Source organism: Polyodon spathula, chromosome 10 (assembly GCF_017654505.1).
Source record: "Polyodon spathula isolate WHYD16114869_AA chromosome 10, ASM1765450v1, whole genome shotgun sequence".
Lineage (NCBI taxonomy): Eukaryota > Metazoa > Chordata > Actinopteri > Acipenseriformes > Polyodontidae > Polyodon > Polyodon spathula.
In genome coordinates, this window is record NC_054543.1 from 23,594,590 (window position 1) to 23,666,678 (window position 72,089).

Genomic DNA, 72,089 nt, shown 5'->3' on the forward strand with positions numbered 1-72,089 from the left:
GGGTCTGAATGATTAGGTAAATCACATTGTTCCGAATCACACCTCATTGCTAAGCAGATGCAAAGTTTGATCTCAGAAAGTAATTAATTTTATTATGTTGTTTAATTCAGGTTTAAACAAGCTTTTCTCCATACATTGTATTTCTTACCTAAAAAAAATACCAGTATGGTACTGTAGTTATTTTATTCATGATTTTGGAATAAACATGAATGACTTTCAGTAATCCTCTTTCTTTCCGAATTGCCAGTGGAGTGGAAGAAGCCAGGACCCTGATTGCTTTGCAATCAGTGAATTAATGAATGCATTTGGTTAGTTATAAAATGCAGCAGGATGGCCATTCAGGGTGGTAGAATGTAGGAACAGTTTATGAAGGAAGCTGTTTCAGCTCAGAGACGAGTGCTGCCACTGGTCAGGGGAGGCTGTGGCTCACTTTAAAATCCCTGTTTGTTTATTTTGTGTCTGGAAACTATGTAATAGCCATACGTGTTGAATCAGTACAAATAATTCACTGTTATGAGCACCGTGGATTATTTTCTAACCGATTCAACAGTTATCTTTGTTTATGCCTCTGAAAATATTTCTTCCTAATTGATGCTTGTTCGATAATGAGATTCAGTTGACTATTAATTTGGTAATTGGAAGTGGAAGTAGAACACGAAAGTGGCATTAGAAAAATAAAAAAGTAAAAAACGAAGGAATGTGAGCTGAACATTGCCAGCGTTCGGCTTTCGAGAAGTACAGAGGCAAAATGTAAGTGGGCTGTAAGCTTGTTTTGAACAATGGTTAAATGAAAGAAATGCAGAAGTCTACAGCTAACGCCCACGTAATTGATGGAGATTTACAGAGATGATGAAATTGCTGTTGTTCCTCAACCTGTCCAGAAGAAACACAACTTAGAAGGGGATGTTTATGTGGAAATTAATGTGTAATTATGGAAAAGTTTTTTGCATTATGTTAATGTATACTTGTATTACTTTTCTTTAACAATATGAAATTCTAAATTAAAATTACAAGCCCTTTTCAAAGTGTTATGTTTGAAATGTGTAGTACTTTAATTAACTAATTGTTGAAATTATTTTTGTATAATAAAAAGGTATTTGCTTTTCTGTTGTGTTGTTATGGCTGTGGTTTAGTACACGAATCAACAGTGTTCTGTGGTTTCATAGCACAAACTGTGGATTTGTTAATTAACAATATATCTGCCCTGCACGCTCCATCTTTTCAAAGTCACACAGCCACTTTTAGAACTAACCAATGATAAGATCAATGGGTAGCGTCATGGAAATGTTTTAAAGTGCACACAAGCACTGAACTCTGTATTTATCTGTACTATTATTGATTCAACTGACAAGCAAAAGACAGTCAAGCTTTCCAGTACTTCTTGTGTCGACAAACCTTCAGCATTGCAGTTTACTGTGCCCAGGGATTGCAACAGCACTGTGTCCATTAGTCTGGTTACCTTATGTATACTTTAAAAACTAAACCTATATAGTAATTGGTAGAAATCTGTAGTTATTTATAGAAACATGGCCACAATATAAATATCTTGTACACAACCTAAATAACTAACAATGTGTTATTAGATAGCATTTTTATGCGATTTAGAAGCTGACTCTCAGCTCAGGTCCACAGAGGAGGAGTTTTTACCGGTCAACACTTAACCCAAGAGGAAATTAAATTTAATGAAACTCTTGACCTGTAACTGCCACATCTCACATCTCGTAGCACTACTGCAGTGGCCAGCAGTGTCATGGGTTTATTAGGGTACACATCGGGCATGTTGTTTTATTCACCACTGCAAAGAAACTGGTGAGGCAGAAGTACATACACGGTGACTGGCTTAAAACAACAGTTTGAAATCAATATGGTGACTAGAAGTCGGAGAAAACTTCGTGCTGCGGCAGCAGGCAAGGCTGTGACAGACTCGTTGTTGTCAGAAAGACATTATTAGAATGACAAGTGAAAGGTTTTACGATCTGTTAAACAGATTGGGACCATTGTTTCAATGCAAAAATACATCGACTTGCAGTCACACTGCAAATAGCAACTGGCAATTCTGACTCCACTCCACTTACTTCAGGGTTTTCTTGCTCTTCACAAATCTATCACATAGTTTCTCCATCTTTACATTCTCACCAGTCCTTTTCTATTCTACTAAACAGTACTCTTTTTTATGACTTTTACAAACTCCACCCAACTTAAATTCAAATGTCTTTTCTTTATTCGACTACTTAATAAATGGAAAGGAACAGTTCATAAATTAATGGGATTCAGTAGGACTTCTATTATTTACCATTTGTTAAACAATTTGCCGTCAGAGTCAACTAAAATGTTTAATTTGGTCTCCCCACACTCCACACTGACAGTCTCCATGATGGTGTCCATGTTGTTTCTTGCCCGGTGAGTCTGGTGAGTTTAACAATAGTTCGTTGAGGGTCATCTGTTGAATTTAACAACAGTTCAGTGACCACAGAGTTGGTCTGACCATGCTCTGGCTTTGATAGCTCCGGCAGCTCAGCACCAGCTCCAGAGCTGATGGAGACCCCCTTCTCCAGCTCCAGAGCTGATGGAGACCCCCTTCTCCAGCTCCAGAGCTGATGGAGACCCCCTGCTCCAGCTCCAGAGCTGATGGAGACCCCCTGCTCCAGCTCCAAAGCTGATGGAGACCCTCTGCTCCAGCTCCAGAGCTGATGGAGACCCCCTGCTCCAGCTCCAGAGCTGATGGAGACCCCCTGCTCCAGCTCCAGAGCTGATGGAGACCCCCCTGCTGATGGAGACCCCCTGACCCAGAGCTGATGGAGACCCCCTGCTCCAGCTCCAGAGCTGATGAAGACCCCCTGCTCCAGCTCCAGAGCTGATGAAGACCCCCTGCTCCAGCTCCAGAGCTGATGGAGACCCCCTGCTCCAGCTCCAGAGCTGATGGAGACCCCCTGCTCCAGCTCCAGAGCTGATGGAGACTCCCTACTCCAGCTCCAGAGCTGATGGAGACCCCTTCTTCCAGCTTCAGATCTGATGGAGATCCCCTGCTCCAGCTCCAGGCTGGCTCCAGCACCAGAGCCACTCCAGCTGCAGCTGCTTTTAGCTGTTCCGGCTCCAGAGTCAATAAAACCTCTAATCAGTAATGTATGTTCTTGACTATCATAGTAACACCGTTTAAGTTGTTTTTAATTGTTCAGTCAAGTTAAATTCATTTTTTAGCGACAACAATGTAAAATCTGGTTAAGACTTTTTTTTTAATTTTAGTTTACCTTTCTATGAATGTAGACTGTGCATTCTGGGGTGTGTGGGTTGGACGAGGACAGTGTACGTTTTATGACCAAAAAAATGATAGCATTTTTATATAGCTTAAAGTATTCTCATGCCTTCCTGCAAAAGTACTACAGCTGTCAGAGATGTAATTTTCGTAACAGTTCATGATATTTTACTTTTGGTTGAGGAAAAGGATCTTCTAATGTTTGTTTCCTTTCCAGCGCACAAAAGTGTAGAAGGCAAGGAGAGTCAGCAACTCCTGTTATTTTTCCCAGTGTCAACATTTAAAACTTGCAATTTACAGTTGCTAAGATATAAGCTATTGAACGAACCAGGCCTACAAGAAAAAAACAAAATCACACTGTATATGCTTCTTACAATTATCTGCAGCCTGCAAGTGGGGTGCATAAAAAAAAATACTTTGTCTACTTTGTATTTACCTGAAATGCACACATATTTTCTTTTAACTGCTGTATGACATCCTTTGTTTTGTAATTAATTCACAAGGGTAAAGTTCTTCTTTAATTCTGAAATGTTTCTCAACTTTAATAGTTCCATGTAATGAATTTGATAACGTTTTGCAAATGAACATTGTAGTGTTCCTTCTGTTAGTATTGCTATAATATACATTATACATTTCATGTAACGGTCTGGCTGTCACACACTCTATTGTGAACATGATAACTGCTTTGATTTTGTACCACTGTTCAAACAAGTTTTGTTTTATTATTCAATCCCAGCCTCCTATGTATGTTTCGGGTTGCATTTGACTATAATCTACACAATTATGAGGACCCTCTCTATATGCCTTCACTGGTTTTCATAAACGGTAAGGGCTGCAGATACCGGAATACGTTATTCTAGTCCATAATTTTGGACGAGTCCTTATAGCAACATAATTATTATGTACATTGCTCCGGAACCTCAGCTCCGGCTCCATGCTCCGGAGTGCTCCAGTGACGCAGCCCCAGCTCTGCTCCTTTTCTTTTGGAACTCAGCTCAAAAAACTAGCAACCTGTGCTCCAGCTCCAGACTCTCCCCACCTCACCCCCGGGCCAAACTACTGAACCTACAACCTGAACTGTGATTTCCCGTTTGATGACAATCCTTAAAAAAACAACTTTACATTATTGTTTTACTGGTACATAAAGGGAAGTACTAAGCCAAATCACCAATCAGACACAGCAGAGCCGCAGCCTGTGTCGGTTGATTGGCTGCGGGAGGAAGAGGGGTGGGTTTTGGAGTATCGTGGTGGGGGATGCAGTGTTTGAAGATGGTGTCTGATTGCTCTGGATTAAAAAATAAATAATTATATGAAGACAAAAACGACAAAGTAATTGTTAAAACAAAAAACGTTAGCGTCATGAAGACTACGAAAACGAGACGCTGTTCGGAGCTAGACAAGGAGTTTGAAAATCTGTATGTATTAATACTATGACTGGTATAATCCCGACAAAGCGCTGCACATAATTGTATTATTATTATTTTTTTAAATAGATTTATATTGGTATTGGTATTTATTAAGCAAAACTTACTACGGTTTTTATATAGTAGAATAAGAGATATGATGTCAAGACATTTCAAATGTAATTTGAAAGCAAACGAAAACATAGCTATATATTTCCGTTAAATAATATTTTACCTAAAAAAACTAAACAAAAACAAAAATATTAGTTTTATGCAGCAAATCGTAGACGGTCTACAGTTGTCAAATGACCATACATATTATATGTACTTACATGCATATTATAGCAAGTTGCAGTGTCCGCCTGTGTTCATTACACTAAATTATCTCGTTGTAGCGTTAATATCAGAAACTTTTCCAGGTTATTTGTGCAATTTTAGAAACTGGAATCCATGCATTCCAGTTTGTAAAATTGACACAATAATTGTAGCTGTGTAAAGCTGCAACCAGACTTCTGGTTTAGTGCTATTGAAGAAAGCATGCAGGCCCAATGTCGTGTTTTGGTGAAGAAATTGAACAGGACAAATATGTAATTAAACGTGATATTCAAGTATGGCGTGCATGCTAAGGAAGAAAGGTGTTTTGCTGCAAGTACAAACCATTTTAAATCACAGCGTTGGTATTTAAAAAAAATAAACCTGCGATTGAAATTGATTTAAACTAACTTGAATTTACACTAGTGGCTAAGAATAAATGCCGCAGAAATTGTTGGTTTGGACTTGATGGATTTTAATAGTTTAATTACATAACTTTGTTTTGCTTCTATGCCACAAAAATCCCATCCCTGTTCACACACTAAAGTCCTTAATGAAACGTTAAATGGCAGTGCAGTGTGCATAGTCCCTCTCTTCTGCTTGCATGTACCGAAAGCTACTGGAGTTTCCACAAGTTATATTCTACAGATAGAATAAACAAGTTGTACGAAATTAGATCACTATCACTCATGTTGTTTTTAGTTTTTCATCACATCCTTGAAACTTATTTGTAGAAAGTTTGAGCTCAGAGTGGATCACAGCAATGTCAACTAACAACCATTACAAGGTGTTTCTAGTTCATCACAGGGACTTGACTGGAGATTGATGTAGCCTTCCCTTTAACCACCCAGCTGCCCATTTATTTTGGCAATTTCCATGTTAATGTGCTTTTTTTGTGTGTTGCAGATTTCATTCTTAGCCCTCAAATAAGCAGTTTGTATAGTTTTCAAAACAATTTTTTATTACACACGTTTTTATTGTGATTGTTAAACAAATGCAGTATTTCAATAGAACTTAAATGACAAAATAACAGCAATGTGTTTGCAACTGTAGCATTATAATATAGATCACAACATGGCATTTCCCAATGGCACCATTATATAAATATGAATAACATACTTTTTACAATGGCAACGTTGTAATACTTGGGCAGGCATGTCACTTTTTTTAGAAATTATTTTTTGCGTGATAGATTTCAAAGCAAACGCACTTCAGACGTCTTTATCTAGCACTCATACATAAGAAAACTTGCGTCGCAAATTTTCAATCACGTCATATGCAGTATCTTCCCTCGTTTCAGGCATGGGTGTACAGCGCTGTTATGTGAATTATCTGAGAAGTTTAGGTACAATAAATAAATAGGTTGTTTTGACCAGTACCAGACCTGGCAAGGCTTCCTTACAACCAATACAATAAAGAAATTTTGTTTTATTCTCTGTAGATACACAGGTATCCATTTTTCACTCTCACCTGTGTATATACAGATGACCCGGTCTGTCAAGCCCATTTCTTAGGGACTGCTGCTATCTGCCAGTAAAAAACAAAACTGCATACACTTTTACAATACAGTTTTCTTATTTTTTGAAAGAAGCACGCTAAAAAGACATGTTAAACTTTGCTGATGCATGCTTTTCTTACAGGAGTGACAAATTTGGACTTGCATTCGCTCCTCGTGGTAATCGTAGGATAAGCAGCTGGGTGCACCCGTGTGAGCTTCTCTGTAATTAACAAAAGCAAAACAAAAATAAAAACAACAAAATCTGATTCATTCCATCTCGTTAGCAGCAGTGAACTGAACTAGCCCATCACAACGCTATTGTCAACACTGGGCAGCTCACACAGATGCAGAAGGTGAGGCTAATAATCAAATTACCTCTAGTCTCACATTTATTTTGGTACACTCTCTTCTGCCTTTAAGAAAAGAGAAAAAAATAATTGAGACAAACTTCTTGCTTCCTTTTTTTTTTCCTCCTAGGTACAAGAGGTTAATTAGACCACCTAACAGCAATGACACACGCGCCAATGCCCTTAAGTACAGCAGGCTAGATGATAGGACAGATCCATGTCGCTGCCTATCCAGGAGAGCCAATAAAGAAGCTGCCATGCTCTACACCTCGACCCCGCTGCCTGTGCGTAGACTCTGGACTGAAGGATTCAAGAGCACGTCACCCTCCAGCTTGTGGTGTTCTAGCAGCCAGGGCTCTTGCAGTAACCTGTACATAACTATAGAAACAAAGAACCAGGCACAACAAGGGAGTGATGAGAGCATGCAGCTCGGCAAGACTGATGAAGGCGGTGCCTGGAGGAGAAGGAGCCCTGCTGTACTTCCAGTGGAGATGGTCTGCATTGTAGATGATGATGATGATGATCATGTGGAATATGAACAAGGATATAAAGAAGAAGAAAGCAAAGATGAGAATGATAACACTGTGTGTGATGAAGATGACTGCTTCTCTGTGCAGTCAGGGTTGTCTGATGCAGCCAACAGCCTCTGCACACAGTGTCTAGAGTTGTACTGGAGAATGAGGAGTGAAATGAAGCCAGTGACCAAGACAATTGACTATGGTGTGTGTGTGTGTATGTGTGTGTGTGTATATATATATATTAATATAATATATATATTATTATATAATATATATATTATTATTATTTCATAATTTATTTTATTATATAATTGCTAGCGATCAATTGCGTCCGTCCGGGCCATGTGTCACAGGTCCGTTATCCACGTCAGGCGAACTGTGCAATCCACTGTAGAATGTGATTGCGTATCGCCGCTGTGGCGACATGTTTTTTCTACAGAGAGGCGGATTCACGAGAGTCTCTCCGCCTGTGTGTGGATCGTGACACATTACGCGGACAGACGCAATTAGCTCTAAGAAATATATATATAAATATATATATAATATTATATATATATATATATATATATATATATATATATATATATATATATAATATATATATATTATATAATATATGTATATCACAATCTCTCTCTTCATATTCAAATCTTCATATTCAAGTTGCTACCCGCCAACATTTTCTGTTGTTCACAATCATTCTCAGTGGTTCACATTGCAATTTCTGTAAAGATGTTCAAAATTCTACATGGTCTTACACTTGGGTACATGCTGTTCTCTGGGGAACACCGGTTGCTCCTTTGGTTTCAGGAGTAAGCGCCCCCACCCAATAAATACATGTAAATGCAACGCACGGGGGCTGAGGTGTTTTTAGATGTGGAAGTTCAGGTCTAGTTGCCTACCATAGCCATATAGGCTAGATGAGGATAGATAATGTTTTTTACTTGGGGCAGCAGTTGGCTCTTGACTAATATATAGTTAAAATGGTTTCCTTTGAGGCTTGTTAAGAATACTGTCTGAATGAAATTAAACAAAAATGTGATTTTAAGTCATCATTGCTATTTTTAGGTAACTACAATTTATAAAATCTGCTGGTATTTTTGCATATGCATGTTACCTAATGTTTACAAATCTTTCTATCAATGACCTATGTACTGTGCTTTTGTTTTTGATCTCCATTTTTAAATAGATCCTTCCTCCTTGTCCTGTGATGAGTGGGTTCTGTTGAAAAGGCACTTGCCACGAAGATTTCCACAGACCAGAGGGAGTCCACCAACACATTCGTGTATGGAGGAGTACTAGGGGTGTGCTGATACTTGTAATTTCAGAGTAGTTGCCTTTTAAGAAGTATCTGTCAACAGATACGAACTACATCAAAATACACCTATGTATGAATTTGTTGATTTCAAAGTAAAAAAGCAGCCCTTCCCTCACCTTTACAATTGAGTGCTAATCAATGGCGTATTCCCTCTCATTGGGGCACTGATGTTTATTTCTGCAGACAAGTCCTGTGATGGTTCTATTAAAGGTGACTCAAATTTTTTTTAAGGCAAAATTTCCATCTTATCCTTCTTAACCATTTACCAGCAGTGATGTAAATCAAGCAGTAACTTGAGATTATAGACTAATGTTACTTTCATCTGCAGATGAGAAAGTCACAAATATTTGTTCCGCTTTCAATAAATAAATATAAACAACATACAGGTATATCACCGTTTCTAAAAAATCTTAAGTAACAGATTTTTTTTATTAAAAAAAGGTTTCACACTTCTTCCAGTTAGTCTTTAACATGGATATTTAAGATGTTTAAATGCTTTTAAAATGAGTTTAGTTTGATTCAGTAGGATTGCTCTGTGAGGTTGTAACCCAACATCTCGCCATGTACAACTACAGAAAACTGTGGAACATTTTGAGGAAAGTAAGGAACAGGATGGAGAAGCAGGGTCAGTTGGAGTTCGATGGAAACCACAAGGAAAGGTGCTGCTGGCCACATGTATTCCTTCAGAGGTAAGAGGAGTGGCTTTTGCATTCAAAAAATATTGTGCTAGTTTCTACTATGTGTGGGACAATAATCTGATTATTGCGACATTTATAATTTTTTTTGTGCTTCCCTGGCACAAAAAGCCATGCCCTTCAACACACTGAAATCGTTCACTAATACCGTGAGATTAATGACACTCGGAGGGAGGGACAGCAACTATCGGTGGACCTTTACCACAGAGGCTTTCTTCTGCTTGCATGTCCTACTGCAGTGGTTCTCAAACTTTTTGGACCATGCCCTGCTTCCTGTGGTCTGTGGTACTTCACGTCCCCCACCTTGACACACGTACATGTACTGGTTAAAGAAGAAAAAAAGAAAATCCAGCATGCCTCTGGCTTCTCTGTATGTCACTGCTGTTGTTTCTTTTCTTTTTCACGAAACAGCCACGACCCATTGTAATAAGAGCAAACTTAACACTGCAAATAAGTATTCTGATCGTGTCCAGTGCTTAATGATGTGCACACCATCATGTCCAATGCTTAATGATGTGCAACAACGTTCATCACCAGATGGCACTTCGTTCAATAATAAGTCGGGGCAACATTTTTTTCCCTGAATCTTCTTGAAATCACTATCTCGCTTCCGTATCAGGCATCATTCATGCTATCTGCTTTCCAATTATTTTTTCTTCTAATATCAAAATTGGTATTGCCTGAAAGTTTAATTTACAGTACTAAACATTTTACCATTCACTAAATAATATGGCTACATAGTCCATGCGACACAAGCGGCACTGCCTTTCCTACGAATTGTGTTCATGTTTTGAGTTGACTACAATGTACAGTCATCTCAGTCATTTTAAACCACTAGTTTTTTCTTTTGATCTACAATACATACCACAGTACCACTGCTTCTTCCACACTGCCCAGTATCTACTATGACATGTTTTATAGGAATCGCATGCAGAGCTCTGTGGGGCAGAATAAATTTACCTTTTTGCTTTGTTTGTTGCAGAAACCTGTTAAGATGTACAAAAAAGGAAAAGTTTGCCAAAGGTAAGCATGCAAAGAAGAAACGAGGAAGTTGTCCATCCTCCAAGGTGAAATTCAAGAGGGCTAAACAGGAAGAGCACAGCGATCTGATTTATGAGATTATTGAAGTGGAGGAGAATCGCAGGAAACCTTTGAGACACACACTGTTCATTCAAGACAGTGATGAAGATAACAAAATGTGCAGGACACATAGTTGTGATCTCTCCAAATCCAAACGGCCTGCTTGCTTCACCGGACTTCCCTCTGGTTCTCAATCTGCAAGGGGAGTGACTGAAAGGGACAGAGGGAGGAGGGGCATGAGCATGAAACAGAAAAGCGCTACAAGGAAGGAGGGTTCAGAAAGTCGGGGCAAAAGCAAGCCCCCTGCTTCCAGCGGCCAGGCCCCCTCATCGGGTAACTTCTCCTGGCTGCGGACAGGGGACTTCAGGTCCATGCTGGCCAAGCTGGAAGCACCACAGACCACAGTGGTCAAGGAGATCTGGTGATGTTGTGTGCACCATTGCTAAAACCATAATTATAATTTAAAAAGTACAGTACACTGTAGGTTGGCTCACTATAAGCCAGTGGTGCACAACTCTGGCCTTCAAGATCCATTGTAGTCTAGGTCTTTATTCCAAGCAGGTCCTGAATTAGTTCATCAAAGCTGCTGAGGGCCACTTTATCACATACAGTTTGTAGGCACAGTGGCACTCTTCAGACAGCTGATGGTTCTATACAGTGTGTTGTTATTGTTCAGTTCAGTTATGTAATAATAAATATTGTTTGAGCCTGTCAGAAATATGCAGAGTACCCAATTACCCCAGGACTAAATTTCAAGTCACACATGCCTGGTTTCATAAAGAACCGAGGCTGGAAAATGTATTTTTATTATTATTATTATTATTATTATTATTATTATTATTATTATTATTAAATAATCATAATCATCATCATGATAAATGCAGAAAGACAAACGGGACAGGTGTTTTTATAGACGCAGTAGTTCTGGGACAAATATTTGAATATTCGCTGCTTGAAATGTATTAGTTTGCATTACCATGTTAGTATTCATAAATGACGGCTGAAATAAACAACACGAATTCTACTGTACATAACCGTGTTTAACGCTGTTTTCTTGAATAGTTTTTTGACGGGGTAAGGTTTTTATTTGTATTTATTTATTTATTTTACTGAAAGCATGTTTGTCCCAGCACTAACACTATTGTATTATTATTAGTGGTCCTCTTCAATTGACTATTTATTTAGCGCAGTGTCTGGGAGTGTCTTTTATTTACATTAGTTTAGGTATCCCATCTCAACTGTAGGAATCCTTTTTTTAGTTTACTTTTATTTTTTACAGGACATGTAGTAAATTGTGTTTTAATTGTTTTAGAGATTAAAGTTATTGGTTTTACTATTTCATTTTTTTGCACAACTGAACCAATCTGTAAAATGTTTACATAACTATGTATATTGAACCTTTGTCTCAATGACTTTTGGGGCCACTTCCGTTATTTGAAAGACATTGACCCAACTGAACAGATTACATTGAGGATGACTCACTTTGGCATGCAGTACTAATTGATCTTACTGTGTAAACACTTGTGTTGGTTCAAACTTCTATAATAGTATGCATGCAGGTTAATAGTCACATTTTACTACTACTAATAATATGAATTTAAGATTGTAAAATGACCCCAGAGATTGGATGTGCCTCCATGATACATCAACAGTGGCTTACCGTTTGCATTCAATTTTTTATTTTTTTTGGTCGTCTGAGAATTTAACAAAAAGTAGAGGGGTTTTGAGACATTTCTTTCAATACAGCTTACTCTATACATCGCTTTGTTGTCAAAAGAAGAAATGTGCCTCTGGTTAACATGAGCTGGAGGGGGGAGGGACGGGCGATAGTCAGTTTTTTTGAAATTTAAATTATACGTGTTGGCGTATATTTTGTATGTTTCAAACATATTCTACCATAGCACTTTTCTTACACTGTCTTGTACACTAGGGATTCAGTACATATTTTACTGAAGCACTACAACCGCTATAGGTACCCTCCCAGTGCTTTGGCATAATAACATACCCTGCTTCATATATGACAGTGATGCCATATACAGTTGTTACGTGTAACGATTTGATAGTGGACTTTAATACATTTGTTTCAGTAATATGCGTTATAAGGAAAACCATAGTATGTGAAAGGCATCTGATTGAACCTTCGAAGGTTTAAAACAATCTTGGAATTCCTGGCTAGCGAACAAACCTTCTAATACAGCCCTAAAATATGGTATGCTTTTAGTCTGCTTTGTGAGTGATGGAGGGAAGGGAGAGTCTCATAACAGCAGGAAATGTATTTGGCTGTGTTCATCTTAGCAGGCATCCTCAAAAAGACAGGCAAAAGATGACCACGGTCAATGAACAGCTAACCTCACACGCAAGAAGTTCCTGCCCATCCAGGGCAGGCTAGAGCTATAGAAACTGAACTACTCCCCTAGTCTGGGGCAAGCTATAGGCATATAAACTAAACTACTCCCAATCTTGGGAAGGCTAGAGGCATGGCAACTGAACTGCTCCCCCTTAGTGTAGGAAAGGTGCTCCCTCCAGTCCAGGGCAGGTGTTCTAAAACAGGAATGTTATTTGCTTAAATAGTTCACTTCATAACTATCCCTGCTATGCATTACAACTTAGTTTATTCTGGACATTAATGGGGCCTGTGTAATTGTGGATGGTCATCACTCACCAAATTATCAGTTCCACTTATTATGGAGTTCAGAACACTGCAAGGGTTTGTACAGTATTATTCTTCTTCATATTCTGCCAGAGCATGTTCAAACTACTGAACTCAAACCAAACCAATACAGTACATGATTATAATAACTACCCCATGACTGTGCAATTGATTGCTTATTTGGCTGTAGAATGTGACTGCAAAACTGCAGATTGCTCCAGTAGTGCAAGAAAAACAATAACTCAATCTAGTAGTACAGGAAAGAGAACTCTACTGAACACTGCAGGGCACTCTAGTAGTACAGAAATGAGAACTCCACTGAACACTACAGAGCACTGTAATAGTACAGGAAAGAAAACTCACTCATAACTGTGCTCTAGCAGTACTGTATAGGAAAGGCACTCAACACTACAGAGCTCTAATAGCATAACTCCACTAAACACAGCTGACCAGTCTAAATATAGTTCCATTAACAAATGTAATTATTTAGTTAAGTTTTTTATTTTTTTGGAAGTAAAAGTGGAGTCATGTGCTTATGTGCTGAAAATGTTGAAATTCAGACAGATCAGTGTTTTTTTTTTTTTTTTTTTTTTTTTTTTGGGGGGAAGCATTGTTGTTGACAGACCTAATTCAGTTATCAGTGCATTTTAAAAGTAATTTTAGGGGGGGGGGGGGGGGGGGGGGGTTGGCATTTAGAATTATTTTTTAGCAAATTTTAAGGGAGCACAATTACAATTGAAATCAGTGTTTTGAAAATTCAGTAACTCCTAATCAAAGAATTACATGACTGGGTATAACGATATACATTGTCCAATTAGCAAGCCTGGTGTCAAATCAAATCCAGGTAGCTAGAAGAGGTGCTCTTTCTGTATAGCATTGTAGGAATATTTGGATCATGAAAACAAACTGGACACTCAAACAAGACCTATATTAATTGTACCACCAAATCATATTGCACTCCCGAGACAAATATCCGCATTTCTTCATTTTTATCTCAAAGGAATGACTGCATATTGTGTCCTGTTTCTGTGAAAGCATCAGAGGCAGTAAATCAACACCTCCCACCCTCACTACATACACACAGTCAATAGCTTACCTTTAAAGCCACTAAACTACTACCTACAATTAAGAGGTTACAAGACAATAATGTCATATTCTACACCACCAAAATAAATAATTCAAACTTCAAATTTCATCAACACTTTTTATTCAAACAATCAAGTCCTTTAGCTCAAGTATTCATAATGGTTGTTCTATAAAATAAAATAGCCAGAATTTAATGCATTTGGAGGTTTCTTGATTCCAAATAATTTGATTACCCAATCAAATTAATTTTACAAATAATCTTGTCTGCAATATTTTACTGAATGTGGATACAAGGTCATTCAACTCGGGTTAAGCAGACCAAGTAGGACAGATCACATGAGAGATGTGTGCTAATGTAAAAGGGATGTGTCATTACATAAAAGCTTGTTGCACAGGCTTTCCACCAGAATGTGTTGATTGATAAGTCAATGCCATATGGGGGTCCATTGGAGCGGGAATGACCCAATGAGAGGAGGGGGGGAGGGGGGAAGACACAGGCACTGCAGTTAAATGGGAGCATCCACAGCACCAGTGAGCAATATCGCTTTTAGAATTTTGCATCACTAAAATAGCTCTCTTTTTTTTTTTTCCCCTCCTTCACGACTGGAATGAAATTGACCAAATCAGAAATAAGGTTAACATCCTTGGAACACGTCAAACACACATCTCACAACTAGTTAATCATTTTATGTAGTCCCAGTAGTCGTGGCTTGCAGGCGGCACACTTAACAGCATCGATACATTTTCTTTATGATTGTGCAAGTTACATAAATATAGGTTTATTAAGCAAAAATAAACTGGACCATACATACAGTCCATATATCCAGCATTTAAATGAAAAATGTGCACGTGCGCTGGCTTGGTTTGTTTGCTTTTATGATGAATAACATTTTGTCCACAATTATTCTGTGACAAGAATGTCTTTACATAAGCATAATGTGAACATATGCATGAAGAGATTCACCAAACAAGTATTAGAGGTCCTATCAGTCTATACATTGTAAAACAAAGCTAGCAACACATTTGTATTCTATGTGACACATCCAAACATTACTAAGCTCATAGTTTTGAAGACTGACCCATATCTGTTCACCGGACTGTTTAAAAGGAAAAACCAAATAAGTCTACAATCTTGCCATGGCACAAGAACTTGTTCTGCATATAAATTATTTCTAAGCAAATTAAAGTCAGAGATGGCTTTAACACTCACCCATAATCTGACCAGTCAGTCTTCAATAGCGTTTACAATAATGTAGAAAAATAGATTTGCAGAACCGCACCGGTAGTAATACAAGGCAGTGGTGACTTGCGCATTATAACGCAGATAATATTGCACTTTAAAACACTTGAAGTTAATAAAAAGTATCAATGAAGGCATTTGTAAAGAAACACAACTGAGATTGCAGCAAGTTGTGGGTGTACATAATTTTATATATAAGAACACTAATTGTTGAAAAAAATCAGTTTAATTACTACTAACAATAAAACTTCTGGATATAAATGGATGTTCAATAACTCTGATCTATAGATTTTACAAGTCCAACCTATCTTACAAGAGAGTTGATGAAGGTCAGGGTGGTAACCATTGATCAAAACAAGACCCGTTTTGTAATGGGACAGTCCATCTCTAGTATGGGCAATAGGAATGCATGGGTGGGGACATATTTCCAGTCTTTGGATAGTTTCCAAGTTGCATCTGGCATGGACTGACATTGCAGCTTTACACAAGACTCAAGTCCTTTAAAATCATCTTTATTAAATGGGAGCAAAAAAAAAAAAAAAAAAAAAAAAAAAACCCACAAACAAAAAAAAACCCAGCACTACTTTACACCAGACATTTTGCTTAAGCACAGCAGTGGCACATTAACGAAGTCCATTCAATTTATTTTCTTTCAGTATTGGATCTAAACCAAAAGCCCAAACTAAAAATTGGCCAAAACCAAACACTGACAACAAATTTGTCTGCAACATTTCAGGACTTAATAAAACTTCATGAAAAATAAGGCAGTATGTTGTCCAATTTAAATGCCTTTTCACAACACCAGGAAAAGGCAAGAATTACATATGCCATTATAAACTGCATACTCCGTTTTACAGTTCATATGAAACCTGGAATCATAACAGTAACTTAAGCGAGGTGGCAAATATAAAATAAATTTATGACTTCAGGAGGAACTTTGAGTAATCTGCATGATCCTAAATTGGTCAATAAACCATTAATGAATTTTACAGTAACAGGGGGGCATTCACAAGATGCTATATGAAGTGTAAACTTTTTGATATATAGAAAAAGGAGTTAATGAACTTGTTAAAGCCCTTAATTACATCTAAACATTAGTCAGAAATACAGGAGGTAGAATAGAAAGAAATATATAGAAAGACTCCTGTAACAAAACATTCTACAGCTCCTGTTGCTACTTTAACACAAAACCTTTGTTTCAGGGTTTAATCTCCTTCTTCAGTATCCGACTCGTCCGATTCTGTGAAAACATAACACACCATTAAAATTACATTCCCTGCAAGGCTTAGTTTATAAAAACTAAGCAAGGAAGTTAAACAAACTGGACTGTCAATAGGTCACGACATTGAGAATCCATGTGTCATCGTGTGCGATGTAAATGGTTATTAAAGAATCGACTGGCTGATGAATCGTGCCTGCTTAAACCCTTTCAGCAGCACAAACACTGGAACGCTTGCTGCTCTCTGGTCCCCAGGGAGTATGAACGTACCAGTATGTTCTGCAACTTTAAACAAGAATTACTGAGCCTGCAAAACCCCTGATCACATAATATTAACACCAAGTTTCTGTAACACCCTTTATTGGTCCCTTGCGCCCTCTGTCAGATATTGACCAAATTACATAATTATCCTAGTCACAAAAATGTGTTTGTAAACTGGCGAAAATAGCTCAGTGAGAAATAAGTATTAGTAACACTACTGAACTCAGATTCCAATTTAAATTCAAATACAATATTCTCCCACTGAATCGGATGTCAGTGAAGACATAAAAGAGAATATTACACCAATAATATATATCAACATCAAGTGACAGCACCAAACTGCGTTGCTCCATGCTTCATGAGTATCATACGATTAAGCATTAGACACTCACGCCCGTTTACCCGGATATGATTTGTGTCCATCTCGCTCTAGTTTAGCATTTGCTAGGACGTGTTGTGGTTGTTCCAACCAGTTTATGGTTTTCCTACCTGTTTAGGTCAAAACCTTTCCCACGACAAAACATTTGTTTTATTTACAGTAAAAATGTGTCTGGATTTTGTCAGATACTTAGTACTGCATCTCCAGCCCCGCCCCACCCCTTGTTCGCTGTATACCTCCTCATAGTTGTGTATTCTGATAAATCATCTCCTGATCACTCATTTTAAAAATCAAACTCCTCAAAAAGCTTGGCAAATATCTGATTCTTTGAGCGCTGGATGCAGATGTCCGTGTTATGTCTCTGGTGAAAGGACTAGGTGTACTGCTCAGAACCGCCCCTCTTCAGCTTTCAGCTATTGGTCTCACCCGGGCACTGAAAGGTTCTTGGCTTTTTCTGGAGAAAAAAAAACGACTAGAGACCTGTGCTTGGCGTCTTTTTGATGTCGGACAGGGTCCGACATCGTACCGGAAGGGGGTTAAAAGTTTATAATTTTGCCATTTTTAAACTACGTTCATACTTTGTTATGCCATCGTGAAAATTAAGATTTAAAAATCTGTTGAAAATCGTGAAATTTAAAGATTTTTATATGACCATGAAATTTACAAATATACAGTGAATTTGGTAGGGCCCTACACATGTTGACCACGGATGCCAATAAGTGGTTTAGCCAGGGCATATTTAAGCAATAAGCAAGTTATTAGTACAAGTTAACCCCTTAGACCACTGGTCTACAGGGCATCTCTACCGTAAGTGCATGGCACGCCACAGCACCATGGTGGAAGGATTTGGAACACTACAATAAAAGGATCACATACATCATTGTTAGCTGTCGATATAAAGTCTACATACCTTCTTCTGCATTTTTGAGCCACTCAACAAATTTCTTCATTTGTTCTAGGAAAACACTTTTTCCTTTAGCAACGTGGGCATCCGTGTACCATTTCAGAATAGCTTCTTCACTCAATACATCAGCTACAAGAGGAGAGAACCAAAAAACAAATTGGATCAGATAGAGAACATTCTCACTACAATGGCCTTCATTCCAATGAATCTGGCCCCCCCCAAAAAAATAAAAAACCCTGTCATCCGTCTGTACGCACAGGATGCAACCTCCGCAGTGAAGTCAACGCTTGGAAACTATACAGATTGGTGGGGGGGGGGGAGAATTATGCTGGCATATCTTGTGAATATAGGTTGTCATAAAACACTTTTGACTTAAGCAACCATGTAGCAAAGCAAAATAGATTAAAAGAAATTGAGAATCTGATTAACTTGTCACATCATGGTCAGGTTGATTTTGAATTTAAAAAAAGATCAGTTTGGGATTCTTGCATGTTAGATTAAGATTTGGTGCACTTTGAAATGATCAGCTTCAATTCAGGACTTCTGTTTTTGGATTGCGTTTCAATTCAACTAATAGGATAAAGCAAAGGCTTTAGTCAAAAATCTCATTAACTTACTCAGTCAGTTTATCGTTCATTTTGATTGTACTTTTGTTATAAACCCCCCAGCCCCCGATATAACAAACAAAAGGCTTGGACCCCCAACAGGTTTGTAATAGCGAGGGTGTACTGCAACTTCAGCTTAATTCAAATAGAACAATGTGACTGAACGCTAGATAGAGTGTCATAACACATGGCACTTCCACACACAGCAGTGCATTTAAATTAATAAAAGGGAGCATCCAGATAAAGATTAACTTTACTCCTTTTCAAAAATTAAAACCAAGCTATTCCTGCAGTCAAAATAAAATGTGCCATACTACATTTCTGTAATTTCTCCGATAAAAGAATGGGGTTAAATGCAATGTATGGCCAAAAAGTTAAGTGTCGCAATATTGAACTGCACATTACAGGGAAGGGTTCCTATACATTTTACCTAAGAAAATATGTATCAAACCGTTTGAGATAAGGAGTCGAAGCAGCAAATTGACAATGGACAGGAAGAGCCATGCAGAAAGTTACCTTTGTAAAGAAGCACCACAATTTTCTGAAAGGTCTTCATGAAATGAATGTTGTCATAACAGTAGTCTTGAATCTTGACTAGCAGAGTGAGCTCAGAGAGGCCTTGGGAAGAGAAGGCTTTGAGGAGAGGGCTGTATTGCTAGATAAGAGGAAAACACACATTAAAATTGATTTACAGTTATCAGAACACACCCTTAAATAAAACACTCATCCCTTTGATTAAATACAACAAAGCAGTAATGGCAACTAATATACAGATTAGAGTACAAAGTGGACAAAACTGCAGCTAGCAGGAGTAATTCGGATTAGGATTTAGTTTGATACAATATAGCCAAGACTTCCTTTATATTAAAAAAAAACTAAAAAAAAACACACAACACACACCAAGAAAAACAGGATATTTTACAGCCAGATGCAGTTGTCCTTTAAGAGGCAAGTAATCATTTACAGCACAGCTTTGAGCAGTTTAACACAGGACTGCAAATCAAACAAACAGTCATGCAAATCGAGAATTGATAGAGGTGCTGCTGACTGGGTGACTTCTTTACCTTCAAGTGTTTCATGGCTTGTTCAGTTACCAGCTCTTCCTTTTTATTCCACTCCACAGCGCTCATCACGCTTGTCCACACAATACCAATCATGGTCTGCTCTGAGATGTTGGTTTTCTTCATCTCCTCTTTGACATACAAGACAATCTGGAATGACCAAAGGTAAAAATACAATAAGACTCCAGCCACTGGTAATGCCAATTAACCTACAAGACAATACAAGTTAATAAAAGTACTTCCCCACACCATACCAAGCTAGTTTAATTAGCTTTTGTTTCAGAAATAGAGTAATGTAGCCTTGTTAGCAGAGACCAACAGGATACTCAAAACAAACACATTTTGTAGCCATTCCACTCAACTTTAGATGTTTAACTCGAGTCTAACTCCAAGTTATCCAAGTGCAAACTTAAAACCAAGAGCCTGGCTAAGAGGGCTTTCAATAAATCTCTCCACATGAAAAGGAACAGGGTCCCAGTCTACAGGTACAGACACGACTAACTGTATAGCAGTTTGATCCATTCCTAGTTTTGCTGCAAGTAATGCAACACACCTGGGCTTGTTACCGCTGCACTGTGGCTAATTAAGACTGTAGTAAAACCTGGAATACAGTGGCTTGCGAAAGTATTGACCCCTTGGCATATTTCCTATTTTGTTGCCTTACAACCTGGAATTAAAATAGATTTTTACTTGGATTTCATGTAATGGACATACACAAAATTGTCCAAATTGGTGAAGTGAAATGAAAAAAATAACTTGTTTCAAAAAATAAATAACGGAAAAGTGGTGCGAGCATAATTATTCACCCCCTTTGCTATTAAGCCTCCAAATAAGATCTGGTGCAACAAATTACCTTCAGAAGTCACATAATTAGTTAAATAAAGTCCACCTGTGTGCAATCTAAGTGTCACGTGATCTCAGTATATATACACCTGTTCTGAAAGGCCCCAGAGTCTGCAACACCACTAAACAAGGGGCACCACCAAGCAAGCGGCACCATGAAGACCAAGGAGCTCTCCAAACAGGTCAGGGACAAAGTTGTGGAGAAGTACAGATCAGGGTTGGGTTATAAAAAAATATCCAAAACTTTGAACATCCCACGGAGCACCATTAAAGACATTATTAAAAAATGGAAAGAATATGGCACCACAACAAACCTGGCAAGAGAGGGCTGCCCACCAAAACTCACGGACCAGGCAAGGAGGGCATTAACCAGAGAGGCAACAAAGAGACAAAAGATAACCCTGAAGGAGCTGCAAAACTCCACAGCGGAGACTGGAGTATCTGTCCATAGGACTACTTTAAGCCGTACACTCCACAGAGCTGGGCTTTATGGAAGAGTGGCCAGAAAAAAGCCATTGCTTAAAGAAAAAAATAAGCAAACACGTTTGGTGTTCGCCAAAAGGCATGTGGGAGACTTCCCAAACATATGGAAGAAGGTACTCTGGCCAGATGAGACTAAAATTGAGCTTTTTGGCCATCAAGGAAAACGCTATGTCTGGCACAAACCCAACACCTCTCATCACCCCGAGAACACCATCCCCACAGTGAAGCATGGCGGTGGCAGCATCATGCTGTGGGGATGTTTTTCATCGGCAGGGACTGGGAAACTGGTCAGAATTGAAGGATGGCGCTAAATATAGGGAAATTCTTGAGGGAAACCTGTTTCAGTCTTCCCGAGATTTGAGACTAGGACGGAGGTTCACCTTCCAGCAGGACAATGACTCTAAGCATACTGCTAAAGCAACATTCGAGTGGTTTAAGGGGAAACATTTAAATGTCTTGGAATGGCCTAGTCAAAGCCCAGACCTCAATCCAATTGAGAACCTGTGGTATGACTTAAAGGATGCTGTACACCAGCGGAACCCATCCAACTTGTAGGAGCTGGAGCAGTTTTGCCTTGAAGAATGGGCAAAAATCCCAGTGGCTAGATGTGCCAAGCTTATAGATACATACCCCAAGAGACTTGCAGCTGTAATTGCTGCAAAAGGTGGCTCTACAAAGTATTGACTTTGGGGGGGGTGAATACTTATACACGCTCAAGTTTTCTATTTTTTTGTCTTATTTGTTTCACAATAAAAAATATTTTGCATCTTCAAAGTGGTAGGCATATTGTGTAAATCAAATGATACAAACCCCCCAAAAATCAATTTTAATTCCAGGTTGTAAGGAAACAAAATAGGAAAAATGCCAAAGGGGGGGGGGTCAATACTTTCGCAAGCCACTGTAGGTGAAACTGCTATACAAAAAGGGAGTAATTTCCATTGCTGTAGTCAACATATGCACACAATGAACCCGTACATCTTTGAACGGCTCTCCACGCGACATCTGTTCCTGAAGCTCTTTCTGCAGCTCCTTGCGAGCGCCGATCGACTGCTGGTTCCGGGCAAAGTCAGACAGCTCCTTTAGTCCTGCATCAGTGAAATATTTAGAGAAGTGTTCACAGCTCCTCTTATTGGCAGGAAACAGTTCCTGAAAAGAAAAGAAAACTGTTCAGACTAATGCCACTAAACAATTCTACAACAGTAAAGAGTTAAAAGGGCACATAATGACCTTTTTATTTCTTTGTGTTACACGTTCCCATATATTGCTACAACTGTTTACGTAAGGTGTGTATATTGTTTTATTTCTTTCATTTGACATCTTTTTTTTTTTAAACCTTTAAATTGCATTCCCTGCCTCAAGATGGCTTCCCATGTACCCACACGGACAGCTCAGAATTACATTTCCCATCATCCTCCTGCTCATATGTAACACTGATTTACCAATGTAAAAAAAAATACACACATACCTGAAATACAGCTGTAGCAACACATAGGAACATGTAACAAAATAAAAAAGGTCCCCATGTTCCCTTTAAGCCTATTGCAAAAAGCAGAAGTATTAAGTGCAGAATACAGAATCAGATGAGTGCACCATTGTCATTACTTTTTATTTCTTTGCAGGTTGTCATAAAACCATATTTAATATTTATAATGCTTTAGGCTATAGCTTTTTTGGTTTAAAGAGCAGCAAGAACAGAAATATGCTGAATAGGTTCATGTCAATTCAATCCTACTGTACTAGTATTGTACTTGACTTATGTAGCTCATATGGCTTTCCTAAAAATAATTTACAAATTAATGATACATTAAACAGTGAAAAGAAAGCAGCACTTTTGACTAGGTACAACATAAATGCCAAGTCATGTGCAGTTTATTTAAAGCATATTAGTTTATGATAGATCTAGTATTAAGGGTATTAAGAGAGTTCTGGTCTCTAGCTTAATGTTTACCATTAGTCGGTTGTCCATGCCAACCTTCCTCAGACTGCTAGCCACGGAACCAATGTCCTTCTCATTAATCCAGGCTTTGAACAGTTTCACAGCAAATGCTGCAGAAACACCTGAAAAAGGAAATAAACAAGAACCAAGTCAAGGCATGGCTTCTTTGACAATACACAGAAGAGAGGACTACGGAACAGAACAGCAATTTTGGGGCAGAACTGAAATTACTGTAGTACATAGCAGCTTTATATAAAGTTAATGAATTTTACAGAATAGCCCTTGAAAGTGACAAAACTGATTGGCATCCACCATTGTTTATTCCATAATTAATATAAATCTGGCTTTGCTTTTGATTTTTTATTCAATATAATATTGTAAATAATAAAACAAATGAAAATGACATGGACAAAAATGATGGGACCGCTAACATAATATTTTGTTGCACAACCTTTAGAGGCAATCGCTGCAATCAAACGTTTTCTGTAGCTCTCAATGAGACTTCTGCACCAGTTAACAGGTAGTTTGGCCCACTCTTCCTGAGCAAACTGCTCTAGCAGTCTCAGGTTTGATGGGTGCCTTCTCCAGACTGCACGTTTCAGCTCTTTCCATAGATGTTCGATAGGATTCAGATCAGGACTCATAGAAGGCCACTTCAGAATAGTCCAATGTTTTGTTCTTATCCATTCTTGGGTGCTTTTAGCTGAGTGTTTTGGATCATTATCCTGTTGGAGGACCCACGACCTGCAACCGAGACAGAGCTTTCTGACACTGGGCAGTACATTTCGCTCCAGAATGCCTTGATAGTCTTGAGATTTCATTGTGCCTTGCACAGATTCAAGGCACCCTGTGCCAGGCGCAACAAAGCAGCCCCAAAATATAACCGAGCCTCCTCCATGTTTCACTGTAGGTATGGTGTTCTTTTCTTTGAAAGCTTCATTTTTTGGTCTGTGAACATAGAGCTGATGTGACTTTCCAAAAAGCTCCAGTTTTGACTCATTTGTCCAAAAGACATTCTCCTAGAAGGATTGTAGTTTGTTAATATGCATTTTAGCAAATTTCAGTCTGCCTTTATGTTTTTTTCTTTCAAAAGTGGAGTCCTCCTGGGTCTTCTTCCATGGAGCCCACTTTTGCTCAAAAAGCAATGGATGGTGCGATCAGAAACTGATGTACCTTCACCTTGGAGTTTAGATTGTATCTCTTTGGCAGTTATCCTTGGTACTTTTTCTACCATTCGCACCATCCTTCAATCTGGGGTCGATCTGCCTCTTGCGGCCGTGCCCAGGGAGGTTGCCTACAGTTCCATGGACCTTAAACTTCTTAATAATATTTGCAACTGTTTTCACAGGAACATCAAGCTGCTTGGAGATGGTTTTGTAGCTTTGACCTATACTATGCTGGTCTATTTTCTTTCTGATCTCCTCAGACAACTCCGTCCTTTGCTTTCTCTGGTTCATGTTCAGTGTGGTGCACACAAGGATACCAAACAGCAGTGACTACTTTTCTCCATTTAAATAGGCTGAATGACTGATGACAAGATTGGAGACATGGGTGATACTAATTAAAGAAACTAATCAGTTTGAAATATCACTATAATCCAATTATTTATCATCTTTTCTAAGGGGTACCAACAAATGTGTCCAGGCCATTTTAGAACATCTTTGTAGAATAAGCAATAATTCATCTCTTTTCTCAGCTTATTTGCTTTATTCTATGACATACCAAAGGCACGCAAGTATACATGATAAAATAGCTTTTAATTTCATCACTTTTCAGGAGGAATGAAGCATTATTTCAATGAGCTGCATTAAATTTGAGCATGTCTAACAGCGTGAAATAACAATTTCGCATAAACAATAAAGCAAACATAGAATGACTTAATTGGGAGTTATACAAAAAATACTTTAGAAGTGAAATGCTTGCAATCGTTGTCAGGTTCAGCTGTTCATGGTTTGAAGTAAAACAGAAGCTCTGACTAGCACTTGCTCTGATGTATAATTTGGAGCGAGTTGTTTGGGAAGATACGGTCGTTAAGCATCATTAGCTGTTTATTCCTTTTGGGGAAAACAATGGCTTGTTTGCTAGTACTGTATTTGCATTAGTATGCAAATTCTTTATTTTACTTTAAATGGTGCAAACTTTGCCACTGGAGCAAATGCTGTTTTGGTTCAATGAATGAATCAGCTTTGCGTTTCAATACAGAGAAACCCAAGTTTGTTGTATATGCTCTACTTTCGTCAACAGAAAATATAACTAAATGGGATTGAAATACAAGTTTTTTTTTTTTTTTTTTAAATGGGTAGATTGCTGTGAAGCACTTACTATGGCTATATATTGTGAGCACTCACCTTCCTTGACAAGGTTCTCATTGTAGAGACTGATCAAAATTGAGGCAGACAAGGTCCCATTCCCCAGTAGAATGCCAGTCAGCATCGCCAGCTTGTTGCGCTCAGATTCTGTGAAACCTTTTAAAAACAGCAGCAACTGGAACAGAAGACAGAACCAACTTAGTCCTAACTTAACCACCAACAGTCAACACAAAACAGGCTACCACTCCATATAGTTCAAATAGCCTTACCTTCTTGATTTCCTCTTCAAACCCTTTCTCCAGGTACTTGTAACGCCTGATCAGCTTATTAAAAACCTGCAATATAAAAATGACAAAGACGTTCCGATCAGCGTTCTCTCTAAGCTTCAGATACTGAGAAACTTGTCGTTTTGACTGACAAAGGGTAAATTATCAGCGAGAAACCTTTGGCCACGCATTACCCCTTTTAATATATTTTTGCTGCATTATACAATTTTGAAACAATATTCCAACACAAGTACCTCAACAACTTTAAAAATTTACCTTAAATTTAAACAAGACATTTACTGTGGCTCTGCCCGATTTTGACATTCTCTGATCCTATGCAGCCCTGTCGGCCATCATAGATACAAACTGCATGCTTAACTGGTGGCCTGCAAGAAATTGCATTATACTACTGCATAAAAACACTGGCATCTGCACTGCCTTAAACTATAACCATCTTTAGGGCTCCTAATTGTTCCATTCTTGGGAATACCAAATTACATTTTTCAAAAGTGGCCAATTCCCTTTGTTTCTACTTAAACATTAAATATGGCATTTTAACAAACATAATGTTGCTAGTTAAAGTACATTTAATATTACCACTTTTTCAAAATCAGACTTGTTGCTGTAATAGCAAGTAAAGCACATGAAGACACTCAAACATGTCTGTTTATAGACATCACTTTGCTCACTGGTGGCATTAAAATAAGCAACAAAACCTAAGAATTTTATTACAACAGTTGAGAAAGCCAAATGTCCAGCACAGTTGTGAGAATTATATTTACAGTCTTCCACCAACACAGTAGTTCAGTCTGTAAAAAAGTGTTTTGAAAAGACCCGTTTAGCTGATTGCTGGTATTTACAACAACATATGAAACAGTTTAGTAACAGTCCAGCCATGTCATGCAAGAGTAATCCTATGTACAGTACACCAAATTAGGTTTAGCGTTTTACTGACATAACCAGGATAAAATATGAAACACTGATAAAGGCATGCTGACTGACTCGTTGCTCAAACAGGCTGCCTGCTATGTATTACCCAATTGTAATTTAAATAGCACCTCTTAAACGTAAACAATTAATCCTCTCAATTGCTTCTTTCCTAACTCTGCAGTGTTATTTGCAAGATTTAAAAGAGGCGTGTCTCCAGACAAAATGTCTTTATGAAACCAGTGGTGTGTAGCGACTACATCCTTTCCACAGTACAGTGATAAATTTCCTTTAAGGATTGTAGCCTACAGCTAGAAAAATAGAGCTCATTTCTTCGTCAACAGAAAATATAACAACCATTGTTTAAAATTGATAATTATAGCTTAATTTAAAGGCAGGTAGCGTGGAAAGAAATAAACTAAACAATAATGAAATACACAATTTAGTTCGGGAAAGCTCTGCCTTGAGCACAGTACCTTAGGTCTTAGTTTTTCAGCATAAAAGAATGAAATGCTTTGCCATTGTTGCCGTCTATTTCCATTCTTATTCTCCAAGCGTTTACAACTCTCAATATGTTAATGGTATTGACTCATACATGCCCACGCGAATTACAGCAAAACTAAGAAAACTATTACACCATTCTCATATAGAAAATCAGATTTCTTTTAGCTCCGTCTTAGTGAAACATTGCTTTTTTCTTTGTTGGTGCAGCTGCCAGGTTGAGTTTCAGTAAAGACAAGGAGTGAAATCACATGATCAATACTCAAACTAAAATGGACATGTTATATCTTCAATTACTATACACTTAAATGTCTACTTTACTAATGTGCTGATTTTTACTTTTTTTTTTTTTTTTTTTTTTACCAGTTTCAAAACGCTTGAGTTCTGTAATGGTAGTTTTTTTTTTTTAAAAAAAAGGGAAATTAAACAAAAACAGTCAGTGTGAGTATTGTGATTTTTATTTACCAGAGTATTTATACTTCTAAATAATGCAGGAACCATGTACCAGATTCACTGATGCCCAAGCGAGCTCTGCACTATGTGACGTGCATTTCTAAAGAAGGAAATCAGAGAATCAGCTGCAAGACAGGCACAAATATGCTATGTTAATGCTATGTAAGATTGGTCTCAAAATAGGTTTCTCGAGAGGCAGCTGTCTCGATGGAGGTTGATATTTATGATAACTTGCACTCGGGTTTACAAATTTTCCCAAAGGTTGTTGCCAGTTACTGCAAAAAACGTGCGCATTTTCACCTTAGCAGAAACGCTGGGTCTAATAACCAAGGCTTTACAAAAAGAGAGTGCATTCAAAGCTATGTGTGACCAACTAAACATTTCATGCAGTTTTGTTTCTGTAAAATCCTCAAGCAGTATTATAAACCTGTTTGCATGAACACTACCAAATGCAAATGATTGACAGTTAATTTTAATGTACAGTGGATTTCTACTTTTAGACTGACTTTTTGTAGAAGTACTTAGATTTGGAAAAATAGTTGAAAAGGGAAAGCAGAATTCCAAAGAGAAACCCAAATTTAAAAAATAAAATTAAACTGACAGTGCATATTAAACATGTATGTTTAACACTAACCTGAGCATATGCTTGCATGGTCTCGAGATCTTCTTGTGCTGTGAAAACACAGAACTCTGTACGAGTCAGGTCATCGGACAAAGTACCACCTGGGGCTGAAGTCGAGAGAAAACCAAGAGTTAACTTAACACATCTGTTTACAGCACATCGAAGACTGGAGTCAGGAAAGGCACACTGTAAATCTGCACAATCATTGTAAGATCTTCAAACCAAGACCCGAGTTTTACCTCCATCCAGACGAGTGTCAAAATGGGCTTAACATGAAAAAATGCCACGTATCCATCTGTCATTTACTCTCATGCAGGGGTAACATCCTGGTGTAACTTGGTTAGGAGTGTAGCAATATACTAAACCTCACAATACGCACAGAGGTCACGCAAGCTTTTCTGTTCATGTGTTCCTAAAACGCACATGCCCAAAATTTTGCATCCCATCCATCAGATACTAAACGATCAGTTGTTAACACAAAGGCTAATAAACTCCAGGGATGTGTATTTTGGTACATTTTTATGAATGTTTAAACTATGATAGCACAGAGTTTAAATGCTCTGTCTGTGTATAGACATACATAAGAATACAGACACCTCTTTATGCTAGTATATACTAACAGTACACCGTTCCCATGACAGTAGGCCAGGATTCTAAGCAGAGTTTGTTGCCTTCATCTACGTCTTTCTACATTCCAATAACAGCATCGCCGTTTCTACGTCTTAAGTGAAGTTTCTTGAAAATCTGTATGTCTGCGTGTATATTCACTTTCACACACTATAATAATGCGATCTACGTCATCATTTTATTACTATAACAAATAAAAGCTCTGTTAATCCTGCACTTAACCCAATCTGTAGCATTTTGTAGCAATGAGGTGCACTCGTGGAAATCAAAATACAAAAATAAGTCAATGACATGATGGCATAACTGTCATTTAATGGGCCATTTTGTCTTGTCTCGTTTTTAACCATACTTCATTTCACATTTGGATTACACTGCCAACACTGACAAAGTATTAGTCACACATGCACCTTAATGAAGATTGCAGGAATCGTAAATTTATGGTATTTAAATTAAGACCCATTAAATTAACAAGGCAGTTCTGAAAAATATTCCAACAGAAAGAGAACTGCAACACTTCAAGCCACATCTCACAAAGATGATCATTTACAGCAATTCCTTCCAGTCATGAACAGAAAAAACTGCATGATTCTGGCAAGTTCAAGTTGCCTTTATCTCCAGATCCCCTTTTGAGAAACATGGCAACAAGAGTGCCACAAATACAAACTGAACCCTAATGAACAGATACAATCTTACATGGCTCACAGTAGCAACATACCACAGCAGGGATGGAAATAAGACATATTGCAAAGCAGCTTCAACCACTCCAGGTTTTACTAGGAACTTAGTGTATAGGCAACAAGCTCGGGTATGCATTACTCACAGTAAAACCAGGAATGGGTCAAACTTCTATGCAATGGGGATATTTCTACCCCTGCAGAGAAGCCTAACGAAGCCAGAAACTTTAAATAAGTCCAATTTAGACTTATTTTCTTACCCAGCATTCCACCAGCCACCAGGATGTCAAACAGGGTCTCTGCATAGCGACGATAGTCAAGTTTTCCGCCAGAGGCATCAAGAAATTTAGCTACTGCTTCTAAGTCGGTGCCAGTTTGATTCAGACCTTGAACAATACTTTCCTGAAACTGAGTAGGGTCAAACCTCTCCTTTTCATCTGCAGAAAGAAAACGATGAAATCCAGTACATAAAAAGGATTAATTCAAAATTGTATAAAACCATGTACACAAGCCAAGCAAATGCACAATACCTCTTTTCCTAGTTTTAAAACGCTGGCCTGTTAGCGTTGGCTTTTGCTGCTTTTGATTATTCATAAAAGACACCCTGGGAGGAATAAAAAAAAAAGAAGAATTATTTAAAAATGCAGTTGATCTTTAGTTAACCCCAAATCGAATGTATCGGATCATCCGATTACTCAGGCGAAAGGTAAACATTTAAAATATGTAATTGTCATCTCTCAAGCAGCATTTAACAGACCTTTTTGGCAAGTGTTTAACAACGAGTGAATCTGGGAAGATAACTCCATTAATCAGTGCAAATGTAGCACAAAACGACCAGTTTAGGGCTGCAGACAGGACTGTACTTAACGAAGGATGGGGAGGCTGAATTGACAGGGATCCAATTGGTTGTTTAGAGTTAATGCAGTTATATTTCGATAATTTATAATTTCGTTATATTATGAATATTGACCGGGTATTTAGAGCACGTTCAGACACTTATCCGGCCCCTTGTTTTAAATTTAAACTAAATACATCCTTCACGCCTGCCTTCAAAATATACTGTCCTGCAAAAATAGACAGAAATCCGGGGCATTTCGTTTCCATGCGGAAACAACAAAAACTACAATTCCCAGAAAGAGTACTACTTCGTCATGCTCACTACCAATAGGCTGAAAAAGCCCACAGCAGCGGTTCTGCAAAAACTTGTTGCATAACACTCCATACTCACGGAATGAGACAATACAGCCACAGAAAGATTTTACATGTGTGGTTTGACAGCTGAGGACAAATACATGCAATCTTCCTCCAATGTAACCCCACACAGCGACCTGAACACATTCTTCGGCCTGAGAGCGCAGTCTCACGTCACAGGAAGGTCGACATTGTTTCCGATATATTACTATCGTCATTCTACCGAGATTTGCACACTTTGAAAAGATGAACGTTGAAATTAATAAACTGAAGATAATCGATAGAATCACGATTGCTAGCTTGAATCAAATTTGACGTCGAGTTATCAACCAAAAAAGCAGATTCTTGTGCAAACGAGATTGCATGCATACGCACAACAAAGAAACGCGTCCACGTTGAACCATTTCCTATTTGTATCAGACAATTTATACATCATTCACACCAGCTAGTCATACGTTACAGAAAACAAGTCAGGGTTACCATATAGCCATCATACATATATTAATAATCATAATGCTAGAGCAGAAACGTGAAAATTAAAGCTAGACGCGACTTCCCACAACAAGGCCCAGGCATCGTATTCACCACTAATTATACCCACATTTGGAAGAAAAACAAAATCGTATCACCCACGAGGATATGCATGTTTCATCATACAACTATCCGTGGATACCGTCGTTAGGCTAATGTCAACATCTCCTTCTCATTGAGAAATACATTTCCAAATAAATAAGTAGGCCAGGGAAATCAGCTACAATGGTTTTGGAACTCGAGAAAAAAAAAAAAAACATGGTTAATAAATCAAACACCAACCTATACCACGTCCCGCTCTTTTTAATTTCATTTCAGATGTAGTGGCGAGGAGATACTTACCGAAATTAATTCAGATAAAAAAACAGCAAGAGAAACAGAAAATACTGCAAAGCCCAGCTAACGCTCACTTCTGTCAAATCCAATCTGAATGTAATCCAGTGCGGCGGCGTCGAGATAATACCACTTGGGATGATCCACTCGCATAGGGGTCTCCCACTTGAGAGAAAAAAAAACATCTATTTGATCTCCCATTTTCAATAATGAATTCCACAATACAGATAAAGGTACTTCATAGTTTTTAAATATAATTTTAATAGAATCATATATAAATAATGTTATTTTTCCACAACGTAATACTACAAAGTACGCTACATACCTGTAAAATAGTTAGGTGGTCTGGGCGCTGCACCTTTATTAAGTCAAGTCTATTGTGCTGCAGCCGAGGGGTCCTTGTCTGCTACGAAATATAAAATGTACTTCAAAGTGATCTGTAAACCCCCACACCTCAGTAATCTATGCTTATATTAAAATATAATCTATGTTTACTTACATATTTACTGTTTGGATACAAATATGCATAGTTGAGTCATGTACTATGACACATGAAACACCCTCTTTTTAATGGCGTTTATAAAGTCCTTTGGCGTGCTCCAATATGGTGTTGGCACGCAAAGTCAACGTGACGCCTGAACCTCCGGACTGACGCTATACTGAACATGTTGTTTTGCTCAATGTGTGGTATACGTAAATCAGTGTCCCGGTAACCGGAAGACTCGCTGCATTTGGTTCCCATCCAGTACTAGCCTTGTTAGATGTACCTTCCCTTGCCTTCCCTGCATACAGTGCAGTGTTGAAAGAAACACGTTATAGCAAACATGTATTTTCATTTAAAACATGGTTTCTGGTACTACGCAAGGTCAAATAAAGTTTGTGTCTTTGGGGTTAAAGCATCTAACTGGCTGTAAAATATGTCATTATTGGAAGAAGCTGGAAGGGACAATTTCATGATACAGGTAACATGACCCAGGAAAGCAAGACAGTCTAAAAGCGCAACTTGTGATTAGCATGTTTTAAAATGAAAATGCATGTTTGATAAAAACATGTTTCTTTTAATTGAGGATTCTGCAGAATTGCTCATGCAAAGTCTGTGGTTTTCCTCATTGCCCAAGCATTTAAATACTGACTGATTCAAAGACAGGAGCTTCACAGTAAAACAGCTTCCATGAGAATCTAATCAAACACACACAGCGTTCCCTAAGAGAAACCATCTCCATTGAATGATTAGCATCAGTTAGTTTAACAAAAAAAAAAAAAAACATCTTCAACCAATCAGCACCCACTCTGTGCTTAAATTTTTTTTTCAAAAATAATAAAAAAAAAGCTTGCTGCTAGGTAAGATAACCACACACACTTGCCAGTAATGTGATTGTCAGTATGGTCTGTCAAACTTCAATTTTTACATATAGCTAGAGAAATACTTGTCCAATTGAGATATGTTATTTAGCAGAAGTTAGTGAGTTAGAAAATGGAAACACATTCAGTTTTTTTTCAGCCTGGTAAATAATTATTCAAACAGAAACAAACAACAGAATCCTAAAGAAAACCCATAATAAGATACCAAACTTCTAAGAAGTGAAAAAGCACCAAAGTGTATTTAGAACAGAACAAAATGTTTTACTAAATCTTTGCTAAAGTGCAAAACTTTGTGAGGAACGCCATACAGTGAACCCTGCTCACTATCACTCCACCTCCGCTGGTTATCATCACATTGAAGTGGCCCAGCCAGGACAGCATGGGAGCCAGTGGAGACATGCTCCTGAAAATATCACTGCACGCCATACAACTAATTGTAACCTTTTATATCACTTTGCAAAATAAAAGAATTAGATTAGAATATCACTGAACAGCATGTATAATGTGTGTTTGTGTACAGTGTAATAAACCATATATCTAATTTTATTAATAGGAATGCAGCTCCACAGCAAAACAATCATATTTAGGGAGTGATCATTCTTAGAGAGTATAAAAGGGTTAGGCATAGAATGATTGCTGTATTTATCAATAACTCAACATGGGAAAAAGTAAAGAGCTATCTGAAAACCTTAAGTAGAATATTTTTTATTGTCATAAAGCTGGAGAAGGAGACAAGAAGATTTCCAAACATTTGATTATCCAAATGTCAGCTATTGTTTCTATTATCAAGAAGTGCAAGACTCATGTCACAACACTCCCTCGGTCTGGATGAAAGAAGGTTCTTTCACCAAGAAAAAGTAGAAGAATTGTGAGGAAGGTTAATAACAATCCGAGATTGACGGCCAAAGATATTCAAAGTGAATTGGTTGCAAGTGGGCCTGGGGTTTCCATGTCAACTATAGGCCAAGTATTGCATGGTGAAGATCTCAATGGTCACTGGCCAAGGAAAAAGCCACTCTTAGGAAAATGTTACAAGGACAATCGCTTACAGTTTGCAAAACAGCATTTGAATGATGGATATGAGTTCTGGTCAAAGGTCTTGTAGAGTGATGAAACAAAAATCGAGCTATTTGGTCACACTGATAGTCGTCAAGTTTGGAGAAAGTCTGGTGAGGCGTACAAAGAAAAGAACACTATACCTACTGTCAAGCATGGAGGTGGTAATGTCCTTCTATGGGGCTGTATTTCCTCTAATGGCACAGGAAATTTAGTTCCAATACATGGTAAAATGGATTCCACTGCATACCAAAAGATATTGGCCAATCATCTGAAACCCTTCGCTACAAAGCTTGGTTTAAAGCACAACTGGACGTTCCAACATGACAACGATCCAAAGCACACATCAAAATTTACTTCAGAATGGTTAAAGAAGAATGAAATCAAAGTTCTGGAATGGTCTCATCAAAGTCCCGATCTAAATCCAATTGAGAATCTTGGGTATGAGTTGAAGAAGGCTGTGCACAAGAGAAGTCCTCGGAATTTGAATGAACACGAAAATTATTGCATTGAAGAAAAGTCAAAAATCATGAATCTATCAGGCCAAAAGCTCATTGACAAATATCCTAATCATTTAAAAGAGGTTATTACTGCTAAAGGTGCCTCTACTAGCTATAATTTCATTTTCCTTGTCATGGTATGAATACTTTTGAATTAGCATTTTTTGAGTTAAATAATTTAGACATCTATTTCCTGTAACTTTTTTTCCTCACCCACCAAAGCAAAACTTTTGCTACAAAAGAGTCTTCCTATAATTCTTTGTTTTCGAGAAATTTCTAGATATTATAAATTTACATTATAAATTTACATAAATTATGTGAACTTTTGACTACAACTATATATATATATATATATATATATATATAGTGCGTACACTATAGAATATACTATATAGATGTTATATAAGGTATATATGAATATACTGCATGCAACTAGATAACTCCGTTGATCTTTTTTGACTTCTCGTCGAACTGAAACTGAAGAGCAGCTTGAACAGACTTACCAAAAAATACAAACAATATTTAAACATTAAGAACCACTGTGATAGAGACAGAATGATTCTTGGTGAGAAATCTCCCTCCCCATCTATGAGGGTGCTGTGTAAAGGGAACAGAGTGTCCTGGACTGGATGGCCTGACAATTCCTTCACATGGTTAGGTGGAAGTTGGCCATCTAGAAAGGGAGCGGAGCTTTGGTCCAAGTCATTGCCCCAAAAGGAAGCAATGTGGTAAACTTGGATTGGAGGAGAGACAGTTGCACTCGTTACCCAGGGGGCGTGACTGACGATATATAAGGGGACGTAGCAAGATAATCCATACCTTTGTTATGATTAGGGTCGAACATCTAAAGGACAAGTGAAACGTAACCGTGAGTATTTTGTTTGTTTGTTTCGTCTTTCATATTTGTTATTTATTATATGGCTGATGCGATTCGGTGGTGTTGCTACAGGCCAGCACAAACCCAGACAACACTGCACTATTGTTCACGGATATATTGTATTTGCCCCACTAGCACTAATAGCACTCACCTTGCCCTTGGACTCGTGTTTATGTATCGTGTGTGTTTAAATACTGTGCTTATTATTGAACCCTGTGTTTATTTAGCTGAGCAGTACACATCGTTGTGTACTGCCATTCCTCCATTTATTGTTTGCCGTTGTCATCAGACTATTGGATTATAAATTAAAACTATCAGTTCACCAGTACTTTGTTGTCTGTCGTTATCTTGAACACTGCATCACCTCTACACCTGCGCACTGAAACCCACATTGCCACAACCACTCCGAATTAATGACTGCAAACATCATAAAAATGTTAAGGGATTAAAAAAACAACTTGAAAATAAAATCTGAAAGTACTTTTCAAGTACTTTTCCAGCACCTGTAGTGCACTGAGATGCTAGGAGTGGTATTGGTTATAAATCTGAACTCATAATAACCCTGGATATACAGATGTACACAACCAAGATAGAACATGCAGAAACCTGTCTGGGGAGCATGTTATTGTGTGGACCTGGCCAGCTGGGTTTATCAGAACCAAAACAGGCTGCAATCCCTTTAATGAACAGCAGGGGGCAGCAGTAAATACATCTCAAGTGTCATCCTCATCAGAACTAGGATTTTTTTTTTCTTTCCAGAAATGGATATATATTTTGAAAATATACAATTTGAAAAAAATAATGAATGAATGAAAAAAAAAACATCTATCTATCTGTCTATCTATCTATCTATCTATCTATCTCGACTTGTTTTGCCTGGCGGAGTGAGTGCGGTGTGGAGTGGTGGTGTGTGCGTGAGCGCTGCTGGCAGGTTTGTCTGTCTTTTCCTCTTTTTTGTTTCTATATTGTTTTGCATTTCTTGTTTAAAGTGTACTGGTGAACAGTTTTGTGCGCTGAGCTGACGCTCTGTCAGCGACAGCGGGCAGGATGGCCGGCGCAGGAGGGAGGCCGCCGCCAAACTTTTCTTTTGAACAGTTAACCCGCCGACACAGAGTTAATTTCCGCCGAGGGGTTTATCCCTTTGGAGGAATGTGTGCTCGCTATTGGGGAGGTAGTCGGTTGTGAAAACGTAAAATCGGCTTCTCGCATGAGCGGCTCGATTGTGTTTTTTTTAGGTACAGTGGAGTTAGTATCAACGGTTGTAGAAAAGGGGATTGTTGTTAATAATACTTTTCTCTCAGTAATTGCTTTAGCTGTCCCAGCTAGGAAAATCACCCTTTCTAATGTTCCCCCGTTCCTGAAAAATGAAGTGATAGAGAGGGAGCTGGCTAGATATGGGCAGCTCATGTCCGGGCTGAAGAGAATCCCTTTAGGCTGCAAGTCACCACATTTGAAACATGTTATGTTGTTCAGAAGGCAGTTGTTTATGATTCTAAAAAACATCGATGAAGATCTTAACATCACACTTAAGTTTAAGGTGGATGGCAGTGATTATGTTATTTATGCAACCTCTGACTCGATGAAGTGTTTCAGGTGTGGGACTGAAAGACACCTGGTGAAAAACTGTCCCTAGAGGGAGAGTGGGGAGTGGGATGGGAGTAAGGGGGACAAGACTGCTGATAAGCAGAAACCAGGACCAGCCGGTGCTAGGCTCGATGGTGGATCAGTACCTGCGGGCAGCACAGAGGGAGAGCAGGCTAGTGACAGAAGGGCAGCTGAGCCCCAGGAGGCAGGCATTGACGCTGTGATGGGGGCGGAAAGCAAAACCAAAGCACAAGATACAACAAAAGGCAGTGAGAGCGCAGAAAGTCATGGAACGGAGGGAGAGAGTGAGCAAATGGAAACAGAAATGGTTGCTAGTGTGTGGGGTGATGTTCAGATACAGGTAGAAGGGGTAAAGTTCGTAGAGGATAGGAAGGTTTTTAGACTGCCGGGGAAAAAAAGGGTGAGAAAAACGGAGGGCAGTGCTGTCACAAAAAAACGCAACGTTTCGTCTGATGGCAGCAGTGTTGGTATGGAGCCTGGGAGCTCTGCAGAATTGATGTTGAGGATTTTTTTCCTGATATTGATTTGTTTCTGAGCTCAGTACGAGGTTTAAAGCAAATCGTGTCCGCTCAGGAAACGTTTAGTACTCAGGAGCTAGTGCACCTCAAATACATATCGAGCAAACTCTGTGGCAATGTTAAACACAGTCAGTGTAGATGGGGGAAATCAGGTTGATTGGGAAAAGGATTGGAAAGGGGATGGTTTTTTCATTCATGGAACTAATGTGAGTGCTGGGGTTTTCTGAGGGGTTTAAACCAAGCTCAGTAATTGCCTGTGAAGTCATAAAAGGACGGCTACTCAGAGTCCAAGCGGTGGTTGAAGGCAGGGTCTTTGTTTTTGTTAATGTTTATGCACCTACAGATGGTATGGAGAGAGTAAGCTTCCTCCAGAGGCTTGAATGTATGTTGATCAAATGTAAAACTGATGAGGTGTTAGTTTTAGGTGGGGATTTTAAATGCACAGCTGATAGTAGATTAGACCGGAATCACATTGAGCCACATCCCCAGTCTGCCAGGGAACTGGTTAGGATTGAAAACTACATGGAACTAGTTGATGTGTGGAGAAACATTAATGCAAAGGATAGGCAATACACAAGGGTTAAAATACATGGCACTGATGTTTCTATGGCTAGATTGGAACAGTTTTACACTGTTAAACATAATTTAAACATTTTTAAATCTTGTTTTATCAGCCCCACAAGCCTGTCATATCACAATTGAGTTTCTGTATGTGTGTTGCTCCCCTCTCTGAGAATAAAAAGTACATACTGGCATTTTAATACTGCTTTGCTTAATGATGAGCATTTTAGGAAAGTTTTTAATTTTTTTTGGGAGAGATGGAGATGTAAAAAAAGAGACTTCTTGTTGCAGCAATGGTGGGATGTAGGGAAGGTGCAGACTCAATCTTTTTGTCAGCAGTATACTAGAAAAGTCACAAGGAGCTTAAATAAAACCATGAGAGAGCTGGAGGAGGACATCCTATAGCTCCAAAGAGCTCTGGAGTCCAGCTCAAACGAAAGGCTGATTGAGGGCCTGAAATGTAAAAAAAGGGGGTTGGCGGATCTGCTGGACGTAAAGGTGCAGGGGGCTCTGGTGAGATCGCGTTTCCAGAGCTTAGTGGAGATGGATGCACCCACTCACTATTTCTTTGGGCTGGAGAAAAAGAGTACACAGAGCAAAGTGATTCATTGCCTGAGGACAGCGGCTGGGCAGGAGCTCAGGGGGCACGCAGAGATCCGGAAGCTGGCTGTGGGTTTTTATAAGGACCTGTATACAGCAGAAGCGGTAGAAGAAACTGGGAAATCACAGTGTTTCTTGCAGGACCTCCCTCAGCTGCCTGAGGAGGAAGCCAAGGGGCTGGAAAGTCCTCTGACACTGAACTCTCTGATGTCCTGCAGGGGCTGAACAATGGAAAGACACCTGGACTTGATGGCCTCCCAGTGGAGTTTTATAAAAAGTTCTGGTCTCTGCTGGGGGAGGACTTGTTGGATGTTTTCAGGGAGAGTGTGCAGGATAAAGTTCTGCCTCAGAGTTGCAGAAGAGCGGTCATCGCTCTCCTCCCTAAAAAGGGAGATTTGTGTAGTATTAAAAACTGGAGACCTGTGTCGTTGCTCTGTGCCGATTATAAAATCCTTTCTAGAGCCCTCGCAAACTGCCTCAGGACTGTGATAGGACGGGTGGTGCAAGGAGACTAAACATACTGCGTTCCAGACAGATCCATTTTCGATAATATCTTTCTAATTCGAGATATACTGGCAGCCTCCAAGCTTTTTGGTTTCAATGCAGGTGTAGTGTCGTTGGATCAGGAAAAGGCTTTTGACCGGGTAGATCACCTCTACCTGTGGAGGGCACTAAAAGCTTTTGGGTTTGGGACTGGTTTCTTAGAGAAGGTTCAGCTGCTCTATGGTGACATTTCCGGTCTATTGAAAATCAATGGTGGCTTAAGCGCCCCTTTCCCCGTTCAGAGAGGTATTAGACAGGGGTGTTCCATGTCTGGTATGCTCTACGCTATAGCAATAGAGCCTCTTATAACTGAGCTGAGGAGGGTATTGACTGGACTGTCCATTCCTCAGTGTCCTGGTAAACCAGTGAAGGTAACAGCTTATGCAGATGACATTGCTGTATTTGTTAACAACCAAACTGATGTTGACAGTGTAGGCACCTGTCAAAGACTGTTTGAGAAGCTGTCATCTGCTAAAGTAAATTGGGATAAGAGTAGTGCAGTGCTTCTGGATGACTGGAGGGGTTGTCGTCCTCCAATTTTACCTGCTGGTTTGCAGTGGAGCAGGGGTGGGCTCCTTTATCTGGGTGTCCATCTCAGGGATGACAACACAGTGCAGAGGAATTGGGAGGGGATGGTGGAGAAAGTGAAAGGCAGGTTACAGCAGTGGAAATGGTTGCTTCCCCACATCTCCCATAGAGGTAGGGTACTTATTATTAATAATTTGGTGGCCTCTAGCTTGTGGCACAGGTTCATCTGCTTGGAGCCCCCACAGTCATTAGTAAAACAGGTTCAGGCTGTGATGCTGAAGTTTTTCTGGGATGGGGTGCATTGGATCAGACAGAGTGTGCTGTATCTGCCTCTGGCCGAGGGGGGGGCAGGGGCTCATAGACCTTTCTAGCAGGACGGAGGCTTTTAGGTTACAGGCCCTGCAGAGGCTACTGTATTGCACTGAGGACCTCCCGTGGAGGCAGTTTGCCTGTACCTTCCTGCAGCAGGTGGGGAGGCTGGGTCTGGATAGGGGTCTTTTTCTGCTAGAAATGGGTAAACTGGAGATGGACCGACTGCCAGACTACTATAAGAGCCTGCTGAGGGCATGGCAGTGGGTGCATATTGAGCAGAGGGGCACTGAAAACATTAGCCTTGATTGGCTTCTAGAAGAACCGTTAATATATAATACATTCTTGAAGTGTGATATTGTTCAGTCTGCTACTTTTATACATATGTTAGTGAAGGCAGGTGTTGTAAAGCTTAAAGCCTTTTTAGATTTCAACACCTACAGCTGGGTGACTCCTCAGTGGTTAGCGTCTGCTCTGGGGATGCGGTCTGTCCGCACTGCTGAGCGTTTCCTCACCCAGGTGCGTGCTGCTCTCCCCGATGAGGGGCTGGAGCTCTTAAGCCAGCTGTTCAGGGATCAGAGAGTTCCGCACATGGATTCCCCCTTTCCATCACTGTTAGTGTCCCCAGCGATTAGTCAGGCTTCTGATGAGCAGGGTTTACTGACTGTAGAGGGTCTGAGAGATCTCCCTCTCTGTATAGTAGAGGGGAAACAGCTGTATAGGGTGTGTGTAAAGGGCCATTACCAGCAATAGCTCAGGGCAATACCGGACACACACTGGAGAGAGAGGCTGGGGGTGGCGGAACACATAGTGCCAGCTTGGAGAACCCTGTATAAGCCACCACTGCCAAAAAGATCGGGGGATCTGCAGTGGAGGATCTTACATACCATCACTGCCGTTAACTCCTTTGTGAGCATCATAAACCCTGAGGTGAAAGATTCCTGTCCATTTTGCTCACAGAGACTGTGACATTGTTTTGTGTTCTGCACCAGATTTAAACCTTTGTTTGCTGCTCTGACGGAATTGCTTGCTGGGTTGGGTTTTGTGTTCTCTGAGGTGTTTTTTATTTTTGGTTTTAAGTATTGTAAAAAGAGAAAGTACTCAATTTTATTATTGGACAGGCCAAATTAGCAATTTTAAGGAGCAGGAAAAACAAAATGAATGACGTTTTAAATACTGATCCTTTTGTTATTTTTAGAATGCTTGTATTAACACGGGTTAGACTGGATTTAAATTTTTATAAAGCAATGCGTAATTTAGCAATGTTTGAGGAAGTCTGGTGTGTAGACAGTATGTTATGTGCTGTTAAGGATGGTGATCTGGAGGAGTATCTGTGATGTGAATTTTTATGTGTCCACAGTATTTTATGTATTGTTTTATTCACCTTGGGTGGATTTCATGATAATATCTGTTTTATAAATATTGATTGTGTGTATTCTATTTAATTGCTAAATAACATTTTTTCAAAAAGTAAAAAGTATGTCTATCTCTATCTCTCTCTCTCTCTCTCTCTCTCTTCTCTGTCTTCTATATATGTGATATTCTTTATAAATACGGATATATATAATTCTTTTTAATTTCTCGTTGGGGTTTTACAAAACCTTTTGAGCAGTATATTTTTACGTTATACCTCTGCCGGAATTTATCGTAGCCGACTTACTCTATGTCAACGTGGTCCTGTCCGAAGTGGATATAACACGAGATATAATAGTTGGCAGGGATGTGGTGGTATTTTTTGGGGAAACTGCCGGCACCTTGCAAAGGAGCATATGGACATTACTTTGGAAATAATTAATCTAAATGCATGGCTGAAATGTGGTGCACACAGGAAGGCTTCACTATTTTGGACCACATTCTACAACAAGGACTATCTATATAGGCAGGACGGACTGCACTTAAATAAAAAGGGAACCAATCTACTTGGAGAAAAGATCCTCGAGCAGGTTCAGAACCATTTCAATTAGAAAGGGGGGAGAATCAACAAAAAAACAGAAGGGAGACCATATCAAAACAGAACAACAACTCAAGGAAAGAAAGCCATTAAATGTACTTATCTAAATGCTAGAAGTACCAGAAACAAAATGTTAGAACTTGAAGCTACTGCACTAACATGTAACTAATGTGATAGGTGTTACAGAAACTTGGTTGTCTGAGAGTGATGGGGACAATTATATAACATTTGTGGGTATAATCTGGGTATACACAGGACAGAAGAGGCAGAGGGGTAGCGCTATACATAAGAAACAGTCTTGCAGCCCAGATGTTAAATCTGGATGAAGAAAACAAAGCCAAATCAAAATTGGTCAGAACAACAGACAAAAATTCAAAGGGAATAATAATAGTAGCATGCTATAGACTGCCAGATTCAGACGGCGAGCAAAATAATCTGTTATACAATGACATTAGAAATTCGTGGAGCAAAGGAGAAGCCATACTAATGAGGGATTTCAACTTTCCGTATATAAAATGGGAAAAACCGGTGGGGAGCATGGCGGATGAAATTGAAATGCTTCCTAACGCAATTTGTCAAGGCACTGACAAGAGGGGAGGCATGCATTGAGAACCACTAGCAAACTCAGACCACAACATGGTCTCATTTGAAGTGATTTTTTAAACCCAAAAAGTAATGACTAAAGCTAAGGTTTACAATTTTAGAAAGGCAAACTATGAAGGTATAAAACAGAGACTAACAGAAGTAGATTGGAGTAAAATAGAGAAAACATCCACAGAAAAAGGTTGGCTGTTTTTTAAAAGTGTAGTACTAGAGGCGCAAAACAATTACATCCCAAAAGTAGACAAATCTAAATCTAAAACAAAATTGCCAAAAAGGTTTAATAGATCAATTAAAAAAAAAATATTCAGCGGAAAAAAAGGCACTTTACAGAGCATTTAAAAGGGACCAAAAACAAAGTACACAGAAAGAGTACACAGAACTGCAAATACAAGTCAAAAAGGAAATTAGAAAGGCCAAGAGAGAGAAATAAATGAACATTGCTAAAGGTGCTAAAACCAATTCCAAAATGTTTTACCAATATTATAACAGCAAGAGAACATTCAAAGAGGAGGTTAAATGTCTAAAAGATACAAATGGCAAAATCATAGACAAAGAAAAAAAAATAGCAAATGTATTAAATGATTACTTTTCACAAATTTTTACAAAGAATGATATGGACAACATACCCCACATGTCAACCTGTTCATTTCCAGTTTTAAATAACCGAGGCAGAAGTATTAAAGGGACTAGGAGCTCTTAAAATAAACAAACCACCATGGCCGAATGAGATCCCTCCTGGGAGACAGTCAACATGGTATTAGGAAAGGGAGATTGTGTCTAACTAACCTGCTTGATTTTTTTGAGGATGCAACATCGATAATGGATAATTGCAAAGCATATGACATGGTTTATTTAAATTCCAGAAAGCTCTTGACAATGTCCAGCACAATAGATTAATTCTCAAACTGAATGCAGTAGGATTCAAGGAAATGGATGTACATGAATTAGGGTGTGGTTAACATGTAGAAAACAGAAAGTACTGATTAGAGGAGTGTGACGGAAAGATGAGTTCTGGTGATGAATCTTCCTCCCAACCTGTGAGGGCGCTAAAGAACGAGAGGAGAAGTATCTGGAAGGGCTGGCCTGACAGTTCGTTTCCGGGTCAGGGAAGTGGGTCAGCCTGGAGGGAAGCGCGACTCTGTTGTAAGACCGTATTGATTTGAGAGGTAAATGAGAGGCAGCTGCAAGTAATAAGGCAGCTGCAACCGTTTATCACGATATCATGCGGGATTACATATAGGGGCCAGGGTAACGCTGGTCTTCTCCTTCGTTTGGGTTAACGCTTGGAGAGAGAAGGATCGAGAGAGGAGCTCTCGTTGTAAAGAGGAATTACGTGTTGTGTTTGTTTGTAATTGTCTGCGTTTTGCACCACCAGACAGTTAACTCACCTGTCCGGAGCTGTCGACCAGGGTCAGCACAATCCGGATCACCACTGCACGGAACCGTCACAAAATACAGTGTCTTCACCCACCACAAGCACGTCTGCACTCACCCAGGACTGGTGACCGTGTGTTCGTTTTGTTCGGGACTGTGCCCTATTATCGCTATCCCCGTGCTTTACACATTGTTGTGTATAGCCGGGGATTTATTATTTAACGGTCACCAGACCTGGATTATAAATAAAAGCACCTTTTCACTGGAAACTGTTGTCTGCCTGTCACTCCTGCATCGCATCACCGCTATACCTGTTCCCCTCCACTAGCCACTTTGCCACAAGGAGAAACCTCAAAATGGAGTGAGGTAACCAGTGGAGTACCACAGGGATCAGTATTAGGTCCTCTGCTATTCCTACATTAATGATTCTGGTATAGTATGCAGACTTGTTAAATTTGCAGACGACACAAAAATAGGAGGAGTGGCAAACACTGTTGCAGCAGCAAAGGCCATTCAAAATGATCTAGACAAGATTTGGAACTGGGCAGACTCATGGAAAATGACATTTAGTAGAGAAAAGTATAAGGTACAGGACGTACAATATGCAAATATAAATATGGGAGATACTGAAATTGAAGAAGGAATCTATGAAAAAGACCTAGACGTTTATGTTCACTCAGAAATGTCTTCACCTAGACAATGTGGGGAAGTTATATACAGAAAAAGGCCAACAAGCTGCTCGGATATATTGTGAAAAGTGTTGAATTTAAATCAAGGGAAGTAATGTTAAAACTGTACAATGCATTAGTAAAACCTCATCTTGAATATTGTGTTCAGTTTTTGGTCACCTTGCTACTGCTCTAGAAAAAGTGCAAAGAAGAGTGACCAGAATTATTCCGGGTTTAAAAGGCATGTCATATGCAGACAGGCTTAAAGAATTGAATCTATTCAGTCTTGAACAAAGAAGACTACGCGGCGACCTGATTCAAGCATTCAAAATTCTAAAAGGTATTGAAAATGTCGACCCAAGGGACTTTTTCGACCTGAAAAATGAAACAAGAACCAGGGGTCACAAATGGAGATTAGACAAAGGGGTATTCAGAACAGAAAATAACTTGTAGTTAGCAAGTTGAATGATACTTGACCAGGGTTTTAGCTCAGCTTTTATATAGCTTTTTCTTTTTCAGTGCAAGTATTCAGACCCTTCCTATGGTGTCCCATTTTTTTAAATTACAAAATGATCCATACACATTTTTTAAGACTTAATATTTTATTCAAAACTTGAATGCTCAAACTAAATACTTCTAAGGGCAAGATAAGTTACAGTAAATATCAGCAAAAACTAAAGAGAAAAAACTGAAATATGTTGATTGCATAAGTTTTCAGACCCGTCAACTCAATATTTGGTGGAAGCACCTTTGGCAGCAATTACAGCTGCAAGTTTTTTTAGGTAAGTCTCTACCAACTTTGCTCAGCAGCTTGGTACAATTTATGCCCATTCTTCTTGGCAGATTTGCTCAAGCTCTCTCAAGTTGCTTGGGGATTGCTTATGGACAGCAGTTTTTTGACAACAAGTCTTTCCACAGATTCTCACTAGGATCCAAGTCAGGACTTTGACTGGGCCACTCAAGGACATTCATTTTCTTATTCTTAAGCCACTTCAGTGTAGCTTTGGCCTTGTGCTTTGAATCAATTTCCTTCTGAAAGGTGAATTTTCACCCCACGTTTAAATCTCTAGCAGACTGAAACAGGTTTTCCTCTAGTATTTGCCTGTACTTTGCGTCATCCATTTTTCCTTCGATCCTAACAAGCTTTCCAGTCCCTGTTGAGGAGAAGCATCCCCATAGCATGATGATGCTGCCACCACCATGCTTGACTGTAGGGATGGTGTTGACTGGGACATGTGCTGTGTTGGGTCTGTGCCAACGTAACGCATGGCATTTAGACCAAAAAGTTCCAATTTGGTCTTGTCTGACCACAACACCTTTTGCCACATTTTTGCAGGATCAATCAGGTGCTTTGTTGCAAACTCCATGCAGGCTTTGAGATGGCTTATTTTTAGTAATGGCTTCCTTTTTGCCAGCCTGCCATAGAGGCTACTTTTGTGAAGTGTTCTGGATATTGTTGACTAATGCACATTTTCTCCCATCTCAGCCATTGAACTCTGTAGCTCTTTCAAAGTTGTTGTTGGCCTCACAGCGGCATCCCTCATCAGTTTCCTCCTTGCCCAGCTGCTCAGTTTGGAGGGACGGCCTGATCTAGGTAGTGTCTGGGTGGTGCAATGTACCTTCCATTTCTTGCTGATTGATTAGACTGTGCTCACAGGGAAATTCAGAGACTTCGATATTTTTTGGTACCCTTCTCCTGATCTGTGCTTTTCAATGATTTTATGGTTGAGTCTTTGCTTGAAATTCACTACCTGAACAAGGAACCTCACAGAGACAGGTGTTTTTATTCTGAAATCCTGAAAACCACTAATATTCCACACAGACAGGCCATTCAACTAATTGTGTGGCTCGATAAGGTCATGTTGTGCACCCTCGTTAATTTAGGCTTGCCACAGCAAAGGGTTTGAATACTTATGCAATCATGACTTTTCCATTTTTATTTCATATTAATTATCTATTTACTTCTTTTTTTTTGTTTTGGCTTTGAATGTGTGGAGTAGGTTGTGTATATAACACATATTAACTCCTACTTCAAAGTGTCATGACTGTAAGCTTTAAAGCAACAACATGTGAAACTTGTGAGAGGGTCTGAATACTTTTGCAAGGCACTGTAATGTGTCAGAAACCCAATTAAATCTAATTATTTGTTTTGACAGCTCTTATCTTTGTGTGAATAATATATTTCAGAATGTACCGGTGACTCCCTTTCCAAAATTAAATGAATGTGAGCTCATGGTTCACTACCTTCCACCCCTCCTTTCCCTGAAAATGAGGTGAACTGGAGTCACAGGTCCTTGCTTCCATGTACAATACAGATATACAGCTCTGGAAAAAATTAAGAGACCACTGCAAATTTTTCTTAAATCAGCATCTCTACATGTATCCAGTGTCTGTTAAATTCCAACACAGGCACACCTCATTCTACTGAATGAGGTACCAATTAGGGGATCACCTGAACCAAATCTTATTTAACGAGGAAAAGTATAAAAACCACTCCTGTGGTCATCACTATCCTCTTGCAATAGGACCAGCTGGATGGCAAAACAGTGCTAGTAGTACCTCAAAAGTAATTGGAATCAAAAAATAACTATTGACCATGCCCAAAGAGCTGAAAAGGAAAGTTTTGAGTGAGGAAAACAAGGGTTCAATTATGGCTTTACTGGCAGAGGGATACAGTGTGCGTCAGCTTGCTTCCATCCTTAAAATTTCGAAGATGGCGGTTCATAAGAACAAGGTCAAGCAGCACACATTGGGGACAACAAAGCTACAGACTGGCAGAGGGCGAAAATGACTCTCCACTGACCGGGATGACTGCCAACTCATTCGAATGTCACTCAGCAACCGTAGGATGACATCAAGTGACCTACAAAAAGAATGGCAAACGGCAGCTGGGGTGAAGTGCACGGCGAGGACGGTTCAAAACAGGCTCCTAGGAGCAGGGCTGAAGTCGTGCAAAGCTAGAAAAAAGTCCTTCATCAATGAGAAGCAAAGAAGAGCCAGGCTGAGGTTTGCAAAAGACCATAAGGATTGGACCGTAGAGGACTGGAGTAAGGTCATCTTCTCTGATGAGTCCAATTTTCAGCTTTGCCCAACACCTGGTCATCTAATGGTTAGACGGAGACCTGGAGAGGCCTACAAGCCACAGTGTGTCGCACCCACTGTGAAATGTGGTGGAGGATCGGTGATGATCTGGGGGTGCTTCAGCAAGGCTGGAATCGGGCAGATTTGTCTTTGTGAAGGACGCATGAATCAAGCCAAGTATAAGGTTGTCCTTGAAGAAAGCGTCCTTCTGCTCTGACAATGTTCCCCAACTCTGAGGATTGGTTTTTACAGCAGGACAATGCTCCATGCCACACAGCCAGGTCAATCAAGGTGTGGATGGAGGACCACCAGATCAAGACCCTGTCATGGCCAGCCCAATCTCCAGACCTGAACCCCATTGAAAACCTCTGGAATGTGATCAAGAGGAAGATGGATGGTCACAAGCCATCAAACAAAGCCGAGCTGCTTGAATTTTTGCGCCAGGAGTGGCATAAAGTCACCCAACATCAATGTGAAAGACTGGTGGAGAGCATGCCAAGACGCATGAAAGCTATGATTGAAAATCAGGGTTATTCCACCAAATATTGATTTCTGAACTATTCCTAAGTTAAAACATTAGTATTGTGTTGTTTAAAAATGAATATGAACTTATTTTCTTTGCATTATTCAAGGTCTGATAACACTGCTTCTTTTTTGTTATTTTGACCAGTTGTCATTTTCTGCAAATAAATGTTCTAAATGACAATATTTTTATTTGGAATTTGGGAGAAATGTTGTCAGTAGTTTATAGAATAAAACAAAAATGTTCACTTAACCCAAACACATACCTATAAATAGTAAAATAATTTTGCAGTGGTCTCTTAATTCTTTTCCAGAGTTGTGTGTGTATATATATATATATATATATATATAGAGATGTTTTTAATATGTAACACCACCATTATATTAACTGGGTCTGAAATATATGCCCTTCTTAGCAGCATATTAGGTTACTTTTTCAATATGTTGTCAATGGGTCAGTTTAACTTCATATACAAATTTGTGTTAAAAAAATATTGGACAAAAACTGTACAGGTTTATCATAAAACCACTAAGCATACAGTGGCAAGTTCAGTTATTTTCATTTCTTTATTTATTTTAAATTTATTCATTGACAGTGATTTTTACCCCAGTTTTCTCCCCAATTTGGAATGCCCAATTGTTGTTTTTGTCCCAGATCACTGCTGCAACTCCTGCGCTGACTCAGGAAATGGCGGCAGACACACACGTCCTCTGAAACGTGTCTCGCCAAGCCGTCTTATTTCGCACTGCAGGTCTACAGCGAAGGCACCAGACCCATAGTGGCGGAGGACAACACAGATTTGAGGTGCCTGATTTATTCTTTACCACAAAGTGGCACTGTGGTACTGCTTAACAAAGATGGTATTAACAAGTTACTTGGTCACCTTTGGTGCACATGCAAGTGCCAGAAATAATAATCCAAAACAGAAGGTACAAAGTAAAAGGAGAAAACAAAACACTTAATAACAAAACTACAAAATAAAGGTGCTGCAATCTGCAGCGTTACCTTGACCATCGCTACCCGCACTGCCCGGGTCTCCATCCTACGCTCCCTTGTTCCCTCAACCTGATTTACAAATACTATTTGAGGTTCTACCAAAGTGTTGCCCCGCTACTAGAAAAAAATCTCTTTTCTTTTTATTTTGTCTTGTTCTCGTTCCTCTCCGGCGGCGCTCGGTCCGGCAGCAGCGCTTCCGAGGGGCAGATCTGAGGGAACAACAGAGCATTATTTTATAGGCCCAGCAATCCCCCCAAGGCCCGCCTCTCAGCCACTCAGAAAGAGAGAAAGCAAACAAACCCTCTTCCCTACTTGTCACTGCCATGACTGACAGACGGATCTTACGGGGCTGCTGCCCTCTTCCTGCAGCACTATGCATATGTCAGACAGTCAGCACAGATCTCCCCTGTTACAGGCTTCTACAGCAGACCCGCATGAGCCCTGTTGGTCAGAGGAGTCACTGGTGCGCGGTGAACCATGGATTACCCTGCCAACCTGAACCCTCCCCATCTGGGCAGAGCTCGGCCAATTGTGCTCTGCCCCCTGGGTACTCCCGGACATGATTGGTGCTAGTTATTTCCATTTAAATTCAGGTTGCAATGAACATGTTAAATATAATAGTCTCATATTAACTTTGGACTAAGCCTGAGCTCACTCTGTTTCTAAAATAATCCCCTGTGCAAGCAAGTTTCAGACACCCTGTTTACCTGCCATGGCTAGTTGTTGAATTAATATGAAACCCCACTGTAAGCGCTTTTCCAAATTCACCGCATGAAGTAATTTTTTTTGCCGGATTCAAGAGATGCCTCGGACCAGTATCTTTTCTGATAAGAAAAAGTCTTACATCCTAATTTTTATAACTAAGCTCTCATTATTTTCTTAATAATGTGGTTTATCTCCACCGTCGGCGATTGGATCCTTTGGCACCGCAAGCCAGACAATTTTGGGTTATTTGACACTTTTGACAGAAAACAGTCCATCTCATAAATCCAGCTGACATGGGGTGAAATAGCGGATCAATTGAGAACAAGGGGCTCTCTAGGAACAAGAACAACCAATGAGAAACATGTAGAAACAAACTGACCAGTCACAGGGTGGAAGTGAGAAAAACAAAAAGCAGCCACACGACTTCCCAAGGACGTGCTTCCCTTACGTGCTTCCCGCGGAGTAAGCAAGCACCTCACACAAGGAACAAGCTCCTTTCTGTAATATTTGATTAGTTGTGCACCCCTTTTTATTCTTAATTAAACTACTGTTTTATATTTCTGACACATTGTGTGAATATCGGTTATTGTCAAGGGAATCCGAGTTCTACATGATCCTAAACTTAAATAAATTTTATACCTAATTCACTACACTAGGCTCCCATCTCTACATTCTTATTCCCATCATCAGTGGGAAGATTTCAAATAAATTAAGCTGTTTCTATCAAAGAGCCATCCACCTCTGCCGCATATACGTTTCACTCAAAAAAGGTACTTGCACCTTGTACATGGGAAGACGGGTTTTAGGGTCACTCGTGACAACCCATTGAAATCCTTTGAGGGCTTGTGGGTTATTCTTATAGTCTGATTTGTGGAATAAGTACAGTGCAGAACATTCATGGTGTGTCCTCTAGTTACTCATATATGTAACTGCATGACTATGTTCACATTGCTCCTGTTCTGTGTTCCAGGGAACTGTGTGTTGATGTGCTCCCTTTGAAGTCCTTCAGGAATGAGGTGCCCCAGGGGCTGCACAGATACCAGGTGGGTTCATGTAAAGCTCCCCAGTCCTGTCCCGGGCACATTACTGAATTATTACCGTTGGTACATGGCATACGTACACACTGTGTGCTGCATTTTACATTTATATATACACCATGCTTACACCATTGTGATGAAACACGGTTACATGATTCTTTATGATTATACAATGAAATCTCCCCTTGATCCGGGTAGCAGGAGAGGGTCCAACTCATTGAGGGTATCAGAATCTGGGGGTGTATGAAGACTCTCTGCCTGTCATTTACATTCTTTCTGACCCCTGTGGCCATTAGGGTGCTTGTGGTTCTATAGTGGAGCCTCCAGATCTGTGTTGTCCTCTGGCACTATACGTCTGGCGGCCTCGCTGTGGATCCGCAGCGTGTAAAATGATGGATTGGCAGGAGCACGTTTCGGAGGACGCGCGCTCCAGCCTCCGTTCCCCGAGTCGGCGGTGGGGTTGCGAGCGGTGAGCAGAGGAAACAGATAATAATTGGACATACCAAATTGGGACGAAAAAATGGGGTAAAAAAACTGGCGACAACTAAATTAAAAAATAAATAAATAAATTTAAAAAAAGCCACAAATGTAATTTTTTTTACCAGGTTTCCCGGTAAATGCTGAAAGTTATTGAAATCTTTATATATTTTGTTTTCCATAAATAACATATTAGTAATTATCCCTGCATCTGTTCTCTTATTTATCTAGTTAATTGTTTTTAAGTGTCCTTATAGCTATGACCTGGTTCTACTTTAATTGATTATCTTTGTCTCATTAAGCCATTTGGAAATTTCTTTATTACACGCACCTGACTGGTTAAGAGGGGGTTGTGTTTTGTGTACAGAGGAGAGAGAAGGGTGCTGTAAATGTTTGTTAGAAAAAGTATTTTCTAAGCTACTGCTTTTGAAGAATAAAAAAAAACACCTACGAAAGAAGTTTATATGAAAAAATTGAATCAATGTTACAATTAACTTCTTTAGCTGAGTTTGAACTTTGCTTTTAGCAAATTAATAGAAATGTATTGAAGTCTTTATGTCCACCCTCTGGATTACTGTTCATTGTCTCAAGTCGTTCCTGTTTTACCCTGGGATTTAAAAGTATTATTTGTCTGAGTTACCTCTCCATTGGGAAATCATTTGTTGGACAGACATTTCCAAACCAGGGTGATTTTGCTGCTGTATTGTTTCCTGAACGCTGGGTGAGAGCTAACCAATTTCTGATGCTGGATTACTTTTTTTTGAAAGTCAACTTTATATATTTTCTCTTTGTGTGTGTTTTTTTTCCCCCCTTAATCATCTGGATTGGTTACATACCTTTGTTCTGGTCAAATAGCTTTTTTTTTGTTGTTGTTTTTGTTCTGTTTTTGTTTCATTGGGGTTCGACTAGGGCATCCATATAGAAGCTCCAGTTTATTGCTTTTATTTTCTTTATTATGCCCTGTGCATGGACAGTTTAAATCAGAGGACATTTTTTTGGACAATTTAGTTTGTTTTTTTGTTTGGTTTGGGACTCTGGGGATAGTGATCTCAGGTGGTGTGTGACGGGGGTTACGTAGTGTGGCCAGTTCCTGGAACGGAAAGTCTCATTTATAACCCTAGCGCTCACCCTGTGTGGCACATTTTGTTTAGTTTTTGTACTGTGTTTTGTTTTGACTTTTGTACAGCCTGCTGTATGTGTCCTCTGGGTGCTGCCATTGTTGGTAGTGTCACATGACCTGTTTATTTACTTGTTTTGTGTTAATAAATCCTGCGTGCCTGAGCTGGTGTTTCACCTCCACCTCCCATATCTCTCTGTATTGCCTAAGCAGTTGTTGCTCACACACGTGAAATGAGCACCCTGTCACAGCAATCAAGGACTCAGATTGGTCTGTTTTTATTTTTTGGGCTAATTGATCCGATTTTTTGTTCTGTAATTGTGGGATGTGATTTTTCTTTTTTTTTTTCACTTATCTGTCTTCTTGCTCTACCAGTTTTATTGTAATCCAGTATTTCTATTCTTACTTTGGTTTCTTTTTATTGCCTCAATGCAGATTTATTGTAAGGATTACTGTCTTACCCCGCATTTATTTTTTGGATCTGGCACTCAGCTCATCAGAGTACTGTGCACTATGTGCAACGTTTACCATGCAGCACTGCATTCCCACACTAGCGCCAGATACCATGTGCACTGTGCCGTTTGTACCGCGTGCACCACGCCATGAGTACCGTCGCATGGAGTGCACTGAGCACCATGTGCACCGAGCACCTTGCTTATCGCTTGCACCAAGTACCATGCAGCGTCGGGCACCGTGTGCACAGAGTACCGTGCAGCATCGGCGCACTGCCTGTATCGGGTACTGTGAGTCAATGAACACCATGGTACCGAAGTAACACGGGCCAAGCATGCACCACGGTATTTAGAAAACACCAGGGGCAGCTATGCAACGGTGCCTACCCTAACTGCGTGGTCACACACCTGGGCAGCACATAGTGTACAACAGGGGAACAGGACCGAAGCCGCGGTGGGCGATTGACTTTAGCAATACAGAAAAACACAATACACTAATACAGTACAATAATAATACAGCAGTACAGATGGGGGAGAGCACACTGTTTGTTAGACTGTAAGGCCCATCCACGTGGTGAGAGGCCAACGCAGCCCGAGTATATCGCAACTCAATGGGGCAAGCCTTAGTGAGGAGTACACGGCTGTTCAGCTGTAAGCAACCGTGCTGCAGCTAGTCCTCTGCGCAAGCACAGGGACGTGCAGCCCAATCAAAACACAAGGCCCGACCAGAGGCTAACTGGTGGACTAACTCGACAACGGGGACATGGCAGGCCTAGCCCCGGTGGAGTAACAGCGCTCTCCCAAGTAGAAAAGGGGGTGGCCATCTTCGAATTGAAAGGGAAGCTGCATTCGCAGGCTGCTAAATTAACATGTAATGTCACAGCAATACACACAATTTTGTACAAATCAATAAATGCATCTTGATATGGTCGGAGCATGGTCAAAAATTCAAGTGTGGAGTTAACATCATGTCCCTGTTGCATTTTTTTTTTTTTTTTTTTTTTGTCAAGAAGTCGTCGCACTTGAAGTTCGGCGGCCAGATTCAGAATCCCATAGTGGAGGGCCATCGGCAGAATGCACTGTTTGTCCAGGAATGATTCATGTTTTAGATTAAGTGCAGATACACCTTTCAGAATGTTACAAGAGTTGTGTGAAAAGCACCGATTCAGTTCATTAACCAAGTTGTCTATGACTTGGTAAAAGCAGTGGTTTCTATAATCAGCTGGCGTTGTCAAGGGCAGTCGTTCCCCTATTTTAGAATCCACAATGAAATCATGTAGATGGCGTGGTTGTGCTTGTTTCCTCTCCTGTTTCTGCACAATATCGATCCCAGCTAGTCCACATAGATCATTTGCGCTGCTCCATATGTCTTTCCATGTTTCCTTGTTGCGCTTGTCCTTAAGGGGAGATATGACCGAGTGAACAAGATCAATCGCAGAGGCCAATTGCATGCTAGTCTCAAGTGTGTAATTTCCGTTTCGCAGTTTGCTTGTGTTTTCATCTTTGTGTGCATCGGGTTATTTTTAGTTTGCAAGTCGGTAACTGTGTTTTGCAATTCTGGGCCACTGTACAAAGGAATTTTTTACATTTAATAAAAACATGACTATTTGCTGTATGTTGGGTTCTGCGTGTGCTTATTAAACACCACAATAGATTAAGCAATATGATTAATACAGTGGTTGTGATTAATTTATCATTTTCTAAAAGCATAAAGTGTGTGGTTTTTTTTTTTTTTTTTTTTTTTTTTAAATGTAGCCTTCTCAACAAGTTTAAAACATGAAGCACAAAGTAATCTGATGTAATGTTTTGTTGTGATGTTTAGATGTTGTTAGTAGCAGTATGGATGTCGATCAGGTAATATGGAAACATGTAAAGACAGTTTTTAAATCTGAGTGTTTTCAGGAAGTGCTGTATGTAGGTTATTATGAGCTCCACATTCATAGTTCCTGTTTACTGGCAATAAAGCTGGATACAGCAATTCTGGCCTTGCATCTTTCCATGTGAGTAGCACAAGCTGATTAGAGGATATTCTGCACACATGCTGACAGTGCCTATATGGTCAGGACAGTCCCGGTTTCCTAGCAAATGTCCCGCTTCCTGATGCATAGGAATAAAGTCCTGCTATTTACCTGTAGACGAGTATCCTGCTGAACAGTTTCAAAATTTTGTCAAGTATCTAGTATCTATTCTGTAGGGTATATATCCTGTTCACACTGGCTCTATAATGCACAGTCATGTTTTGAGAGTGGGATTGTATATGGCAATCGTGGGGTTTCAGCATGTGTTCATGGTGTGTTATTTAAGTGGTTTGGACAGTGTAAAAGACACATCTTTGCTTAACAAAAAAAAAAAAAAAAAAAAAAAAAAAAAAAAAAAAAAAAAAAAAAAAAAAAAAAAAAAAAAAAAAAAAAAAAAAAAAAAAAAAAAAAAAAAAAAAAAAAAAAAAAAAAAAAAAAAAAAAAAAAAAAAAAAAAAAAAAAAAAAAAAAAAAAAAAAAAAAAAAAAAAAAAAAAAAAAAAAAAACAAAAAAAAAAAAAAAAAAAAAAAAAAAAAAAAAAAAAAAAAAAAAAAAAAAAACAAAAAAAAAAAAAAAAAAAAAAAAAAAAAAAAAAAAAAAAAAAAAAAAAAAAAACAAAAAAAAAAAAAAAAAAAAAAAAAAAAAAAAAAAAATAAAAAAAAAAAAAAAAAAACAAAAAAAAAAAAACAAAAAAAAAAAAAAAAAAAAAAAAAAAAAAAAAAAAAAAAAAAAAAAAAAAAAAAAAAAAAAAAAAAACAAAAAAAAAAAAAACAAAAAAAAAACAAAAAAAAAAAAAAAAAAAAAAAAAAAAAAAAAAAAAAAAAAAAAAAAAAAAACAAAAAAAAAAAAAAAAAACAAAAAAAAAAAACTGATAAGTTTAGACCACCAGCAAAGGTGTCTTTAGGGTCCTCATTCTAAAAACTAGGACCCTTATGCGTCGATCGTGTCTTTCACACTTTAAATGGTGAAGGTGACAGCTGCCTTGATCTGTCACCAAACCTTTATCATACACTAGCCTCCTGTAGACAGCTGGGATTGCATTTGGCTAATATTGAATGAACTCCTTTTTTACAGGCATTTGTAACCTGTGTGTGCCCTGGTTTGGGGGCAATGCATTCTTTCTTAAGTGAGTAATTCCACTCAGTCGTACAATTGTTATTGTTGTTCTTCCCTGTGCAAAAGGTCGAGATGCCCCTAAAAGAGCGGTACGTGGCTGCTATGGTGTTGAGTGGAGTTGAGGATGCCCTGGGGTACAAGAACGGAAACTGGGAGTTCTGTCTTAGCGGAGAAACAATTCACAAGGAGCTCTCCGGGCGATATGCATGGGCCTGAGGCTCCCAGAGCCCTCCCAGCTGGAGCAGCTGATAGTGGTGAGTATCGTAGCGGCCGCATTACCCGTCACCACCACACAGGCTACCTGGGCTTGCTGGCAGCGGCACTGTTCCTATGCTGTCAATCTGAAGCCTCCTGAGGAATGGGGCCAGGGGCTCCTCCACACTTTGAGTGCAGCGAAACGACACATTGAGGAGTCAGGGCACTGCATCGAGGAGAACCTGCAGGCATGGTGAGTGTGTGGTTACTGATTTTCAATTGCAGTTGCAGAATTAGAAACAAATGGTATATACCCGCTTTTCTTTATATTCAGTATGGTACTAAGGAATGTCCTTTTCAACTATTTCTATAAAATGTCTGACATAGACGCACCATACATTTCCAGATATGATACTCAGTAACTCGTGCTAAATAAAATCTTTCGTAATTTTAATCACAATTGGACAAGCGGTTCCCTAGATGCAAATGCCAAACAGAAAAGACAGTTGGACGGACAGCTTGCAAATACCCCAATAATCAGTTAATTTGGTTCTTTCAGAATACAGTATTCAGAGCTGATCGGAGAATGCAGGGATGATTTGAATGGATTTTGTATATCTCTGTTCCAGGGACTACTTTGAAAACAAGTGGATAAACTACCTCAACGAGAGAGAAATTCTGGATGGCAAGTCGCAGGCCAAGTTTCCTCCCAAAGAATGGAGTGAGAGAGAGGGATGCCTTCTATTGCACTTTGAACTACTCTGGCTGGGAAGGCAGCAGCAGGCACGATGCACCCATGATCGCTTACAACGCTATCCTGAGAGCTGGCAGCTCCTGGGTGTCTCTGGCCCATCATGCTTTCTTTCATGGAGGTGACAGAGATTCCACTGCAGTCATCGCTGCATGCTGCTGGGGTGTAATGTATGGCTTTGAGGGGGTGCCCTGGCGCAATCACCTGACACTGGAGTACCGGGACAGGCTGGCTAAGCTTGGGGAGAGTCTGTATGAGCTCAGTCAGGAAACCAAATAAATATTATAAACCGTTCAAAAGGGTTAGGAGTAAGCAAAAGTTTACTTGATTGCACTTTTATTAAAGTGATTGCACCTGCCAAAGAAATCCATAAATCTTACCTGTTTTGCACTTAATAAGTGTCAAATGCGCAGAAAAACATTACAGGAAACATTTATTTCAGACTAGGCTAAAAGCATGGCTTGTAAACAGATTTCTTTAGAGAACTTTGCAATGATCCATTATGTATAAACTGGTCTGTACCTTTTTAAGGTTTGGGCTTTTTGGAGGATCTGCAATGAGGGGATGTCATTTCGGGAGATGCAGCTGGACGCTCAGTAAGTGAAGTGCATGGCAGTTAACAGGTGTGCAGTGACATCAGTAGTAATGTAAATGTAATCTGAATGTATTCTGGCATTGGTACTAAATACTGGGTGGTGAACTCTTCCTGTACTGTGCTTATATCTGACTGTCTGTGGCTTGTATAACAGATTGTGAGAACAGGGTAACCACATGTCTGGAGTCCTTATTCAGTGAAATATTATTCTCCAAAATTACTCCGTCAGAAATATTACAACTTCCTGGGTCATTTAACCTGGAGGGTGAAATTGTCTCCACCTATTCAATGGCTTGTAGTGCTGTGACAAATATTACAATATTCGAATGAATATTTTTTGACATGTATTTGGATATAAAAAATCTGATGATCATGTCTGCTAGAAATGACAAAAACACCTTGTACATATTTACCGTCTCATTCGAGGTTGCACGACAGTTTTTAAAATGGCAAACAAAAAAGAGCTCTGTGTGATGGGAGGTATAATGTTTAAAAAAATAACACAGGATCAATGCAGAAGCTCGAGCCTCTATTTAAGTTTGACAGCAAAAAGTAAACAGACCAGATTATGCGCATGCATAATGATCTCTGGAAAGCCATCTGACCCAAAAGAGTTGTGCTGCTTTAGAGCGAGTCAGAATCTCATGGGACAGAAAGGCAAGCATGTCAAGAAGCCATTTTGCATTGCGATAGATTTTAATGATGCAGAGTGCTTGAATATACTTATTTCAATCAGAAAAACAGTTATCAATCTTTAGGGAATTGATTTTAATGTTTACAATTTACGAATATAAGCACAATTTTAAAACATTTTAATTTAGTATTGAACTTTTCATTTTCAACGTGAACATTTAATTTACTAAACTTGAAAAAAATCTTCTGAAATGATTTATATTGATATTTTTGATATGCGCCATTTTAAACTGATTTGAAGCTTATTGTGTACTTTAATCATTAAAAAAATCATCAATTTTTAAAACATTTGCAGTGTAAGAGTGTGATCAAAATCTGATGTTTTAACATTCAATTTCATTTTTTCTGATCTGAAAACCTCGGCAAACTGGAATGCCAGAGTCTGGATTTCTGACTTCATCGAGAATCCTCTCTTGGAGAGCCTTTTGATCAGGTCAGCCAACACGGACTCATCTGCTTGTGAAATTAGTGGATGCCTGTCTGTGGAATGCTGATGCCCCTTAATAATGCCCTTGATGATGCGACGCTGTAGGGTGGATTTTTGGTACATTCCAGGCCCAGGCTAAATACCTCAACTGGGGAATCTGCCCTGCCTCTATTTGCTCATTATATTCTGCAAAGGCTCCCTTCATCCTGTCCTGACTCAATTGATTAAGTTTTCTCCCTGAGCCTTTCTTCCCTGACTGCATCTCCCTAACCTTCCTTCTCTCACTACCTTTCCTTTTGGTGCCATTGAAATCTGGAATTCATTTTTACAAGTTAATTATAACATTAATCGAATCAGAATGTTATGACATTGACCTTACTGTATCCTTTCAAGGACTGGCATTCCATATAAGGCTTGCCATGCCCCATATAGTGATGTCACACCAATGAAATTCTTTTATATTAAGTAGATACCCTGCAAGAACTTAGTAACAACTGTGCTGTTTGGCTCTTATCACAGCAGTAAATAAACACAAGAAAAGTGCTTATGCAATTAATGCCACCATAGCCTGAACAGGAATGAACCACATTTATAAATCGTTGAGTAGTGAAGTGTTCTTGCTTCATAGGCTTGGAACAAACTTCAGCAAGAACTGAAACTCAGTGCTTCAATATCTCTAAAGGAGTTTAAACAAAAAATGTGACGTCTATGAAGCAGAGACATGCTTTGGCCGATGCTCTACACTGGATTTTTTTGTATGAAACACCACCTCCTTGACCAGGTCTCCCTTGAACAGAATATGAATCTCAATGGGACTTCCTGGTTAAATAAAAACAATAATAATGAAGTCACTGTCATGATTACCAACCAATGCAGCTAGCAGGATTTATTAACACTGCAAATAGGAAGTCATCGCACCAAATGGTTTCTGAGATATGAGGCTTAGGCAGTGTGGTGGCAGCAGCTTTGTAGAATTACTGCCACACAATAGTTATTTTTCTTTTATACCACAGTGTGGGTCTATCTAGCATGGGATACACTTACCAGGACTAGTTTCAAATGTGTCCTTGCTTACACTCCAATCCAGTGGTGTGCTGCTGAAATTCAAGACAGAGCTGCGCTTCTGCAGTTCAAACAATACTGCCACCGATATGTGTTTTATAAGAACTTTAACAGATTTCTGTTGCTGTTTTGATTTGGACTCTGATTACCTTGAGAATGAGTTTAGTCAAGAAATGTCAGTTACCGATCGGCCAGTGTCTGACTTATCTTAAAAGACAGTAGCAAAGAGCCCATAAACAAACAGGGTTAAGAATGAATCCACATCATTGAAAATTAAAGTAAAGATCCGCTAGGTAAAATAACTTATTGCTATTATATATATATATATATATATATATATATATATATATATATATATATATATATATATATATATATATATATATATAACAGAATATTGAATGAATGAATAAAAGCAATATACCACTAACGACCATTCATTATCCTCTGTATAACTGGAGCAAGAGAATCACACAAACACCTCATTATAGGTACCAGGGAGAATTCAGTTCCCTTTCAATTCGAAGATGGCCACTAAACATCGTTATGGGATACACTCCTGCCTATTGGTAGGTGTCACTAAGCTCCTATATCAAAGCTGCCCCTAGGCCACCTTCTGCCAGTAACCTCCTCGGTCCCCCCTCCCGAGGGTACTTAACCATCACACGGGAAAGAACACCCTCTTTCGCTTCTCACATTGGTAAGGTAAGACCTCTGTATTGCATTGAGCCTTGTTTTCTTACAAAAAGTGCTGCGTAAGCTATTGCTAGTTCCCCTGCACTTTATGCTGAAAGCTGGCATCGCTGCTTTCCCGGAATCAGTAGTTTAAAAATTTGTAGCCTTTTTACTTGGTTTCTGACTTATCAGCACCTGCGTGCTCTGCATGTCAGGGTGTTTCTTTCTGTCTGTAAGTCTTAGCACGGTAAGTATTATTGTTAAGAATTGTATGTGTTTTTCACCCTTTCTTACTTCAGAGAGCATTATTACTCCATGGGACTGGGCTTGCCTTGTTCCCATTGTCAAGTTCGCACACGGGCCGCAAATGGGCCTTGTTTTGATTGTAGCTACGGACAGCACAAATGTTGCCACGCCGTTCTGTCTTTCGACCAGAAGATGTGGCTTCCTGAGCTCAACCCTTCCCAGCGTTCCCCGATTTTACGGAGGAGGTGCGTTCCTCTTGGAACCACCCTGCTACAGCGCCGGGACAGTTGAGACATAGTTCTCCTCTGGCCTCACTGGAAGGGGCGGAGTAGCTGGGCCTGATCGGGTTTCCCCCTGTGGACTCCACCATTGCAGTCTTGGTTAAGGCTCTGCCAGTGGGAGGTATGCCCAAGGACCCCGTGTGCCCGAACCTGCAGTGCAGGATAACGGAGACACACGTCTGTAGAGCCTACGTGGCAGGAGCCCAGAGTACCTGCCTAGCGAATACATCCAGCATGCTCACTGCATACCTGGATGGAGTTTTGCGTGATGCCCCGCTACCAGAGCTGGTGGCCACAGAACTGTGTCTTCTGTCGCACATGTTGCTCCAGATCTCTGGCCTGCAGGGTCAGACCCTGGGCCGGAGCCTGGCAGGCCTAGTGGTCGTGTGCAGACAGTTGTGGCTGTCGCAGGCATGGGTGGCTGATGCTGATAAGGCCGCGCTTTTGGACATGCCCATATCTCCAGGCCACACCTTCGGCCCAGCAGTGGAGGAGATTCTCCAACAGAGCCTTCGGGAATGCAAGGCGTTGAGGGAGGTAGCCGCGTTGCTCCCTCCCCCTGCTCCGGTGCGGGTCAGTTTGAGCCGCTGGCACTCGGCACAGCCGCATATGGTCACCTGGACGGTGCCGGTTCCCACAGCCCTGCCAGGTGACCTTAGGCACCACCTACAGGCCTCATCTCAGGCGAGATGCAGGACCCTCCCTCAGCGTGGTGGACGTGACCGTAGCCAGCCCACGCAGCAACAACCGCGACGGTGGTTCCAGGGTTTCCACCCTAGACACCCACCTACGCTAGCCCCGCTCCAGCCTTAGCTGCCTCAACATGGCCCCTGAAGACTGGCGGCCTCAGACCTGATTCACAGCACAACAGCTGCAGTATTGGCGCGCTTACCCCAGTACCGCCGACGTGTGGGTGCTCGCAACCATACAATACGGTTACGTGCTTCAGTTTAGTTTGGGACCCCCTCCTTTTCACGGCGTCATGATTACGTTCATGACGGACCTGCTTCAGGACTCGGTGCTCCAGACCGAAGGGCAGCCTTGCTGGTCAAGCGCACCATTCGTCTCGTAGATCCCAACTCTCTCGGAGAGGGTTTCTACTCTGATTTCTAAAACAGAAGGGGTTCCACATGCTGACTCATCGTCACATACTCCAGTCTGTCCGGCCGGGTGACTGGTTCACCGCGATGGACTTACAGGATGTGTATTTGCACATTCCCATTCATCCACAGCACAGGAAATGCATCCGCTTTGCCTTTCAGGGCAACACGTACGAGTTTTCCATGCTGCCGTTCAGCCTCTCCCTAGCTCCCCGAGTGATGAATTCTCTCGACGACTGGTTGATCTGTTCCCAGTTGCAGGAGGGAGTGGTGGCCCACACGACATTAGTCATGGAGCATCTAGCGAGGCTGGGCCTCACCATCAACGATGCCAAGAGTCGGCTGACGCCAGCGCAGTGCATATTGTATGTGTGGCTTTGGCTGGACTCCACCACGATGTGCACATACCTGTCAGACGACAGGGTAGCAGTTTTACAACACCACCTCTCCCTGTTTCAGCCATTGAGTTGGGTTTATTACGCATGTGCCTGCTCGATCTCTTCATCTTGGCAGAGATGACACACTGCCCCCTATGGTACTCCCTCCACCGCTGTGGTGGTCCACTCGGTGTCAACGCCCTAGCACACATATGGCCCAGAGCGCTCCTTTACATGTTCCCGCCTCTGCCATTGCTCCCGGCCTTTCTCGAAAAGGTCCAGTCAGAGAAGGCATCAGTTCTCCCAGTGGCCCAGGAGAATCTGGTTTTCATCCCTGTGTCAGCTATTGAACGGGTCGTCCTGGGAAATCCCGCTTTGCTGGGATCTTCTCAGTCAGGCGAGAGGCACACTTTGGCACCCGGAGCTGGGCAAGCGCCAGCTAGGGGTCTGGCCCCTGAATGGAACCACTGGTCAGCCTTAGGGCTGTCAGACGTGGTCGTGGGTATGCTGCAGAATAACGCATTCCACTAGGTCACTGTATGCCTATAAGTGCTAACGTTTTCAAGATTGGTGCCGTTCTGATGATTCAATCTCCTGTCCCATGCCCGCCATCTTGCAGATTCTGCTCAATCTGCTTGAGACTTGTAGATCGCCTTCCACTCTGAAGGTTTACCTAGTGGCTGTTTCTGCTTGCCATACCCCCGTTGACTCAGGGTCCCCGGGCGCGCATTTTTTGGCTACACGATTTCTCCGATTGGGCCACTCTCCCTGAATGGAGCCTTGAGATTGTACTGGAGGCTCTCACGCAGGCCCCGTTTGAGCCCATACACTCCATAGAGTTGAAGCACCTGTCCATGAAGACAGCCTTACTCTTGGCTATCACCTCCGCAAAGTGGGTTAGTGAGCTGCAGCCGCTATCTGTGCATAGCTCCTGTATGTGTATTTGGGATGATGCTAGCAGTGTGTCACTGCTTACAAACCCTGCTTTTCTCCCCAAGGTGGTTACAGCCTTCCACATGAATCAGTCCATGGAACTGGAGTCCTTCCATCCTCCTCCGTTTGTGACAGAAGAGGATAGAAAGTTGAACCTTCTATGCCCAGTTCGGGCATTGAGATGTTATGTGGATAGGACAAGAGCGCTGTGTCAGTCTGACCGGCTCTTCATCTGCCATGGAACATGGACCCTGGGACAGCCCCTCTCCAAGCAGCGGCTGTCGCATTGGATTGCAGACACAGTCTCGACTGCTTATGATAGTGCTGGCTTAACCCCACCTGGACGGATAGCTGCACATTCCACAAGAGGTGTGGCTATGTCATGGCCACGCCTTTCTTTCTTCCCTCAGGACGGCTCTGGTACACTTTTCCTATAACAATGTTTGGGGGCCCTCTTCGAATTGAAAGGGAACGTTAGTTTACCTATCGTAAACCTGGTTACCTGAAAGAGAAGATGACCACCAACCGTGAGGTCACTTCGGTCGACATCACGGTTTCGTCGTGAAAGAGGATGTTCCTCTTTGATATAGGAGCTCAGTGACACCGACCAGTAGGCAGGAGTGTATCCCATAACAATGTTTGGTGTCCATCATCTCTTTCAGGGAATCAGGTTTACGGTAGGAAAACTAACGTTCCCTTGCTAACGATTTGTGTAGGAGTAGGAAATGGATCCATGCTTATTCGTACTACTATCCATGGTAGAGTCATGTGCTGAATGACTGCAGTGTCTCTGAGGTTTCTTCCGTTTGGTGGCTCAGATCATGGCTCAGCTGTCATTATAAAAGTGTAGCACTGGGAAAGCATGGAACTGCAATCTGTAGCAATGCATATTAAAAAAAAAAAACATGGCACACCATGGTGAACTATGGTAAATGCATATTATAACACGAGAAGCATGGAAAAACTGCAAAGTTACAGAGCAAATTTACTGTGGTGAACTTTTATAAGTGCTGACCTTGTCGTGCTGACCTTTTTCATTTGCAGCCTCGTGTAAAAGGCGCTTCAACTTGACGTCTATACAGAATACATACTGTGCAGTGCTTGTGAAGACCAGTACAATTCTCTGACATCCCTGGAGACTGGAGGAGTGTCTCAGTATGTCTGGCTTCATACAGCCTCTAAATTATACATGGGAAGATGAAAAACTTTGTTTCTGATGAAAATCTATAGACAAAAAAGATGTAGACGTCTGCATTAAGTTCTACACTGAAAAAAAATTAAATAAATTGATATATACTGTGACATTATTATTATTATTATTATTATTATTTATTATTATTATTATTATTATTATTATTATTATTATTAGTAGTAGTAGTACATGGAATAGTATTGAGAGTTACACAATCTGGTAAATGAAGGCTCCTTTATGTTTATCCATTTATGTCAGTCATCCTTACATTTTCAAATATCTTGAGAACCATGGTATGGGAGAAATATGGTAAGGATATTCTTTTGTGCTGAATCGAGACAGCTTGTCTATACGGTGTCCTTTCTTATATACACGTCTCACATGTATTTTAATTTACTGTACATACTGTGGAACAGGGTCATTGTGATCTACATGTTCATGACACCAGTAGCAGTATCATTTTGTATTTACAGCATGGTGGGGGGCTGTATGTTGCTGTACTAGTTCCTGTTGCAGCCTGAATCATTCACGGTCCACCCAAAGAAGCAGTAAGTAACTGTTTCATTATAGGGCAGTTTCTGGAATTCTTCAACTGCAGATCACAAATTGGACACCAGGTGGCAGCCTTGTGATAGGTTTGTATTAACTGACCGGGGCACCTACTGTACACACTCCACTCTGGCGCAACTTACAGTGACTTACAATCCCAATATAGTATTTTTTTTTTTTTTGTTTTTTTTTCTTTTTTTTCTTTTTTTTTTTCAATTATTATTATTATTATTATTATTATTATTATTATTATTATTATTATTATTATTATTACTAACATGTTTGCAACTAAAAGAACTGGATAATGAAAGCAAGGGAGTCTTTTGAAGAAAAGTATTTTTGTTGATCACATTTCTGTCTCTGTGTTAAAAGACAGCAGCTTTGGGTGTTTGCAAACAGAAGATCTAGCTGCTTGCTGTAGTTCCCTCAGTCAAGGTTACCTTGTGACACACAGTAGTAGCACAAAACATAACTGGTTATAAGAGAAATTTTCTAGGCTAGAACTTTTTTCAGATGAAGGAACTTTTTCAAAAGTGACTTCCAGCAGAGAACTGAGTAAGTATGTTATGAATTTATGCCTGTGAATGTGTGAGAAATAAGCTTTGCAAATACTAGGCAAATACTGTCTCTTGTTGCAAAATTCTGCATGTTTATAGTTTTTATTAGATTCCAATTCCCAAAGGGGGGGGGCTAATCTTTTACATAATTTAGATAATTTAGAAAGGACAGCAGCCTTACTACACTGGTAATGTACTGCTTTGTAAAACTAGCTCTGGGCTTAAATACTACACCTATAGATTTTTAAAATACATATAACACAGGTAATGCATGCTTTTTAATTGTTTTCTAATACATGCTGAAATGTAATTATGACATTTATATCAGTAAGTACCAGCGCCGTCTAGTGGAGAGCAATGTATTGCCAGCACAGCAAAAGGAAACCAGCTCCAAAGGTCAGAAGCTGGCACTGTTAATCACTTTTTTAAAACCAGGCAGATCTAGTACATGTTACATGTAAGAACTGAAGAGCAACTCCTAAACTCATAGTCAAAGTACCTTAACACAATATTCAGAACAAATGGTAAGGGGCCAGTTTAATGCTACATATTGTATGGTTTTCTATTTTGGTTTTAACCTTTGTACATCTAAGTTAGGTATACAAGTCTGACAAAGATCTGCAGGCAGTGCGAGCTCTGTCTGCAGCAGTGTGGACTGACTGATCCAGCCTTTTCTGCTCTTCTCCCTGGAAGCTTGTAAATAAGCCTGAGGTCCTCTTCTAAAGCGCGCCTTTCTGGGAAGGATACCAGTAAAGTGGCATGTCTGAACTCTGCTGGTGCATGCGCTGGGTCTCAGTGGTTCAGCACCCTGAGATAGCTGCAGTGGAGAGGAGAGCCAACTGCAACTGTCGAGAAGCGAGGGGGCCGCAACTGAAAACACACAGAACTGGTTCAGCAATCAAACAACGGAAACCAGCAGCTCGTCGCACGCTTGAGTTCTGGGCTCTGTCAGTGTATACGTTGCACTCCAGTTAATTGTAACTCACAGTTACAGTTGTTTTTTTTTGTTGTTGCAAATCTAAGTAGGAGTTGGGTGTCTTGGAGCGAGCACACAGTGAAAATGTTTGTGGGAATTATGAGTGGAAAAGGAAATGGTCATTTGCAGCTCCAGATTTGTTGTTATTATTATTATTATTATTATTATTATTATTATTAATGTAGTAGTAGTAGTAGTAGTAGTATTAGCATTATTTATTTATTTATTTCTTAGCAGATGCCCTTACCCGGGTGACTTACAATTGTATACAAAAAATACATATCAAGAATTACAGTACAATTAAGAGCAAAACACAAAATACAATGACTGTGCTAATAAGAGCAAATACAAAACACAATACAATTTGATTAAGTGTTGATAAATACATCAGGGTTAGATATGAGTGCAAGTGAAATACAAAGTACTACAGGTTGGGTTAAGTGCAGGATTAAATACAGTAAAATAGGGAGCAGATAAGTGCAAGTTAAAATGAATTAAATGAAGAGAGCAATATTGTCCAAAGGGAGAGCTGAGTTTTAAGGATGTTGTCTGAATAGCTGAGTTTTGGAGGAGGCGCCGGAAGGTGGTCAGGAACTGGGCAGTCCTGACATCTGTAGGAAGGTCGTTCCACCACTGTAGGGCGAGGGTGGAGAAGGAGTGGGAGTGGGCTCTGGAGGCAGGGGAGCATAGAGGAGGTACAGCCAGTCTTCTAGTGCAGGCAGAGCAGAGAGTTCAGGTGGAGGTCTGGAGGTAACTGGATGTAGTCTGGTCAAGGCCTTGGTAGGCGAGTACAAGAGTCTTGAACTGGATGCGAGCAGTGATCGGGAACCAGTGGAGTAGCGAGGGAGAAGCGAGGCAGAGAGAACACCAGGAGAGCAGCAGAGTTCTGGATGAGCTGGAGTGGATGGGTGGTGGATGCAGGGAGGCCGGCCAGGAGGGATTTGCAGTAGTCTAGGCAGGAGAGTACCAGGACCTGGAAGAGGAGCTGTGTGGAGTAGTAGGTTTACAGCTGATCTCGTTCTGACTGCATATATCCAGCAGACAGTGTTAATCAAGGGTGGAATCCTGTTTAGACTGATATTGTATGGGGCCCCACAGAGAGAACTGCATTGATCTTTGTGTTCTAGTAGGTTCTCAAGAGTAATATCGGCCAAGGATTGCGTTTCAGTGACTCCTGCTGGTCAGACTGGTCTTACCTCCAGGGTTCAGTAGCTGGGCAACATTAGTGCGGTTGATCCATATCACCAGATATACTGTATGTATGAAACGTACCCCTAGTGGTGATTAACCCCGCCCTTGGTTTGCTACCAAAAATACCAGCACAACTGATTAACCACAGATCTTTGTCTGAGAGGTTTGCAAAGAGTAGAGTCACATTTCAGTGGTCGCTTAAAATATGGCACAAAAGCATTACTACACAGTGCCATACAACTGATCGAAATATGCACAATGTTATGAACCCTTTATCTGTGTTTCATACACACTAAAGTCCTAGTATTCTTAAATTAATGTAATATTTTTGTATTAGGGAATATTAAATAATGCCTGTTTGGAGTTTAGTCAACTCAAAACACACTAAAAGGTTTTCAGTAATACCTAACCCAATCATACTGATAGGAACTGTATTAACCAAAATACACACTTTAGACTTGCATTAGGATAGTCAAATAAGAAGAGCAACCTGGTCCTTTAGTTCCTTAAAATTTTCCCTTTTTGTAAATCAATGTCTTAAACCATTTCAGTCACAGCGATTGCACTGGAAAAGCTGCCTTTGCTTTAAATGCTGTCTTGAATAAACAAAATCGGTTCCCTTAATGAATAAAGCTATTAAAAACACAACAAAAGTTCACCCCTTTGCTTTCCGGGGATATTGTGACACACAGACAGGTGATAAGAGTTGATTGGCTGGACAATTTCAGTCCCCTAATCAGTGAATGTGTTGTTGCATTGTTGAGTGGATGTTTGGGTGCATGTTGGATGGCGCTGGGCCTCTAATCTGTCCTTTTTTAAAAGCTTACATGTCTGGTGAATGTTTGCCTAAAGAGCCACTCCATGCTTATGTACTTTAGTTCATGTAGCAGCTTCCTGAACTTGTAAGCAACACTTGAGTGAGGGAGCTCTCTGTGGAGCTCCTCCATGTCGTAGCTCAATACTCTCTGTGTCGGCAACATTATCACTGACCACTTTAAAGGATAGCTAACTGAACATTTAAAATCAATCTTCTATCTTCTATTAGCACAGGCATTGTTATCACTAACTCCTTCACAAGGTTATATACTACAGGTATTCCTAGCGGTGAATTCCTTCTCAAATGCATTTGAAATAATAAACATTGTAACTATGCAAAGTGCTGCGTGTGTGAGTTTCTGCACACTGGGCACACAGCTGCTTTTGTAATCAGAGAAATACATCCTAAGGTCACTTTTGCTGATAAATGAAATGTCGCTAATGCATATATGAAGAGTTTTAAAAAGTACTGACTTCCAAATGATGCTTAGAGGTTTTGCAATTCAGTGCATAAAGGATAATGAATGAAAACAGATCCAAACCCATTTATCAGAGATTCAATCTGAAAATACAGCATCACTTAGTGATACATCAAGGACATTTTTGGACATTTGTCAGAAATTGCATCCCCATCAATTATAATGGTATGTATGACAAACATATGAGAAGCAGATGCCAGGACATATTCAGCACATATTTTCCAAACTTTAACCATACAAGGCAAGTGTAACTTAAATCTCCCTTCTCCACTGGTACATGCAACCCACGAGAGCTCGGTACGGTACGGGTACTGTCAAGCCAATCGAGAACCAAACCGTGAAACTCCAGCCTCGCAAGACATCACTGAATCCGGCTGCGACCCAAGCCGAGCTGAGCCAAGCCAAGGGCAAAATTAAGGATATTCGTCCTTACGTTGCATCTGGGCTCATTGTTAAATTCATCGGTGCTCTGCATCGCTGAATCAGAAGTGACAGCCCTTGGTGCTCATCAGTGCGGGGAATTTAACAACAGTTTGGTGAATCAACATAGCTGATAATAATAAGAGAAAGGCTGCTGCTCCTGCAGCAAGCGAGGCCGTGATTGGGGTTAGTGGTATCCAGAGTATCCCTTTTATAGGGGAGCTGAAGGGAGGCAGTGTCTGCTCCAGCCAATCCGGAGCCAGATACCTCACCTGGCTAGAAAGTCCCAGGCTGGAAATTCCCGGGCCAGAAAGTCCCAGGCTGGCACTGTGGTGAAATTCCCCAGCCCAGGGATCCATAGAACTTAAGAGGGATGGGTCGGGGCCCCAGCCTGACTGCGGGTAACCTTGTTCGATGGAAAACTACATGCTGGGTTCTCCCGTTCACTCCAGCACGCTTACCACACCCACTTCCTGGTTAGTGACGGTCAGTCAGCGCCCTGACCCCGCCCCTCTCTCCAGCCTGCCTCAGGACCCGCCGTTACAGTATTAATGGATACACTTTCAAATACAGTTCTTCCACTTTCGCAACTTTGTAAAATATTTGTTTGAAGTATAAAAGGACAAATAACATACATGATAATCTGTTCTCTCTCTGATATTTAATTATTGTACTTCACCAGCTCAGTCAGCTACTCTGGCTAAGTTGGCAAATGTGATATTGCTTATCAATATGTTTATTAGCGTTATTATATATTTATTAAAAATACACACTCCACATTCATTTTCAAAAGATTTGGCGTCTCTGAATCTACAACTACATTGATAATAGTATCTCCGTACAAGGCAAACTTCCACTTCCATTTTGGTTTTGCTGCAGCTCATCGACTGCACAACCCTGGTGAATTCGTTGCTTCAGCAGTGACGCGTTGGTGAATTTAATAACAGATCATTGAGCAACTCCTTGGTGAATCCGCTTTACATCAGAGCATGCAGTCGTGAATTTAACAAATCATCCTCAGTCAGTCCACTCCAGAAAGAAAAATAACAGAGAGTAAAGTACAGCCTTGGGAGGCTGAGGAAGTGCAGGCTGTAGTTTCTCTGTGGACAGATAGAAGTGTTCAGGAAGATCTGGAGTCATGAGTCAAAAATGAGAAAGTTTATGCCTGAATTTCTGACAATTTGCAGCAAATGGACATAAACCATTGGTACGGTACACTTAACTCACACACTCAAAAACACAAAATTCTACCAAATTTCTCATCTTTAACATGTATTATATTAATATAATAAAAAATAAATAAAATAAAACAATTCTAAACTTATTTGCAAAAATATAGTCTAACAAAATACTGTACAGCTGTACCACACATATGATACAACTACAGCTCTTGTTGTGCTCGCGCAGCTTATTTATTTATTTATTTTTAAGCACCCACACAAAAAACAACTATCCTTAAATGGGATATCTTTGGCCAATCATTTTTTTTTTAAACTTTTTGTCCCCCTTCAGCATAACTAATTGAACTTTAGTAAGTTGATATAATCAGTAAAATTTGTGGATTATAAAGACAATCCTCAATATATTTAGAAAATACAGCGATAGAAGATGTGGAACAGCCAGGAGCTTTTGCGGTCACTTGCTTAGCCATGGTCGCGGAGAGGATAAACAATACCACATTCCCATACAGTCAGTACAGAAAATGTTCTCATGCAGCCAAAAAAACTTCAAAATCTTGTTCTGTTGTGTACTGCCACAGCAACGCCATAAAAAATAAAGGCCTTAGCTTTAATATGATCTCGTCAGAGGCAACAGAACCAGGGAGAAGGCAGCTTTGGCTGCAAACAATAAGACAAACTCGGATGTCGGCTACCGGACCACTATGGCAGCCGACCTCAGACTACATATACATTTACAGCACCCACTTCACCTCTAGTATATAGTTGTATAATTAGTTTAAAATGACAGTGACTCTCAACAGTATTCGCCTCCCCCTTGGATTTTTCTACATTTTATTGTGTTACAACATGGAATTAAAATTGATTTAATTAGGAATTATTGCCACTGATCAACACAAAAAATCCATAATGTCAAAGTGAAAAATAAAATCTAAAAATTGTTCTAAATTAATTACAAATACAAAACAGAAAATAATTGATTGCACAAGTATTCACCACCTTGAGTCAATATTTGGTAGAGGCACCTTTGGCAGCAATTACAGCCATGAGTCTATTTGGATAAGTCTCTACCAGCTTTGCACATCTGGACACTGCAAATTTTGCCCATTCGTCTTTGCAAAATTGCTCAAGCTCCGTCAAGTTGGATGGGGACCTTTGGTGAAAAGCAATTTTCAACATATTTTTCATATCAACATCTTTCCACATATTCCCAATTGGATTGAGGTCCGGGCTTTGACTGGACCACTCCAGGAGATTGAGCTTTTTGTTTTTAAGTCACTCCAGTGTGGCTTTGG

The 72,089-nt window shown here is 40.0% G+C and overlaps 2 protein-coding genes and 1 pseudogene across 7 annotated transcripts; 2 read left to right on the forward strand and 1 right to left on the reverse strand.

Annotated features, from left to right (window-relative positions):
* Positions 1-4,508: 4,508 nt before the first annotated feature.
* On the forward strand, positions 4,509-11,742 carry LOC121321583. 5 transcript variants are annotated; one of them, XR_005950955.1, is made up of 5 exons: positions 4,509-4,668; positions 6,944-7,533; positions 8,521-8,635; positions 9,225-9,338; positions 10,327-11,740. XR_005950955.1 is itself a non-coding variant. In XM_041260590.1 (5 exons), exons 4-5 carry the CDS (start codon positions 9,262-9,264, stop codon positions 10,847-10,849), a joined length of 600 nt encoding a protein of 199 aa, XP_041116524.1. In that variant the 5' UTR covers positions 4,509-4,668; positions 6,944-7,533; positions 8,521-8,635; positions 9,225-9,261; the 3' UTR covers positions 10,850-11,741. The 5 variants fall into 4 exon arrangements, 3 of the variants coding, with proteins under 3 accessions (XP_041116524.1, XP_041116522.1, XP_041116523.1); XM_041260590.1 differs by having other exon boundaries at positions 10,327-11,741; XR_005950954.1 differs by having other exon boundaries at positions 8,521-9,338; positions 10,327-11,742.
* A 2,522-nt stretch (positions 11,743-14,264) lies between these two features.
* On the reverse strand, positions 14,265-31,636 carry LOC121322005 (basic leucine zipper and W2 domain-containing protein 1-A). 2 transcript variants are annotated; one of them, XM_041261428.1, is made up of 12 exons: positions 31,535-31,636; positions 30,001-30,074; positions 29,731-29,907; positions 28,182-28,276; positions 25,670-25,735; positions 25,440-25,575; positions 23,104-23,213; positions 22,131-22,301; positions 19,833-19,979; positions 19,285-19,423; positions 18,170-18,292; positions 14,265-16,640 (listed from the first exon to the last, which is right to left on the reverse strand). In XM_041261428.1, exons 2-12 carry the CDS (start codon positions 30,062-30,064, stop codon positions 16,606-16,608), a joined length of 1,263 nt encoding a protein of 420 aa, XP_041117362.1. In that variant the 5' UTR covers positions 30,065-30,074; positions 31,535-31,636; the 3' UTR covers positions 14,265-16,605. The 2 variants fall into 2 exon arrangements, with proteins under 2 accessions (XP_041117362.1, XP_041117363.1); XM_041261429.1 differs by lacking the exons at positions 30,001-30,074; positions 31,535-31,636 and having other exon boundaries at positions 28,271-28,276; positions 29,731-29,808.
* A 6,911-nt stretch (positions 31,637-38,547) lies between these two features.
* LOC121321927 lies at positions 38,548-58,425 on the forward strand (annotated as a pseudogene).
* The last annotated feature ends 13,664 nt before the right edge of the window (positions 58,426-72,089 follow it).

Coding starts and splice junctions, on each gene's coding strand:
- LOC121322005 (XM_041261428.1), bottom strand. CDS start 30,064: ATGAATAATCAAAAGCAGCAAAAGCCAACGCTAACAGGCCAGCGTTTT. Junction 28,277..29,730: donor GGTGGCTGGTGGAATGCTGG/GTAAGAAAATAA, acceptor TCTCGACTTCAG/CCCCAGGTGGTACTTTGTCC. Junction 19,424..19,832: donor AAGCCATGAAACACTTGAAG/GTAAAGAAGTCA, acceptor CCTCTTATCTAG/CAATACAGCCCTCTCCTCAA.
- LOC121321583 (XM_041260588.1), top strand. CDS start 9,211: ATGTACAACTACAGAAAACTGTGGAACATTTTGAGGAAAGTAAGGAAC. Junction 9,339..10,326: donor CCACATGTATTCCTTCAGAG/GTAAGAGGAGTG, acceptor TGTTTGTTGCAG/AAACCTGTTAAGATGTACAA.